General features: G+C 37.1%; 1 protein-coding gene and 1 long non-coding RNA gene across 2 annotated transcripts; both read left to right on the top strand.

Moving 5' to 3' along the window:
• Nucleotides 1-5865: 5865 nt before the first annotated feature.
• On the top strand, nucleotides 5866-50022 carry LOC149207250 (protein DMR6-LIKE OXYGENASE 1-like). Its single transcript, XM_089395673.1, has 4 exons — nucleotides 5866-6319; nucleotides 6400-6647; nucleotides 49145-49466; nucleotides 49564-50022. The coding sequence occupies exons 1-4, from the start codon at nucleotides 6041-6043 to the stop codon at nucleotides 49813-49815; spliced, it is 1101 nt and encodes a 366-aa protein (XP_089251799.1). The 5' UTR covers nucleotides 5866-6040; the 3' UTR covers nucleotides 49816-50022.
• A 6593-nt stretch (nucleotides 50023-56615) lies between these two features.
• On the top strand, nucleotides 56616-56907 carry LOC149207251 (uncharacterized). The gene is made up of 2 exons (XR_016251993.1): nucleotides 56616-56773; nucleotides 56871-56907. It is a non-coding gene; the product is annotated as an uncharacterized LOC149207251 (long non-coding RNA).
• Nucleotides 56908-72089: the final 15182 nt, after the last annotated feature.

Below are 72089 nucleotides of genomic sequence, written 5' to 3' on the forward strand. Positions count from 1 at the left end.
ATTCCATTTTCGGTGCAAAAGTTGATGAATGTGTTTTTAACATATTCTCCACCATTATCAGTTCTTAGCTTAAGAATTTGATGTCCAGATTGTTTTTCAACAAAGGCTTTGAAGGCCAAAAATGTGTTAAATACTTCGCTCTTGAGTTTTAAGAAGTATACCCAAGTGCGTCTGGAGAAATCATCAATGAAAGTTAAGAAATACTTGCAGCCAGAGAATGAAGCAATAGGAAGTGGACCACATAAATCACTGTGCACAAGCTGTAAAGGGTCTGAGGCGTGCCAAGAGGCACGTTTTTCAAAACTGTCCCGATGATGTTTTCCGAGTACACATCCGGAACAAACACCATCTCTGCAAGATACCATAGGAAGACCTGTCACCATATTTTCTTTACATAGATGCTGAAGGGAGCGATAGTTTAAGTGACCAAATCGCTCATGCCAAAGTTTGCTCACTTCATCATTATGAGCAACAAATACTGAGGGAAGATTTGATGACCCAAAGTTGTGAAACTTATACAACCTTGTGGAATCATCAGCAATACCAGTAGCTAGAATCTGTTTAGGATCTCTTAGATCCTTGATTACAACATCATGAGGTGAAAATTCAACAATTTTACCTTCACCTGAATGAGTTATCTGATATACAGATAGAAGGTTGCAGGATAAGGTTGGAACACATAATACATCATTAAACTGACCATTGTCTAGATGAACAGTTCCAGTCCCTACAACATTAAGAGATCTATCATCACCAACATATATATTTTTGGTGTTACAATCATTTAAAGAAGAAAACATGGCTTTGTTTTTGGCCATGTGATAAGAGGCTCCAGAATCAATGAGCCACTCATGAGAATGAGAAGAAGAAGATACATTTAATGCATAACCAGACTGAAATGATTGACAACGACATGCAGAAAGTGCCATTCCTGAAGATGAAGTTGAAGTTGAAGTTGAAGAATGCTCCACATGGATGTTATGTTTCTTCATTGCGGCTTCCAAGGCTTCCATCTTCTTAAAGCATTTAGATTCTAAGTGGCCATCTCGATTACAAAAGTTACAATGTCTATCAGTCTTCTTCCATTTGTTTTTATTGGTCCTATCATTTTGCTGAAATGATCTTTCATTTTGAGGCTGAGTTTGCTTAGGACCCTTGTTTGGTCTAGGACCATTCTTTTTAGGATATGACTTCTTAGGATTCTTTGAATTTGGTTGCTGCTGGGCGGCTAACGCTTTCTTGGAAGAGTTTCCAAGATTAAGAAGACCAAGGTGTAAGAGTTTTTCTTGTTCTCTTATTAAAGAATCACAAAAAGAGTCAAAGGAAGGGGCCTTGTAGTCTTTTCCTTGACAAATGAAAGCTTCCCTTGTAGAATGGAAGGTGGAAACAAATACAGAGTAGGCTGGTCCCAACTTAGTAAGGATGGAATAAATAAGGTTACTATCTTCTTTCTTAACCTTAACACCTTCCAAGAGATATCTAAGGGTCTTGAATTTGGACAAGAAATCTTCAATGCAAGAAAAATTATTAGGATCCAATGTAAGCAACTCATTTTCAAGTTGATGGGCTCTAATTTCATTTTTAATCCCAAAAACTTTAGTGATTTGTTCCAATGCTTCATGAGGAGTTTCAAGTTCTGCAATATGGAATCTAAGATCAGGAGAAATAGACATCCCTATCAAACCACGTGCTTGATCTTGTCTATTTTCCCATTTTGCAGCCTTGTCTTCATCTTTTGGTTTCTTCTCTTGGCCTGTGGCTATTCTGTAGAGACCTTTACTTCTAAGTAAATCTTCCATGTAGGATATCCATTGGAAGTAGTTAGTGCTGTCAAGAATGACTTGGCATGGACTTTCCATTTTTAAAAAAACTGAAGCTGAAGATGCTGAAAGTAAGTGTTCCAATGGATAGATCTCGAAAAATTAGGCTGTTTTAAAAAAAACAGCTCTGAAAAAGGCTTCCGGATGAAGAAGTTATGGCTTTTTGAAAAAAAAATTGTTGAAGTTGCCGGCAAAGTGCGCGAATGTGCGGGAATGAAATAATCCGCCCCCACAAAATGGAGACTTGAACCCAAGACCTCTACTCTCTTAAAATAGCTTTGAACCAATTGATCTATACAAAAAATTTGAGAGAGAGAGAGAGAGAGAGAGAGAGGGGGGGGGGGGCTTGGTTTGCATGCTTGCCTTGAGAAAGCTCTTTTTCCCTACAAAACACAAAACACAAAACCCAACACGGACATGCAAAGAAAACGAACCTTATGGCTCGAAGTTAGCTTTAGCCAAAAAACTAGATATTTTCAAAAATGAACCTTGCGGCTCAAAGTTAGCTTTAGCCGAAAAACTAAATATTTTTCTCAATGTTTCTGATTTTCCGAGATCACACTAAGGTGCAGGGAAAAGAGCATACGCATGAGAAAAATCCTTCCTTTCTGTTTCTGATTTGCCCAGATCGCACAGAGTCGCAGGGCAAAGAGCATACGCAGAAATGAAAGGTATAGATCCGGTTAAAAAAAAGCTAAATAAACCGAAACCGAAATAAGCAGAGAGAAAATAACAGTAAACTGCAAATAAAGACTGTATACCTCCAGATCTTAAAAATGACGCAGCTAGGGCTACCGGAAACCTTTTCGCGTGAAACGAAAGGGGTTCCTCACTGGAACAGATGCTCCGAACACAACAGAGCAGTCCTCTCGGCCCGAAAACAGTCAGAAACAACAGATCTAGGAAACGGCAGTCGGATGCAGTTCTACCGGCTTCAAATTTGGATCACCAACGGACGCGACCCTCAAATAGCTCTGATACCATGTAGGAATTTACAGGGTAAGTTCCTCAGAAAGAACACCAAAAGGACACCTCTCACAACCAGATCTCAAATCAATACACCAGTATTTTTGACGTGGTTAAAACCCTCAAAGAGGGAAACAGTCCACGACCTGAGCCAACGTGGCCACTTCAGGCAATTTATTAATCAAAGAATGAAAATTTACATAAGCTTTCTCTCATAGACGGATTACCCGAACAATGACCCTCCATGCGCTTTAAATAGAACTCATGGACCAATCGGGTGTCAAGCCACGGATCAAGTGTCGGTAATACCGAGGAGAGAGTGAACCGTCGGATCACTACATATTGTGACCGTCGGATTGTAAGTTACAAAATGTACAACGGTAAAGAAACACACTTTACCTAACTCTATACCTAACTCTATACTAGACCAAGTTGAACTTAACTATTTCCTATGTGTCGGAATATCCTAACAGCTATCCATACTTAATGGATATCTTTAAGTCATTTTTGAAGTTAGGGTGGGAATATTAGGTGCACCCTTCCGTTTGTGTAAACTAATTTCTTTCTTGGAATGGTTATAAGTTTGATTAATGGGAATGGTAAGTGTAAGTATGTTTGCAATTTTTTTTTTTTTTTTACTTTTAAAGTGATAATGTTAAAATTATTATTTAATTTATATTTAGTAAGTGTTTTAGAGTTTGGCTAGTAAAAAATCTAAGTCGTTTTAAGAGTTCTATCTGTTTATCTAATTTATCTATTTATTTAATAGTGCTGTTTCGAATTAAGAAATTGGAAATAAACATAATAAAAGAGGATTGAAATTGAGGATTTGGGATAGGTTTCATTGGAGTTTGGATGTTATAGTAAATCACAATAATTAGGGATGATTTTGCCTATTCAAATCACTAATACTTGGTGTGTTGTTAGAAGACAAGAGGAATTTATTGCAGATTTACAAGATTTTCGGTTTCATTGTAATATGGAAAATTAATGCACGGGAGGAAACCATAGTAATGAGATGACAATGATTAGGAAACCTTTCTTCAATAGAAAAAACATGTTGATATCCTAAATGTTTAATTTCATGCTCTGCATCATTACATTGACAATTTGATTGTCAACCCAAGCCCCACAACCAACCACCTAAAATTGGAAATTGTCCATGATTTTAGAGGTAGATGAGAATAATGAGGAATAATATGTGCTAGAGTGCCCAAGCCCCACAACCAACCTCATAAATTGGAAATTGACCATGATTTTAGAGGTAGATGAGAATAATTAGGAATAATATGTGCTACAGTGACCTAGAGAGGTGGATGAAATGGACTAGAATCCTCAACCTTCTCTAGTTGAATAAGAGGAAGCAACCATTAGGAATACCTTTAATTAACTCTGGGTCATATTATGTTTTGTAAAATTAGTTTGTTTTTAGGTATCTTTTTAATTTTTATACTAATAGAAGCTTTTGAAATTCTCTGTGAATAATAATACTATCTTTTGTATAGTTGTTATGCACAGGATTTTGGACAAAATTTGACCTATAGTTTGTTGGACAAACCTACTTTTTGTCTTATTACACTGACTAGTGAGGCTACAATGTATTTCTAATACGAAAAAAGAAAAAATTGTTGAAGAAAAACATTGTGATCCTATATCAACATCTTAACATGTTTTTAGAAATAAAAATGTGAAGGTATTTTACAACTTAATTTAGTTAGTTTTATCTTAAGTTTTGAATCTCTCTCTCATAATTATTATGATTGGCTATGATTAGCTATGAGTGTCATTCACGTGGTGGTAATGATATTGATTTACTATAGGTATCACTATTCATAACTCTATATCTTGAATCATTTCTTATTTATCATCATTAATTTTGGCCAAAATTGTAATTTTGAATTTGATAAAATCATTATTTTTAACTAAATTAAACATCATCAAATAACTCCTCTTACAACTAAATTTTATATTATAAATAATTGATATTTACAATTACATTAAATTCAAAATAATTCTCTCAACATTTAAAGCCAAGTACATCATTTTACCTTCTTATTATTGAAAAGAACCCAATTTTAAATTACAATTTATTGAAAAGTGAAACATACATTTTTAATAAAAACAATTCAGTTGGATTATCATCTTTCACATTATGTTTTCAATATATTTGTATTTGGAGTTGTCTTTAGTGCGACTTTTTGGAATTTCTGGTTCGTTAGAAAAATTTGAGGTGAAATTTTGATGTGTGTTATTTAAACTGGTTTTTTACTGTATATATGGATTCAACACCTTGCTTCCAAAAAGTCACACTAAAGACAACTAGTATTTATATATATTTAAATACACTATCTACACACACATATATATATAAAAACTGTTTTTTATTGGATTTTAAAAATTTCATTATTTCTGGGAGATATAAACCCATTAACAATATATTTATAATTTAATCATATTAAATAATATATTTTTATTATTACTCTCTCTCTCTCTATATATATATCAGTGTGATTGTCCAACAATATAGTGTTTGATGGCGATATTTATTTCCTAGTCTATAGATTCATTATCTCCTACTCTATAGATTCATTAATGCTGTCACGCTGTATATGCGCATCGTTAAATTTAAACTAATACATAGTATAGTGATAAGTATGCTTGGCTATATACGTCCATAATCTAGAAATAAACCTATAAAACCCCACCTCATTAATAAACCTATGACTTATTAAATATGAGTTGCCATGTTTGAACATCCAACCATATTACTGTCCAAAAAATTTAAAAATTGAATAAAACATATAGAACGGGACCCATTAATGGACCAATAGCCTGTTAAATAATCCCACCATATCACTGTCAATAAAGTTTGAAGAGTAGAATCCCTGTTAAATCATCCCACCATATCACTGTCAATAAAGTTTGAAGATTGAGTAGAATCTCTTATGATCAACGTGGTAGCGAAATATTCATTAAAATATGGAATCATAGTAGTTATTCAAATGTGGAATCAACAGGATTGGTGGAATCACTGGCATGTCCATGCGCTAATTTCTGCGAAAGTGGAAAACTTTGCACCAAACGCTGCTTACAGCTGTTATTGAACGAGGCGGCCACCGCGGCCCAATTTTCTGATCGAGAGAGAAGTTTCCTATCCACGCGGGGTCTGACCGGAGGAAGGGAGTAGAAAACTTAATAAATAGTGAAATAATACTTTCAAATTCTGCATTACAGGCAGTGTCATCTATCCAGCCATGGCCGCAAGGTCCGCCTCTGAGCCAAATAATAATGACGATGAAAGATACCCTGCTCATTACAAGGGAGTAAAAGCTCTGGTCGATGCTGGCATTCATGCTGTCCCCGAAATTTACATAAGACCCCTCGAGCAGCGCCCTGTGTTGTTGGATTCTCATCCACATGAAGAGGATCAAGTACCCATGATCGATCTCGCTCACCTTCATGGCGATGGTGAAGGCCGAGCTGCAGTGGTGGAGGCCATTGGCCAAGCGTGCCAACAATGGGGTTTCTTTCTGGTAATCCCTTTCCAGGTGCTCCATTGCCTCTTTTTTTTTTTATCATTTTAATTTGAAGATTGATGGTTGTGGGGTTGCAGGTGAAGAATCATGGCGTTCCGGAGTCTGCCATGGCCGAAATGATGAGAGTGGCGCGAGAGTTTTTCCACCTTCCGACTGAGGAGAAGATGCGCTACTTCTCTGCGGATCCCAAACGTGTGATGCGCTATGCCACCAGCTTCAGTGTTAAAGAAGAAAAAATCCTCAGCTGGAGAGACTTCGTCCGCTATCCCTGCGAACCGATACAGAAGATGATGCCGCTATGGCCAGACAAGCCCGCAGATTTCAGGTACCAGTTCCCTAACCTCTCATGATTGGAAACCCAACAAAACAATTACAATTATTTACAATTAGTTCCCACTAATTAATTCAACCCATTAAACCTGGTCTAACATTCATCTCCAAGTTGATATTTGACATTTTCTTAAAGTAAATATCATACATCATAGCAGATTTAACTTTTAAAGTAATTTTTTATTTTTTAAGTTTGAGTGGACAATATTTTTTTATTTTTTAAGTTTGAGTGGACTATATTTTTTTCATTTAACTTTTAGAGTGAATTGTTTTATTTTTTAAGTTTGAGTGGATTATATCTTTTTCATGTCTAATATAGACATATCACTTCATATCACTTCGAGAATGTGGACACTTCATAATTTCAAAGTAAACTTCCTTGATTTTCAAAGACTATGTGGACACTCCATAATTTCAAAGTAAATTTCTATGATTTTCAAGATTTAATTTTTAAAATAATTTTTGTTTTTTTTAAATTTGGGTGAATTTTTTCCACTGGAAAAATCGTAATCTTTCATTAATATTGAAAAATTACATGTTGTAGATGCCCATTGGCATATGCTGATAACAGTGATCCGTCAAAAATGGTGCTTTTTTAAAAAGCAGAGATCTGTCAACACCGCGCAGGGTGTACTAGTGCAAAAACATCATGTTGTGCATATATGATTTATGTACATGTGGGGGAAAATCATATTTTCCGCCCCTTTTTCTTCTCAACTTTTTTCCAAACCCCCTGTGGTTCTGTTGGATTTATCAATGCCAGTGTCGTTTCAGCCACAGGTTGTGGATTTTCTTTATCAGAGTCTGATGAATCTGATATGTGATGCCTTTTATTTCTGTTTATGTCCATAATATCTGTTGTATTTACCTGTGTTACTTCTGGTTGTTTCTGCAATTTTTTGTCTTCCGCTGTTGGTACTTCATTTGTCTGGCTGGGCTGTTTTGTATTTGTGATCTCCATCTCTTCTTCCTCCTCATCATCTGTATCAAGTGTGGTGAATTGCCATCCTTTCGCTTGTTTTTCTGTTTTCTTCCTTCTTCGGTTGTCCTTTTTGGCTGCTGGACATGTGCTTTGTAAGTGACCTGTTTGTCTACATATTCGACATCTGAAAGCAGTGTTTTCGAAATCTAAACCTTGAGTCCAGCTCCTCTGTCCATGCTTCAGCTGAATCTGGTCTGGCAGTCCTTTGCTAAGATCTACCTCCACACATATCCTAGCATATGTGTAGATTCTTTCCTCCAATCGCTGTGTGTCCCATTTGATGTAGCGTCCTATGGTATTTCCAATTCCAACTAGTACTTGCTCAGTCCAGAGATGTATTGGGAGGTTGTGTAGACGCACCCAAACTGGCATTTTTGTAACTACCATTGTATTTGCGTCAAATTCTGGAAACCACGGTGTGATGAATAGCCCAGTGGATCCCCAGAACCAAGGTCCTTCCTGCAATACTGCGTCCCTGTCAGCTGCTGATAAGAAGTTTACTATAAAGAAACCTTTGGAGCAGAGGTGGATTTCGCATTGCATGGTCCAGTTTGTGAATATCCAGTGGAATAAATCAATTGGTTTGGGCCAAAAGCTGTTAAATCTGCATATAACTGCTTGCCTTTCGTATGTATTGCAGTACTCCTCTGTTTCTGGTGTCTCTATGTTGTATACCGGGGTATGATCCAGTTGTTCCACGATATATGGCTTGGCGTTCATCCCTGCTTGAGTTGGCGCCATTCCTTCTTTGTTTTTCCCTTGTAGGATATCTTTGAAGGAGATGTTACCTGGTTTTTTCCCTGTACCTGTGCCACTCCCTTCAGCTCTATTGTTATTTCTGCCATTGACAGATGCTCCCCCTCTCAATCTCAGATTGAGTATGATTGTTGACAGGGGTTCAATCTGATATTCCCAGAGATATTTATTATCTTGTAGTGCTCTGCCCTCATATATCAGATTTTGTGATCTGATGGGGAATCCTAATTGTTTCGTGATCATTTCCTGCATTTGTTTGACGGTATCCGACTCTTGCACCCAGATGATTTTTGATTTTCCTTCAGGTAGTTTTATGAATACTTGGAATCCTCTTTCCAGAGTTCCAGCTCTTGAAATTGATGGTTCTGTTGCAGAGGTTTTGCTCTGATTCTTTTTCGAATCCCATATCAGAGAGTGGGCGGCCAGATTTGGTATGATATGGGCCCGATTTTTCATATGGGTCTGATCTACCATGTTAATGATGGACCCTGGCCTCGATCTGCATTTAATCCATTGGATCGGGACAATATGGGATCGGTATACCATATTATGGCTTTGATCTGTTGGTTCTGGGCTTGTTCTGAACAGGATGCCCTGGATCGGTGGGAAAGACCCCGATTCAGAGTTCAATAAACCCAGATCTGTGCCAATGGTAGACAGAGCAGCATTTGTATATTCAATACAGGAGGTTTTCCTTTCATACCTTGGATCTGCTAACGTTTTTACCTTATCAGGAAGATCCACCCCGGATCGGCGAGTTTTTGCCCAGTCTGGTGTGCCAATTGCCGGATCGGGACTCCTGTTTGTGCTGTAGCTTTTTGGCATAATATTCTTTTCGAGCCCTTTGTTATGACGCCGCTTCTGGAGGATATGTGCCCAGATCCGCGTTGCTGTGCGTATAAAAAACGCCACACCACGCGGAACCATTTCCTTAGTCCTATCCTCTTCTTGATCTACAGTTCCTTCAATCAAATACCGCTCTAATGCGGCCGATCGATACCACAGCACTTCGATCTGAGGCTTGGGGACTGTCAGACGCCTCTTTTTTCCGCCCTCGTATACAGATTTGTCATTTGCATTCACTGAGGAGAGCGATTCAATTAGATACAGGGTGAGAAACTGTTGCTTTGAGTTGAAGGGCTCCGAGCTATCGATTTCTGGTGCCGCCCTAAGGTGAGCTCCCTGACTCTTGATGGAAGAAGAGCACTCCGGTTGCAGGTTCTTTTGACTCGAGTCATGTAAAAACTTCTCCTTAGCAGATCCGGCCCAGGACCGAGAAGGAACGCTGAATTCAGGGTATTCAACAGCCATGCATCCAGTCGATCCATAGCCTGTCAGGTCTTTTGGGGCCGCGTCGGCGCCAAAAACCTTCACTGAAACCCTCATTGCCAGAATCGCTTCCATCCCCTTCTTCAGATCTCAGACTCCCGCAATTCCTTTTAAATTTGGGTGAATTATATTTTTATTATGTCCAATATATTATTCAAAGACTATATTCAATGTATTACTCAAAGACTGTGTAGACATTTTATAATTTCAAAGTAAATTTCCATAATTTTCGAGATTTGATTTTTAAAATAATTCTTATTTATTTTTAAATTGAAGTGGATTACATTTTCATTATATTTAATATATGACTCAAAAATTACGTGGACATTTTATAATTTCAAAATAAACTTCAAGTTTATACTCTCCCATTCATAATTTCAAAATAAACATTCTAATAAACCTATAGATTTAAATTGATTTCATAATTTCAAAATAAACATTCTAATAAACCTATAGATTTAAATTGATTTCATAATTTCAAAATAAACATCATAATAAATCTACACTTTGCATTTATATTAGTTTGACAAATATTATTGTTTTTTCCATTTTAAAGCCCATATTAGTGTCCTTGAACTTCTACAATTTCTAACACTGGATTTCATAATTTCAAAGTAAACATCAGGACAGATATAGACTTTGGATTTATATTAGTTTAGCATTTATTGTATTTTCATATTAGGCTGGCCCAGATTAGGGTCCTTGAACGTCTAAAATTTCAACATTGGACCTCATAATTTCAAAGTACATCATAGCAGATTTAGACTTTGGACTTCATAGGTCCTTGAACGTCTACAATTTCAACATTGGACCTCATAATTTCAAAGTACATCATCGCAGATTTAGACTTTGGACTTCATAATTTCAAAATAAACATGATAGCAGATTTAAACTTTGGATTTATATTAGTTTGGGGAATATTATTTCTTTTTCATCTTAGGGGGGCCCGGATTAGTGTCCTTAAACTTTTACACATGGAATGCATGTCATTTACGCTTCTCTGACCAATTATGTCATAGAGGCTTATAGTACTAGTTAGGTCATGTCTAGTAAAAAAATTTAAATATATTTAAAAATAGAACAAAAAAAATTAGAACAATTTTAAACTTTTAAATTTTAATGTTTTTTTAATTATTATTAAATATTAATAATTTATATTTAATAACAATAAAATTAATTTAATTTTTTATAATATAATACTTTAGTTTTTTTATTATTTTTTAAATAATTATTTAATTTTATATAATTATATTTTAAAAATATTAATATTTTTAAAAAGTTAACATTTAAAAAAAAGCTATCTAATTTTATCTTTATACCACCATTTTATTTTACGAGCATATTTTAAAATTCCCTTAGCTTATATCCAATGAGCTATTTGACTTATAAGAAGTATGCACTTCTATGTAATTTTTTTTTTTTTTTAATTTAACTTTGTTTTAAGTACTAATGTTATTTCTATTCAAAATTTTATAATTTTTATATGTTTGTTGTATTAATTGGTTTTTTGTATTTGGAAAAGGTTAAATGTTATATGATTTGGATTTTCTTATAATTATTATTGGAATTTTATTATTAAAAAATTATTGTTCTGTTTCAAATTGATATTATAATTTTTACAATTATTTTAAATATTTTAGAGTATGTTTTTTTGGTGGCTTTTTTTCTATTTTCTTTACAATAATGAGTATTTTCTACTATAACCTAGTGCCTTCGGATTTCTTTTTTACTACCCTTTATGAACTTGTGCACATAAACTTAAAATCGATTAGAGGACTTCGTCCTCTCTTCATTTGTTCTTGTCAAAGCTCTTATCCATTGAAACTCATGCATTAGCGTCCATCTCTGTAACTTTCCTTCGTTTCAATTCCTTCGATGTCCACACGTTAGCGTCGAGTCTATTCCCCTATTCTGGGCAACTCTCTTCCCTTCGACATACGAACATAACTTTGAACCCTCTATTTTTTATTTTTATTTTTGGTGGGTCCTTCTTGGAACAGGACCAACGAACAAATGTTGAAATTCACCTCCTTCTTATGCTAGCCGCTTCACACAATTCCCACAGCCACACAAGGATTATTAAAACCCACATCGGGTTGGTTCTCGATTTTTAGTGATATAATACCAATTTCATTCATTTTAGGAAGGATATTTATAGAGATAGAATGGAGAGCTCCATGCTTGATTAATCTATACACTTACGTATATAATCTTAATGGCTGAAAGAAATATATTAAAAAACCAAAAAAACTAAATGGAGACTGGTCCAAATTGTTTTCTACCTAAGCTAGACAATTCTCAGAATTTACAAATACACCTCAAAATATCCTAACAACTAAAAGTCCATATTTCTCAAGAACCAAGATAATTACCCCTATTACAAATCTCTAAATAAAATGAGAAAATAAAACTCTATCTATAATTTACATATCCCCTTTTGGGGCCTTAAACTTTTGATAAAGTTGGGGTTGATGCTCCTGCATCAAACTCCCTGGCTGGGAAAAGTTTGACCTCCTAGTCAATATGTTGAATCCTACAGGGTCCCAAAAAAATGTTGTAGTACCAACGCTGACTTCATTATGCCAGGATCCCAAGTTTTATTCTTCTGCACTCCACCTTCATTGCCAAAGCAATCTCTTGCAATCAACTTGTTGTTGCCTGCCCTTCTTCTTCCACGATCCCAAATTTGTTTTGCAACTATCTCGTCTTTTCCATGTTGTTGCAGTCCTAAAAAATCAACTAAGTTTTGAAGCAAATTGAATCTTCTTCTTCCTTGTAGTATTATCTAGGTATCCCCTTCGTTACCATCATGAATTCCTTAACCTTCATGTCCAATTTGCATTATTTCCGGTACATGTTGCTCCTTCCTAGTCAATCCATAATGCTAGTACCAATCATCCCCGTCATATCCTCCATTTCATCAAATGGATTCCATCTTTCGACATCCCTATAACAATAAATATAATGCATAATCCCAAACTAATGGAAACTTTCTATCACTATTTGCTACCATGTATTCCTTGGCTGCAAATGAAAAGAATTTACCTAAGAGAAACCAATGCCATTACTTTTCGTCTCTCCTTCTCTTGCCATCATTCATCACCTCCTTTCCAAAATCCCAATAGTCATTTCATCATGTTCTTCTTCCAAGAACTCCACAATGGTTGGAAACCGTTGTGTGGTTGCTTCTTCCATGCAACTTCTATGAAATGAAAATTTGTCTTCAACAAGATTTATACTTGTATGTACTTCCCCTATCAAAAAATTGGTCACGATATCCTTCAATTGACTCAAGACTTCTTAGATGTCTCTATCTTGAACAAGCCAAATTCGGCCTTTTGGAATAATTTTTCCTACTCTCCATCCTTTAGGACACTCTGTTCAACTTTGCATACTATGTAATATTCATAAATATATCATTTTTAAAAATATGTGGCCTTCTATCCTCTTTTACTGTCCTCTTCAACAATTCTTCCTCTTGGTGATTTTTATAAAATTCCAATTCCTTTCTTCCCTCAATATCATGGGAAGATAATGTGACAGTTATGTATGGATGTCTCCCATTATTATTGGAACTTGCATCCAAATGAAAAGAAATACAAATATGTTTTTCCTCATTTGAAATCTCTGCATCCAAATTTCCATGTTGATTTGAATCCTCTCTTTCATTTTGTCCTTACAGTCTTCTATTTTCTAGTGGGTTGCAAACCCTTTATACAACTCTTGTTGTCAACATTTTGTAGCTACATTTTCTTCCAACTCTAGCTTAGCACGTTACATACCTTTAAACCAACTATCCTTCCCTCCAAGGAATTAATTTCTTGATACAAATAAAAAAACTAATTTGAATTAAAATTATAGTCTCATCCTCTATCATCCATTCTCCTCTATCAAACTATGACTTAATTTCTTCTAGCAACTCAATTTCTGCATCATGTTTCATGAGCTCTTTACTTAAACTATGTCCGGTGTCTATTTTGTCCAAATGCAAAGATGTCCCTCTTAGAACTCTATTGCTGCCTTTATCACCTAAAGGAAAATTCATGTCCTTCCCTTCTTTTATGACAGTTTGTAATGATTGTCTTCTTTCATGGTCTCCATGACCTGCACATGAACAAATCACATCAGCTTAAAAAATATGAGGCTTTTGAGTCCCTACAAATGCTCCTAGTGCCATTTGTTGTTCTAGACATTCCTCGTAGTCCATGAGATGCTTGGAGAATCTCTTCTCTTCGTCCTCATCATTGGCTTCACTCCTCTACATAATACATTTTGAGGGTTGCTCTTTTCCCACAATATCATTGTTCTTATTTTCCATTATGGAAGTCTCTAACCACTATTGCAACACTCTTTATCTTCTTGCTCTCATTTTTGTGAGGCACTCCATGTGCCTTCTCTTCGATGTTGGACATCATGCCCATTCCCTTGATCTGCATTCACATAAAGTTCACCCACCTTAAAGACAAAAGACTATGTATCCACCTCTGGTATTTTGCTACCAGTTCTCCTTGTTGACCTTCTTTCAATAGCTCACCAACATCCTTTATTGACAACTCGCTTTACTGCTTCAGACTTTGCTCATAGTCCCGAAGACTCTTAGACAGTTTCTCATCACCCTCTTCTCTAAGGATGTCATCTCTCACTAGTTCACAAGTGTGAAATGCTCTAACCTTAAGCTCAACTGCTCAAAGCTCTTCCTCTCTTACTGAAGCATTCAATAGGTCCTTCAAATCCTTCCGTAGCCTCTTAGGGATCTTCTTCATGAAATCCTTCTATCTAGAAAGAAACTTGAACCTCCTCCACATGTCCAATCTCTATCTCTGGTCTTCTCATTCCAGCATCATCTCCACAAATTTGAGCCTCTCTTTCAGCTCAACCATCTCCTTATCAATTTCGTATTGGCTTAATTTATTTTTCATGCCATTCCTCTTGGCATCCTTTCCTCCTTTGTTGTGGATTTGCTTTGAGCCCTAATGATGGCCATCAATGGCCATCTCTTTTCCTCCTTTCTTGTGAGATTTCACCTGCCCATTATGTGTTAGCTTGATGGGGCCTGACCTAGGTTCGAAGTTATTTAGCCAAACAAATCCCTGTACTACTGGCCCTTTTGGCAACAGCCCGTGGAGCGCGAACTGAGGTCTCACCTGAAGTAGTATGGGGGATGCTGGAACTAAGTTTTTGCACACTTGAGATGTCTAAGGGGTCGATTTAGTACAATTGTGGCTACCTTCACGCAGGTTACTTCGCACACTTTCCTGACCTGCTAGGCCTTCGCGCCCTATTATATTCTCCTTCGCGCAACCCTAACCAGGGGTTGTGAAGCTTTTGTGCTACTAGAGCAACGATTTACGCTATTTACTATGGTTCTTACTTATTTTCTTATAACAATTAGTTATCTTCGTGTAAACAGATAATTTATTTTATTCACTTATTCACTTATTCAACATATTCATATAAGTTCGCGCAACAAATAAACAGTAAACTTGCAATTCATACCCAGTATACTTCAATGCATAAAATAGGAAACGATACACATAAATAATGTAAAACTTCTCTTTATTAATGCTTCAATCGGTTACAGACTCAACTTGCCTTGTGCACTCAGCTGCAAGGGTCCATGCGCTCAGCTGTGGACTACTAGGCCTCTGCGCACTCAGCTGCAAAGCCTTCTCCTACTCTACGACCCAAAGACTCAACTTTCCACTTAGACTCAATGCTTCATCATTAGATCTTCTTCTATTCCTTCTATCTCCTTAGATATCTTTACACTTAGAGCCTCGCTCTATTTATACAATCCCATGGTCTGCGGACCATGGGTAGAACTCTCAAGCCAACATTATATTTACAAAAGTAAGGGCAGACAACCCTATGACTCAATTACAACTTCGCGCTCCGCACCCACAAATCGCGGAGTCTTTACATCATACTTAGTCAAAACTTGGGCTTCAAGCCCCAAAACTTGCCTTCGGGGGATCCCATGCCCAACAAGCCCCCAACACAAAGATCGTGACTCACCCTCGAGTCACTCTGTCAGTACGGAGATCTTCGCACAAAGACCTCCTAACTCTGCTTGGATTGCTACAAGGTCAGTAGCGCACTAAGTGACTACCTGTTGTATCTCTTGTATGCATTGTTCAGAGACCGCGGTGTCGGAAATGCTCCCTATATCTGTTCCTACGTCCCCTGGATCTGTGCGAGATTTCCTTCACTTGTTGCTATGATTACGAAGGCCTCGTCGATCCAAGGCTAAACATGCGCCTTCAAAACTGCTTCTCTGTGTTGCGGTGCGTATACTTGCTCCTTAAGCGCTTTGGCTTGTTGCATTCGCGCGAGCCTCTATGTGAGGGCCACCATCTGAGTGGTCCCTTTAACGTTGTCATACTGTTGTTGTAGCTCACGTGCCTCTGTTTATAAGTGTTGTATATTCGGGTCCTCCTGCAAAGTGGTGAGGACCTCGAACGATTCTTCCAACATTTTGATGTAGTCCCTCATTGCACTGCTGATCTCCTCCATCCCAGATGTAGTGGCGCTGGCGCACTATTCCCTTACCTCTGGAGGAGTTGAAGGTTGTGCCTTCAACCACAGCTCTGCTATCTGGAGGTTCAACTCCAGCTGAACCTTGGCCATTTCTTCTTGCACCTCGCGCACCCCTGCTGTTAATCTCTGGATGTGCGCCTCTGCTGGTGCTTTTTCTGGGATGGCCAGCTCAGGGACCATCTTGCAGGCTTCTTCAATTACCTATACCATCTGCCTATTCTAAGACACGACCTCGTCACGCTACAAGATCAACTACTCCATGTTGATCCTTTGTTCACTCAACACTTGCAACGCGTGACTCTCCCTAGCCCATAGTTTTGCAGTAATCCCATCCTGCAGAACATAGAGCGTCTCTTGAGGGAGCATAGCCATGTTAATCCCTATTCCTTTCAACGCACTAACCATAGGATTTTCGGCCTCATTTGAGGTAACCAGTGCCCCTTCTGGCATCACTATTGTGTTGGTTGTACAAGCACACAACATTTCCTCAACTACGATTTTTCCTACTGCGAGGCTGGTCGAGAGAGTACCAGCCTGAGGAGTGCACACCTGCAACTCCTGAATCTATGCTCAAAGGGCCCCCAACACAATCTGATTCTCCTCCGCAAAGTTCTGGAGGGCCTCTATGGTGACGTCACGCACCGTCTCTCCTATATCATGCAAATCCCCCTCGGTAAGGGTGATCAGGTCGATAGACATCTTAGACGCTTTTACCTTCTTGCGCGACCCCATCTACTCTCTCGGGCACTGGCGCTTCAATAGTGTCGACGCTGTCTGTGGGTCCACGCCACCCTCCTCTATCTCTGTTTCCATCTCTTGCTCCTGCTCAGGCAAAGGTGACTTCCGACCCTCGTACTCTGTTTTTGCTGCCTTCTGTGCTTCTGTTGCGGCCTTCTGCTATTCTGCTGCTGACTGTACAGCTTCCTGCGCCTCCTGCGCCTTTGCTTTTGCTTCTTCTTTTCTTCTCTTTTTCGCCAACTATGCCACGTGCAGTTTTTCCTCCTCCTTTTTCTATGCAGCAGAATTTTCCACCGCAGAGATGTCTGGAGTGCGCCATTCTGGCGGCCACATCTCAAGTATGTCAAAGATCACATCATCTGTGGCCATATATGGTAGTTCATTCCACTTCTTTGCAGGGTCCTTGCATGCCTTGAGGTAGATGTGATGAAAGTTCTCTTAAAACTCTGTGAAACTTTGTATGTTGTTGTAGACAGTGGGTGATAACCGCTGCTTGCAGTTAATCCCCATCCTGATGTTCATCTCCATAAAACCCAGAATGTTTTACTGTCACAGATGTGGTGTGCATCTTTAGTAGCCCACAACGAAGCGTACTTCGTGGCTTCTGGGAGATCCCTTGCAATTATGGGGAACTGGCTGTCCTCAAGCAATTCCCCAGCTACCAGCACTATGGACAGCAGAAGCCATGCATAGTGGAAGATTTTCCCTTGTTCCTGTGCCTCGCGGCAATTCTCTAGGAACTCCTTCCATAAGAATTTGGACCAGTTAAACTGGACCCCCTCTGCGCACTGTTCGGCAAGTGCAACCACCGGCGCGAGAACCTCATCCGCGCGGCACTTCCATATGACCTTACCTGCCAGTATCTGAGTCGCAACTCTAACTATCTTGTTGTTGATACTAGAGATTACATAGCCCCTCTTTTTCTTCTCTAGATTGTATTTCTTTTTCATGGCCTCCTCGATGGCCAAATCATTGCTTTTACCCTTTGAAATGTCTGCAGGGTCTTCTCCTTTACACGGGAGTCGGGTAATTCGATGGATCAGGTGGTCCATGATGGGGATGGGCTCCTCCAGCCACAAACACCCATCATGCACCAGGAAGAGCAGCTGCCTGATGATGAAGATAGTTACTGGGGCACGATGGTAATGCGACACCCAGAGCAGGTTCAACAACCCTACCTTTTCGACCCCACGCAACCATTTGCACGGCTCCAACTCTATAACTCCCACTGCGATGTGTTTCTTTGGCTTCATGAGGTGTGCGGTCACCAAGTGAGGGAATTTATCATGGTCAGCAAGATCCCAGTCTTCGAACTTTAAGCTTGGCACCCTTCCCAAGTGTGCTCCTTCAAAAATGATATCATCAGGTAACAACGGAGTCTGCAGAGGGCTTTTACTGTCGTCCAGGTCCTTGGGCACCTTTGCCTTCCCCTTTCGTGGAGGGACATATGCGGGAAACTTGGTTAGAGGGACCGCGCCCTCAGTTTCTTCCTCCATGCCCTCATCCTCATCCTCTTCGATTATGATATCCTCAAGGTCTTCTTCCTCCTCATCAGTTTCCAGGTTAACTGCTTTCCCTTTTTCCTCCATTGTTAATCTAGTTCACAGTGGGTTTCGAGGGGACACACACACCAGAATCATGGGCTGTTTATCTTTCTTCGGTCTTGGTGTGTGTGGTGATTTAGGGATTTCCACAACAATCCTAGTGCTCTCAGGGGAATATTCTACTGTCATGGCCTGCACGGCTTCTTTAGCGGTCATTTTTTGCGATTTCCCTGGCTTCTTCAACGTTCCATCTTGTTCGTCCTTAAATCTCTCAACTGTTCAATCAGGTGCTCAAACAACACTCTCCACAGGACAAACAAGTCTTGGTTCAGAATATTCAGGGTACGCAATAGCTCAATTCTCAAATGACCAAGTGTTGTGTGCTAGGCAGTCCTTTGTAATTTATAGTGCCTTTTGAATTCGAATTCGACTGTTCCCCCCAAATCCAGTCCATTAATGCTCCCTTGGTGGTAGATTTTCCCAAATCTTACCCATAAAACTTGCCTTAAATGCATGCCGCCCACTCCATTTGGTCTCAAACCAAGAATCACATCATGAATAGTGATTATAATTGTCACTTTCTAACCGACCCATGCGGCAGCGCAGCTACCCTTGTGTTGTCACGGACCCTGTGACACTTCTCTCCTGTGCAAAGCCCCGACATCGCGCAGCTCTTGGGTAGAGTATTTTATAGTTCTGCACCTCCTTTCAACTGCCTGGAGCGCTAATACTGTGCTTCCAACAGCTAGTTAGGTGGCCACGCCACCTATATAGGGTTTCAACCGACCATCCATCGCTTTTCCTGGAAAAAATCTGCCTTTCATTTTTACTGTCTGTGTCGTGCACTTCACCATCTACATCGCGCCACCATGGGTGATCCCTCTAGTAATATACGGTCCAATCCAAGGCATCAAGATGATCAACTCATGGCGGTAGTCCCCAAATTTGTCAACGTAATCATGCGCACCCTATTTTATCACCCCAATTTTCTTATCGAGAAAATCCTTCTTTATTTCTTCCTCAATCGTCTTGACTTTTGCTTCCACCAGAGCGATTTTATCCCTTAACCGCACTCTTTCTTTCATGAGTTCTTGGATCCTAAGCTCACCCTATCAAATTTCTTCCTCAGATTCCAAGTGTTCTTCTTCATTCAACTACGTGATCCCTTCTTCCAAGGCTCTGCGAACCGTCATGTCTACCAACACTACTATGCATGAACTAGGCATATTATACTCTATTGGGACTACAATGTTTGCTCCATAGGCCAACCTAGAAGGCATCTGTCTCATCGGTTTCTTGCACGTTGTCCTATAATCCCACAAAACTTCTGGTACGCACAGGTCCCAATTGCTTTTCTGCGCATTATATATCTTGTTAAGTGTTTCATGTACTTTGTTAAATGATTCTGCGTGGGTAACCTTCTGCGCGCTCATTTTTTTCACACTTTTTCATTCCAATTGGAGGGACCATTTGTGCAATTACCTCCCCAAAACATGCCTATTGACCATGTTCCCCAATGCAAAGTTCATGTGCATCCGCATAGGTTGTTTACCATATGCCTATACCCACTTGGATAGATGCGTGTGCGGACCATCCCGTACATTGTATTTATCTGTTAGTCACGTCCTAGGCTTCCCAAACCGCATGTGCATTATTCTCCTACATTCGCGCCAGTCCTCAAAGCTTTCTTGGTGTGTACCCCACCACCTCGCAGGCGTAGTGCACAATACCCACTTCAAAGCCTCGAAACATTGTTGTTGCATCTACATGAGCTTTCACGCTCCCATGAGATTCGTCCATCCGCAATGGGATTTACCCAATCTTTCTCTCATGCGGTTATCTTGTAGATGTAGTCCAAATCATCATCACTTTCATAGTTGTGCATCGGCTTTGTGTAGCATGATCCTTCTACAGGGTCCAAAGTTACGACTACACGTAGAGACTTTTTCTCAAAAATCATCTTGCGCCTCTTTAGATTTATCACCCTGTTCATGTTAGCGGCCCAATCGATTCCTAAGAGTGCAGGGTAGGAATTACTGTCATCAATAATCTCTATCACTTCAAATTTGCTAGTGTGCTTACCTCTTCAATATCCACAGTGATTCCCTGCAATCTCCCCATAGGTATGATCTTTTGTTGGTTTGCCATTTGCAGCTAGATAGGAGACCACTGCAGCGTAGGCTTTCCCATGTGCTCCCATGTTTGCCTTGGTAGAACGTTCACGTCCGACCCTAGGTCTAGAATTACTTGGTCCATCTCATATTCTCCAATATGCGTGGTTAACCTCATTTCACTTCCCGTCCCTGTCGCATGCTTTCCAATATTCCGAACTATGCGCAGTTCTCCTGGTGCGGTCCCAACGCATCTATTAATGAGTTCCTTAATCCCTTTACAACCTTACTGTCGCGCAGTAGCTTCGTGCATGTTTCTAAGAAGGTCGTAAGCATAGATGGGTCCATTTCTAGCTCCGATCTATCTTTTCTTTTTGAAGTGGAGGCATCAACAAAGCTCTTCCTAGCTTCCATGAAGGTTTCCTTAGCGTGCTCCAAATCAAACTCTAGTTCTTTCATCGGCGCCTTGAAAACCCAAGTACTATTTTCAGGCTGTTTTCCTTTATCATCTCCTGTCATAATTCCACTTCAAAGCACAATGTTCACATTTGGGTCTTCCTCGCGTGGCTCGGACCTCATCATCTGCAGGTTCTGAGTCGGGGGAGGTTGGAGTACTCCCTTGTCACACAGCATAACTATCAGTGTAGGACAATCCTTCGTCTCGTGATCAAACAAGGTACAATATAGACATGATGGATGTGTTGGATTCGTACAATCACGGGCATAATGTCCTAGTCCTTTGCAATTGTAACATATCAGGTGTCTGTGACCTCTTCCAAGTCCTCCTCCACCTCGGCCTCGTCCATGCCCCTGAAATCTGGTTCATGCCACTCCTGCGTTCTAGTCAAGGGGCCGCGTTTTGGCCTGAACTCTGTAGGTGGGAGTCCTATCCATCATCAGCTCATAGCTTCTATAGGTGCACTCATCGTGTCCAATCGATCTACAAAAGTTACAAAACAACTATTGTGAATTCTGTGTTGACTTCTGTAACAAATGGCAGTTGTCCGTAGCATGCTTTCCTCCTATTTGACAAATCACGCACCACAAAATAGGCACCGCGCTAGGTCTTGCTTGTGCGTCTGGTCTTAATGGCATTGGTCCTCCTCCCGCGAGATAATTCACAAACACTGGGAAGTGGTCCTTGTCATGACCCTGTCCCTTACATTTAACACACCATACCTCTTCGCGCACTTCCGAGTGAGTTGTTTTGTCCTGTTTCAGACTCTGCATCTCAAGGCATAAGTTTTTCAACTGCACGTGGATCTATTGAATTCCTAGGTTATGATCTTGTATTGGGGTCTCATGCAGCCTCACTGTGATCTCCAAAGCCTCTACTTGAGTCGTCAACCTCTGTTGTGATAGCGCGTTCCTCAAATGCAGCATTAGCGATGTTATAAACCATTCGCGGTGTTGTCCATCCATCAAAGTCATATTAACTTCACGAAACGTGCACTTTAGTTTCTGATCCAATTCCCAAGGGGTCTCACCTGGTAGAATTGTGATCTCCTTGAACCCAATGATCGACTATGCCTCTGACTTCAGCCTGCTAAACCTCTATTCAGCATAATTTGGATATCCACGATCCTCGCATTCAGATTGTCATTAGAATGCTTAATATACCAGGTCAACGCGCTATCTTGTAGAGCGCTGACTAGCATCACTTTCTTTATATTGTCATATGTAACTCCCTGCGCTTCCCATATGGCTTTTATCATGAACCAAAACTGGTCTGGATCTTCATTTCCTACTCCCTTGAACATTGGCAACTTTATCCCGCTTGCCATATTGACTCGCGGTGGCGGTGGAGGTGGTATGGGCGAAGATGGGGGTGAAGGCGGTGAAGCTGGTGGTAGTGTGGGTGGGGGTGGTATGCGCGGAATCCTCTGCCTTTTCAAATTGATTGTACTCCTGGGTGAGACCTTCGCGAGCTCCTCCTCGTCCCTTCGTGGAGGTGAAATCAAAGGGATAATCTCGAGCCCCTTACTTCCTTCATTTCTATAGGTTTTTCCACTTCGCATAACTCCAGACATCAAGGTAATTGCATAACCCTCTTTTCACACAATAACATTTTAATCCAAATATTTAGAGACTTTACGTACTTACCTCGCGGTGCTTTGCGAAAGTGTCGCTCTGCCTCACTATAGCTGACTGAAGTATCTACCGAGAACTCAGTAATGAATCCTATTATAATTCGATCAAGCCAGTGATAAACAACGCGCATGATCTTATCCTATGATACTTCCATTCTGCATACTAACTCTGGGGTCCACACAATAGGATTATTGAGTTTCCACCTTCCTTGGCTATCTGCTAGCTTCGCGATCCACTCGTACAGCTCATTAGAGAAAGATGTGAAGAAAATTTTGTGGATCTCTGTGTATAGGTAGCAGTCTAACCACTTTTCCTTTGATAATTGTGGATTCCTGTTCTCCTATGCCACGAACTCCTGAATTCTCCTGTCCAACCAACCTTCAATTTCTTTCTTAGTTGGATTCTAATGATACGACATCAAAAATCTCTATGCAGATTCTGGTCCCGACAATAGAACCATTTGTTGGCTTGATGGGGCTTCGACCCAAGTTCAGAGTTATTTAGCCAAACAAATCCCTATACTACTGGCTCTTTCGGCAATAGCCCGTGGAGCGCGGACTAAGGTCTTATCCGAAGCAGTATGGGGGGATGCTAGAACCCAGTTTCCACACCCTTGAGACGTCTGACGGGTCGACTTGGTCCAACTGTGACTACCTTCGCACACTTTCTTGACCTGTGAGGCCTTTGCACCCTGTTATATTCACCTTCGCGCAACCCTAACCAGGGGTTGTGAAGCTTTCGCACTGCTAGGTAGCAATCTGCGCTATTTACTGCGGTTCTTACTTATCTTCTTATAACAGTTAGTTATCTTCGCGTAAACAGATACTTTATCTTATATTCACTTATTCAACATATTCATATAAGTTCGCGCAGCAAATAAACAGTAAACTTGCAATTCATACCCAATATAATTCAATGCATAAAATAAGAAATGATACATAGAAATAATGCAAAACTTCTCTTTATTAATGCTTCAATCGGTTACAGACTCAACCTTCCCTGCGCACTCAGCTACAAGGGTCCGCGCACTCAGTTGCGGACTACTAGGCCTTTGCACACTCAGCTGCAGAGCCTTCTCCTACTCTACAACCCAAAGACTCAAATTTCCACTTAGACTCAATGCTTCATCATTAGATCTTCTTTTATTCCTTCTATCTACTTAAATATATTTACAATTAGAGCCTCGCTCTATTTATACAATCCCATGGTCTGCAGACCATGGGTAAAACTCTCAAGCCAACATTATATTTAAAAAAGTAAGGGCGGGCAACCCTATGACTCAATTACAACTTCACGCTCCGCGCCCACAAATCGCAGAGTCTTTACATCAGACTTAATCAAAACTTGGGCTTTAAGCCCCAAAACTTGCCTTGGGGGGATCCCACGCCCAACACTATGAGTTGCAGACAATCCTCCGTAACCATTACTCTCCATTACTTTTTACTTGAATACCTGACCTCCACCTAGCTATTTGTGTCCCTTGGTTCCCTCCTTTGGAGATTTTTTATCACTCCTTGCTTCCTTCCGAATTCTGATGCACCTTGCTCACGTCTTGAGAATTGTTTAGTAATCTTCGGCAAAATCACATAATCAATCTTATGTCTTGAGAATTCCTCTAATTCTTTTCTCTTAAGGACCTTCTTGTCTGCTTCCCTCTTCAACTGCGACTAGGTCTTCATCTTTAGTAGCCTCTCTTATTACAAGGGTTGTTTGCCACCTCTTTTGAAAATTATTTACAACTCTTGTTGGCTATAGTTACACCACCCACATCTGTTGTTACCTGCAATTTTTAGCTTGCCAAAATTGAATAAAAATAATAGACCAATTACATGTTAGGGTTTCTTCTTGGTATCTCTTCCATAACTAGGTTCTCTTACACTCCTTCCATATTTGCACCTTGCTGGAAATTTCTCCCTCTGTGCCACTTCCTCTTTTGAGGATTCCTCTTAATGTCTAACTCTAGACTCGTTCCTCTTCAGAATATGGTATTGTGTACCTTCTCTTGGTCATCTTCCTTTGACTATCTTTTTTCCCTCTATCTCATTTTTATATCATGCCTTCTCAATTGTGTCTTTACAAAATTATCAAACCATCAATCACTATTAAAATAAACAAAGAAATTATTACCTCTCTGGTCTAGTGCATTCTTCTACTAGATGCAACGTACACTTGCTACAATCTTTATGTAATAATGCTTTGATACCACAATGATAGAAGGCCCCTTCATTCCCCTCTTTTATAACCCTAGGATTTTGTCTCTTTTCTTTACAACGACAGGTATTTTCTAATTTAACTTAGTTCCTTTGGACTTCCTTTCTATTGCCCTTTATGAACTCATGCACATAAACTTTAAATTGATCAAAGGACTTCGTCCTCTCTTCCTTTGTTCCTTTCAAAGTTATTATCCATTGAATCCCATGCATTAACATCCATCTCAACAAATTTCCTTCGTTTTGACTCCTTCTAGGTCCACACGTCCACTCCAATCCACATGTTAGCACTAAGTGTATTCCCCTATAATAGGCAACTCTCTTCCCTTTGAAATTCCAACATAACTTTGAACCCTATATTTTTTTTTTGTAGATCCTTCTTGGAACAGGACTCGTGAACAAATGTTAAGATTCACTTCCTTATTATGTTGGTCGCTTCACAAAATTCCCACAGCTGGATGAGGATTACTAAAACCCACAAATGGTTGGTTCTTGATGCTTATTCAAACTAATATACCATCCACTTGCTTGATCCTTCTTGTATCCAAAAGTTATTTCTTGGAGACATTGAGGCATCACGACCCCACTCCATGTTGGGAATCAGGGACTCTTACCACCTCCGCTCCGTGGCTTAGATCCAAAACCCAACATCCAATTGGTGTCCCACCAGAGTTGGGTTTGAGGATCTAATATTTCCTTTCATTCTCATAGCACTTAATGTTAGAGTTGATAGTTCTCTCAAGCCTGACTATGGGTTTCATTTTGGTTCTCAAACAATCAATGCTCCTGCTGACACAAATTTCTTGCATAAATCTTTGTGAAGGCATGCTTCAAATCTCTTCTTCTTTCTTATTATTAAAAAAATGCACTCCTCGCATGTATACTAAGTATACCCTAGCACCCAAAGGATTCGAGCTTCTCATGCTTAATGGGAGTTCAAGATTCAATTTTTTCCACTCACTCAAAACCCAATGATCTCGTGGTGTATCTCCAACAAAGAATAGGAGGCCATCGAACAATCAATGAATTAATTGATCACATACACATACTATATTCGCATGTGATACAGAAGTATCGACCTATCAATGACACTACTCTCCCTTGATACTACCGACAATTCTTAAAAATTAGCTCCTTTTTATATGAACACACTTCAAATTCAGCAGGACTTGAGCATACATATAGACATGAAGTTAAAACACAATGATATAATGCCAATTTCATTAACTTTAGGAAAGATGTTTATAGACGTATAAGAGTGGGCCCCCTACTCGATTAATCTATAAAGTTACATATATAATCCTAATGGCTGAAAGAAATATCTTAATAGACCAAAAAAACTAAATGGACACTTATCCAAACTGTTCGCTACCTAAGCTAGACATTTGTCAGAATTTACAAAGACATCTCAAAATATCCTAACAATTGACAATCTATATTTCTCTAGAATCAGGACAATTGGCCCGATTACAAATCACAAATCTCTTAAATAAAATGTGAAAATAAAACTCTATCTGGAATGTACATGTCCCCTTTTGGGGCCTTAAACAAAATATAAAGTTGGGGTTGATGCTCCTGCAACAATATTTAACCAAATTTTAAAGAAAATTGATAATACACAAATTATTCATCTTCCATTTATATTTATTTGCTTTCTAAATAGTCTTATATCTACTATATTGAAAAATAGTAAAATATCTAATCCTTTAGGTATCTAACTCACATGAATTCTCCTAAAACCTTCATAAAATCCCATAAAGACATTTTTATATTTAAGTTATTATAAGTGTTGATAGGGAACTTTTTCTTAAATAGATTAGCACTTAGTCCCACAACTATAATATATTTTAATTTCCAAGAGTTTTTATTTTATTTTCTTAAAGGAATAGGTAGCATTTTTCATTGATAAACTGGAAACGGGCCAAGACCCTTACAATCGAGGAGAATTTTGTCTCAAATTTTTGCAGATACATAAACAAAGATATCATGTTGCTACATATTTTATTCCTATATATATTCTTTACATCTTTCAAACTATAAATTTTCCAAAAAAACGCACGGTACTTTACTATCTTACAAAACATGAAATTATAAAATTATGACTATGCACGACTTCTAGGTTCAAATTCCTCCTGAGTTGAGTCAGATGGCATGCCCAGTTACATGCTCCTCCCAGCGCCAGGTTCCAACTCTCAACTAGCAGCATCAAAATTTCCTTCCTCCGTTGGAGCAGAGCCATCACATAACCCAAATACTTCCTTCAATACCCCCACAATGGCTATCTCCATTCATAATTCAATATTATCCACTTTACATTTAAAATTCAACACACTAGTTTTCAAGTGTTCCAATGACTTTTGTATCAACTCCATGTCCTTCCCTAAACCAGATAATTGGGAAAACACAACCGTCATGTTTTCATTTATCTCATTGAAAACCTCCTTAACGACCTGCTTGCTTGAGATGTCAACCATTTCTGCAAAACTCCCGTTTCACCCGAGCTCCTCTGCATCATTCCCACTTCCATTACTTGAAGAAGCCATCTTTTTTGTAATTCTCCCTTGCACCAAAATAATTCAATGCTTGAGCTGCTTCAACGAGCTAGTATATATTATTGCCTGCTCCTTACTAAATTTTCCTCCTATCTTATCAAGCATAAATTCATTTCCTATATGTAGCATATCCAAGCCACCTTTCACCCTCTCCATCACCACAAATTTCCTATCAACTCGAACCACGATGGTATTGAAAATGCACTCACGTGAAGTCCCATTTAATAACCAAGGGCAGAGAGCCCACTTGTTTTGTAACATGGCTGCCTTACTCCACTGCACCCACCTATTCTTAAATGTCCATCTACCATTGTCCTCTCTCGAGGATCTCCTTCAAATTGTCATGATGTTATCATATTTAATTTCCTGCTTATCCTCATTAATTCTCGTGCTACAGTTGTGATCCATTTGGATTATGGTTAAAGTTTTATTTAAGGGACATGACATATGAAACTATGTTGATCAATGAGTAAAATTCCTTGTTCTAATTCCACTCCCTTATTGGCTTGGAGATTGGCCAAATGGTTATTTTCTCTTTTGACATGAAAAATTTTGTAATCTTCTAATTTTATGAGAAGATGCATTATCCTTATGATCAATGGAGAAGTTTCTGATTCAAGAAGGCACTCATTCCTAGAAAGTCTTATGCATTTTTGAATTACCAACATTGAGCCACCTACGATGACCAAATCCTTGATGCCTTTAGAGATGCCGATCTTCAGGCCTTGCCAGAGTGAGAGCGCTTCGTCTTGATTGTTCTAGGCTCTCCCAAGTTCGCAAGCAAACTTTATTTCAGATTTTTCTTTGAGGTTAAAGAGCACCCCTCCTGCTCCATCCTCCCCATTAATCTCCTAGAGTTATTATTACTTTATTATTATTTTTTTATTGCAAACCTAAAAATATTTCCTCACTAGTATGTGCATCCTATCCCATTTTTCTGAAAATATTTCATTTTCACTTCATTTATTATTTATTCACAATCGAACAAATAATTCACTCTCCCACGAGCCCTAGATATCTCAACAAATTGCCCAAGCTTCCATTCTCTACTTTAATTTTTTCATATATTTATGGGTGACAGGAAGAACTATATTGAAGCTTTAACTCTAAGTTCCTCAAAAAAATTCTATAGAGATAACCATGAACCAAGTGTCTCTATATAAGTTGATGTCTATAGGAAATACATGAAACCTTACAATTTATTTGAAGAATAACCATGTGGCATTGCTTGTATTCTTAGATGGAATGAAGTGTATCATATTCAAAACTATATTCACTACTGCAAATATAAAATCACCACTTTGGTATGTTCTTGGGATATCTAGCACAAACTCCATAGATATCTCCTCTCAACATCCACTTAGTATAAGTAATAAACTACATAATCTGGTATTCTCATTTCTATAATTTATGTATAACACATATTTACACATTCTTTATCACATATTTCTTTAAAAGATTGACCTGAAAAATATTTATTCCAAGAGCACTTGGGTTGTGTCCCTTCCAAAATGGTGATTTGATCCTCCACAATGTGATTACTATGTTGAATTGTCTAACTCATGGAACCTATTGGTACACACTGCCACTTTTCCTGGAACAAAATTCCATTTTTGAAGAAACTATTTTAGGTGGGATATTTAATCTCCAATCATTAATTACTAGTATGCTTTCCACACAACTTTAAAATGTTCATATCTTCAAATCCAACTACCTCTATTAGCATAGTTGCCAACAAAGCAATTCAACTAGTCAATGCATCAATGTTCGATTTTCATAACTTGTTTTTTGTACAAAAGTATAAATTTACAAATATTCAACTCACTTTATAAGATTTGTGTTCAATTTGGCTGTATTGCTTAAAATATTTAAAGCTTAGTGGTCAATAAACAAGACATATTCTTTTATCAAAAGATAGTTTATCCAATTCTTCAATGCTTGTGTTATGGTGTCAAGCTATATTTTGTATCTTATGTTTTTCTCATTATATTTCTTCCTAAAATATACTATGATTACATTTATTACTAAAATATTCCATGGGTATTCTCCCCTAGCAAAGGATAAATTTAATGGCCGCATTTCTAACATCACAATTCAACTGCAGCAACTTTCTTAAAATATAGCAATGTTAATATTAGCTTTTTTTTTTTGTCACTTCTTTATTCACAAGCTCAAAACTATTTTGAGCCTCTCTTATCCAAATATATATTTTCATTCAAGGAAAAAGTTAGTGGGACACAAATACCACTATAAATTCTAATAAAATTCCTATACAATTAATAAAATTCCTAACCAATTAATGGAAGCTTACTTAGTTGGACACTTTTTAAGATTTTCCATTCTATAATAATCTTCACCTTCACTAGAACCATTTTTTTCATTTTCTTAGAAAGAATATATTCTAATGACACCAACTCTTTTGAAAAAAAAAAAAACTTTCTCAAAGTTATTCACTGTTTTTATTAATTTAACCTTTCCATCACCTCTCTCAATAAATCACGTGTTCCACTTTTGTTTTAATGAAATTACTATATCATAAAGATATAGAATCACAAATTTTTCCAAGAATGATTAGAGCCCTACTTTTTACAAAGTCCATAAAAGTGGTTGGGACATTTATTAGTGTAAACAATTACATGGTGATTCCTTCATTTTAAAGGATATCTTCCAATTATCCCCCTTTCTTTATATACATTTTATGGTAATCACTTTTTAAATTAATCATTGAAACGTAATAAAGATTCATTCAAAAAATGGAAATAAATTCATCCATTTTAGGTAGTGAAAATATGTGTCAAAATGTGATTTTGTTCATACATCTTGAATTAGTGGATATCATCCATTATCCCCCACCCCACGTCTCTCTCACTTACTCTCCCTTTCCCCTCTCACTTTCCTTTCACTTCCTCCTGCTCTTTCTCTCCCCCTCTCCCCTCCCTTTTTCTCCCCATATCTCTCTACCTACCTCACTCATCCCCCTTATTATTTCTTTTTATCTCTCACCAAGCTCTCTCTCCTCTCTCTCTCTCTCTCTCACACACACACACACACACACACACACACACATCTACCCCTCTCCCTCACCACTCTATCTCCCCTTATGTGACTCACACTATCTCCCCCTTTTTAAATCTCTCTCCCTCCCACCTCTCTCTCTCCCCCCCTCTCTCCCCCCTCTATCTTACTTTCTCTATCCCCTTCCCTCTATCTCTCCCTCGATCTCCAATTTCTCTCTCTCTCTCTCTCTCTCTCTCTCCCTCTCTCCCTCTCTCTCATGTGTTTTCGCACTCGTTCTCTCCCCCTACCTTCCCTAAACTCTTCCTTTCCCCTCTCTTCTTCTCTCCTTCTTTCCCTCTGCCCCCCAAAACTCTTCTTGTTGGCCCTACTTTTCGCCACCCACGTCTCTAACCCACTCGCTCTTTCTATGCCACTGGTTCTCTTCCCCTTTGAATCCACCTTACTCTCTCCCTCCTTATATCCCTCCCTTACCCTCCCCACCTTTTCTCCCCCTCCAACCCCCTCTGTCTCCCCCGCCGACACTCTAACTTGGCTCCTTTCCCACATATATTTCTCTCCCCTCTCCCTCTCTCCTTGTCTCACTCCCCCTCTCTCTCCCTCTCTCCCCCTCTTCTCTATTTAGTACTCTTATGGGAAAATGGTATACTTATCAATTTATTTATTTATTTTCCCATCGTATTAACATATGTGAAACCTAATTTGACAAAACAATTCCTAGAATGGCATCCATGTGATGTGTAGTCCTTCACAATGGAAACATTCTAGTATGTGTTCCTTATAAATTATTTCCTTTTATTTTTCATGCAATCTTTGCTTATGCTGACATTTATTCACTTTAAATTTGTCATTTTGAAATCAAGAAAAAATATATTCTATATTTCTTGGTAATATATTAGAGCTCCTTGGAACAAACCAACAATATTCTATTACCTTCCTCTTCAACTTTATTTACTAGCAATAGTTGAAATATCTTCACATCCTTTTTCTCCTATCATGTGTCATGCCTATATCAAATTTTGATGGTCTTCCTAACATCACATGGTACATATCCATCTATATGACATTGCATACCACTTTATAATATTAACCCCCAATGTGAAATTTTAGTTTACATTTCTGAGCACCAATGATGTAATGACCTTTTTTCCACAATGAAATATTGTGAGGATGACAATGAGGTGTACACCTCAATTATAGGTTCCTTACCAATTTAATGGATACCAAAATTTTCATGCATATTCCATCTATAATATATGTGCAACCCTTTCCTTCAAATTTGATTTTTTTTCTAAAATTTATGTTTTTGACCATTATCCTTCATCCTCCTTTTCTAGGTATAATAACATTCTCATTAACATTAAATTCTCTCCTTGTTTACGTCCAATGAAGGTTTTTTCTTGAATAGATATAAATTCTTACTCCCAAGCCACATTTGCTTGTGCATTCAAATGCACAATACTTTTCCACAACATGTTCCTCCAAGTTCCCTTTTTCTATGAAGATAAAGATTATCTCTTGGTGCAACTTGAGAAGAACAATATTGTCCTTCCTCTTTTCTTCCTAATGTTAGGGATTCTACTATGTCATTAACTCATTTTCTTATAATCTAGTGGCATTCTTCTGTTTTGAATTTCCTTCAATAAGTTTTGTGAATGGTTTATTATTTTTCATTATGTCATTTTTACTAGTAGTATCATATGGCATTCATAGGCCCATAATATTTTGACACTAGATAAATGAGTCCATAATCCTCGTTTTAATATTCCACTAGTAATCATGCCCTCATTAGGACTCAAAGGAGTTCAATTGTGTCATCTTAACATAGTTCACAAGTCAGCACTTGACATAGGCTAGTTTCTCGAACACCCAACACCCCACCCCCCACCCCCCCCTCCCCAAAAAAAAACTTTAGGGCTCTAGTTTTTTATCATGAGTATTCCTACACATCCTTGAGTGTTGGGGTATTCTTGATAAATTACTCTCTACTTCATCCATTGTCCTCACATTCTAATATTTCCAAACATAATGATAACATGAACACCTGAAAGAAACAAATATTGCATTCAAAATAAGAAAGAGACATTGTCATAAACCCGTTGAATTAATGTAAATAAAAATAGGTGTGATGTTTGTAAGATATATCATGCTCCCCACTAACAACTTGTAGATGGAATCAATAAATTCCTTCAAGTTGGTCTTGGATAAATGCTTAAACTCTTCACCATATCGGTTGAGAAGATTTTATAATTTATCATTCTAAACCTATCCAAGAAAATTTTCACTTTTTTTGTGTGACAAAAATGTTCACTACCTATTTTCCAAACTTCTACACATAGAAAATAATGTAGGGGGCCTATATTAGTCACGTGAAAAGATTTAATCAAATTAGATATGATTTATTCAATAGAACTTTCCAATCACTTGTCACTCTTAATGTACCATGATTAGGGTGCTTGATTCAAGACATACAAAGCTTTATTTATTCTATAACAAGATCCTCCTTCTCTAGAATCTAAAACCCTTGTGGTTGATATATGTAGATATCCTCCTCTAGGTCTCCATTGAGAAAATAATTCCTCATGTCCATCTAATTCATCTTCCAACCAAACTATGTTTCCATGGCTAGAACTAATTGGATGGTGCTCATATTTACCATAGGAGTAAATATATCCTCATATTCAATGCCCTCTTAATAAGATAACCATTTTGCAACCAATTGTGCCTTGTGCTTGTCTTTGTATACCCATTTGTAGCTATTAAGTTTCTTACTTAGTGGAAGAGCTATGAGATCCCAAGTCAAAATTTTCATCATATTTTCATGTTCAATAGGCATGGCCTCCTTCAATTCAATTTTTCTTTTTCCTCCTCCAACATCTATGGCTCATATAATTCCTAAAAATTAACCATCAAAGAATACTTCACAAATGTTTGATTTTTTTCTCTTACCTCTTGATGACCACCCCTTAATAATTTCACCTACTCAAACATCTCCACTATTATTATATCACTAATTCGATTTCTTCTTAGGGTATTCCCCATCAATGATATCACTATGTTTGGGGATACCTGTATCTATATCAATATCATAAAATACAAATCATGGAAACTCCTCATGATTATAATATTCCTACTGTTTAGGTGGAGATGCTCAAATATTTATGTCTAAATCCTTAGCTAAAATAGGTTGTTATTATATGATTTCTATCTTTGAAGAAGTCTAGAAATGTTTAGCTTTTTGATCAACTATGACATCTCTATTGAGTTTCAAAGAATTGGCATGAACATCAACCAATTTCAAGGATGTATGACTGTCATTATGTCCTATGATCATCGATTTCTAGTTGTTCGGGTATAACTTGGTTCTTTTCTCATACAAAATCTAGGCATAAGCTACATAACTAAGGACCTTAAGATGGTGGAATTTGAGATTCCTCCTTTACCATGTTCCCTTTGGGTGTTCTACTTCACCACTTATATCATTAGACACCTATCTAGTAGGTAGGCTACTATGAATACAATGTTGGAACAAAACCAGTTGGGCACAAAATTGTTCTCCAACATGGACTAGGAAATATCTATAATAACATGGTTTCAACTCTCAACTGCAACATTTTCTTGTGGAGTGTAGGGTGTAGTGAAATATCTTTTGATTCCATTTTTAACATGAAAATTATCAAACCCTTTTGAAAAAAATCAACTTCCATTATCATACTTAAGAGTGGTAATGTGACACCCATACTCTCTTTCTACTAATGCTTCAAACTTTTGAAATTCATGAACACTTCACATTTCAATTTCAGAATGTACACCCACATTTTCCACTATAGTCATCAACAAACATAAGGAAATTCCTTACACTAGTGATAGATGTTGTGTTCATGGGTCCGCAAATGTATGCATGAACCAACTAAAGGGATCTTTATGCTCTCCAATATTGTCCTTATGGTAAAAAATGCTTGGTGTTTGTTCACTACCTAGAAATCTCTAAATACACCCTAAATGTTTTTTTGGATGTCAAGAAGTCCATCACTAAAAATTTCTTGAGTTAAATGAAAAATGTAAGTCAAGTTATTCTCCTCGTACTACTAATGCGAACCAAAACATGATCCCTAACTTGTCCAATGCTAACCAATCTAAACAATCAATGATCCTCCATGCCAAGAGAAATTTTCTTCGTCCCTTTGTCAACTATGCAACATTTGTGATTGTTAAAGTTGACCTCTAGCTAGAAATAATCTCATAATTTGACCAAATAATAGTAGATTAATATCCACATTTATATCATGTTGTACATTAAGGAAAATCAATATTTTCTCTTTAAAAGAAATTTTCATGTTCATTTTTCCGGCCACCATGTACTCTTCCTCATTGCCAAATATCACTAGTCTTCAAAGGAATGAGAAATAAACTCCATAATTAAATATCATATATTGATGAAGTGATGTGTTGCACTTGAATTGATGTACTAAGTAGATGTCCTAAGCTGATTTGTTGGCCACATGGCCATGAATGCATAGAAGGATGAGTATTTTCCTCAATATTCTCTATAACATTAGCCCTTTTTCGAGGCTCCACTTGGTTTATTTTTTGATGAACCAACCTCCTTTGGTAGTGTTTCTTCATATGGCATACCTTGCCACAATATTGACATGTCATGTTCTTTTGACTCCTGGTTGCATTTTCACTATTTCCTTGAACTTTTTACTTTTCCCATTTTCATTCCCCCTCAAGAGGGGTCACAAAGGAATATTTTGAACCCTGTATCTGTTACCAAATTATTTCTTCCATTTGTCCTGTTTTATCAGCATATTACATAACTCATCAAACTTTAGGTTAAAGTTTGTGGTGGTGATGCTCAAGTTCTCAATAAAGTTCTTATAAGCATGTGGTAAAATTTTCAACATGATGACCACATGACCTTTTCTTCCATATTCTTACCAATATCATACATCTATTCTCTAATATACTTGATCTTAACTAAGTGCTCCTACAATTGAGCACTCTCATCTATCATGATAGAAAAAGAATATTCCTTAGGAATATGGCTATGCCTTTGTCCAAAGTCTCATGCAACTTTTTCAAATTCTTCCAAATCTTTATTGAAGTCTTATCTATTTGGAAATTACCAAGCATTTTATTTGTTCTATAAAACTAGAGCAACATTACTGCTTTTCCATTTCACTATTTGAACTTTCCTTGGCCTCTTCTAAAACTTGTGGTCAAGTATTGTTACCCAGGCTGATAACAACTAAGCACGTGTACTTAAATATTCCAAAAACAAGATGCTTCCATGTATTTTAGTTATTTCCAAATAACCCAATGACCTCCTTCTAACATGATGTTGACTAAAGATGCCAAAAATAAAAGTGATAAACGAGAAATTAGATGCTAAAATAGAGAGAAACAGTGAAAATACATTATCCTCCAACCCCCAATCTTAATATCAGAGTAACAATAGCAAGATACTAGCTCTAAATAGAAGTAGTAGTCATGAATTACTAAAAATCATGTAGATTTATGATAAATTTGGCTTTTAAAATTGAAAATCAATTGGTCCTAGTTTTTAATGGTCTAGAAAAATGTTAGTTCTTTGATGTGTCACAGTATTGATCCCTTGATTAATCTCTATCAACAATAATCCTAGTTTTTTATGCTCGCATAGATTCTATGGAACCTAGATTTTTGACGTCAAAAGAGTGGAAGCCTTGCCTTTAAAAAGATCAAGACTCTTGATATGACTTATAGAATGTTGGGACTTTGATACCAAATAAAGATAACATGAACATATAAGGAAACAAAGATTACATCAGTATCTAAGAAATCAAAAGTTCATCTTCCTTGTCCCCTTGTGTCATCCTTATATTTAGGATTTCCTTCCTTAAAGTTGCTAAAGGGTTTATTTTTTTCCATATCTCATGTTTAATATTGGTAGAAAATTTCATGCATAAGCCTATAATATTTGACACTAGATTAATGAGTCCACATACCTCATCTCCATATTCCACTAATAATCCCAACCCCATGAGGACTTGCAAAAGTTCAAGTTCCTAATCTCAACATGGTTCTCACCTTAGCTCTTAAGACAAACTAGGTTTTTGATCCCCCACCCACCCCCTCATCCAAGGCTTTAATTTTTCATTACAAGTGTTTTCCCATATCCTTGAGTGTTAGGATAATCTTGGTATTTCAGTCTTCCTCGAATGTTCTCACATTCTAACCCTATCAAATTTAATGTCTTCCCTCAATACATTGTTCAACATTGTATTGCATCCTTGTTGGTTGATGGTTTAAGTATGATATTTTCTACATACTACCTTTACTCCCACCTCCACCAATATTTTAGATATTGGTGTAAGGGCTTCTTCCCCCTCATATTTTGCATCTAGTTTTGATGTTGAATATCATTTTACCATGTTATGATTTTGATCACTTTATCATGTAATTGTTTAACATTTTTCATTAATTTATATTTTACCTTGTAGCTTATAGGAGATTCTTAGGAAATCCTCCTATATGTTACTATTATATTTTAAATTTAATTTTTGGTGACTTTTCTTTTTGGCTAGTTGTGAACATTAATAAAAATCTTTGGTGCGGTCTTATCTTATCTCAAGGTTAATTGATATTCCTTCTCATGAATACTTGATTCATCTTAAATGAGTGTATTAGCTCAATTCACATTTCCTTAAGAAATATCCTTATCATATTCATTGTTGCTAAATGGAATGGGTAGCTTGTAAAATTATTTAGTGCAATATTTCATACGAAGATCCTTTTGCCAGAGGTTCTACATCTTAGTAAACAAATTTCATTTAAAACCAATGAAGAAAAACATTCTACTATGCTTGAAAAGAATCTTGTTCCAATTTTGAATCTATTTCATCATGTTTATCACCCTTTCTTACTACAGATGCTTTTATCATGAATATTTGATGGAATCTTAATCAGTGGATACTAATTTCACACATTGAGGTTCCATAGTTTGTTCAAGAAAAAAGAAAATTATCAATGTTGAAGGTTTTAACCCTGTATAGAAATTACCTACAAACAAATTCTTCAAAACATATATATATTTATATACAATGGTGAGAACAAAAAATATACATAGATATTTTTCTCATGGAACCTAAAACTGGGAAAACTAGATTGTTTTTTCATTATATTCCTTTCAATGTTACAATACATTATATACATGTCGTAGAATTTATAAACCCCCAATCCATTAGCCCTTGATTAGAACGTAATTGTAGTTCCCTTGACTGGATCCAAAAATATGCCATGGGAAAAACCATCATGCCCAAAACCATATACAAAAAACGATGCAGAAAACCATTGGTGGGTTTTCCCACCATCCTTTGGTTTACATACTTTTTTTTGGGTGCTACCAAAACCCTGTGAATAGGCAATACCACCCCCATGGAAATCCCTATGTAACCCGCCCGCTACACCTAGTGCAATGTAACCGTGCCTAGAGCTAGTTGTGAAAAGACTATAACCATAATTTTAAAAATCAGTCGGTATGAACTGGAAACCCGTTGAACTAGTCAGTTCACTGGAAAATCAAGCCGGATCAGGCAAAAAACTAGGTTCATGAGCCGGTTTCACCTTTTTTCCACATAAACCAGACCTAAATCGCCGTTTTATGACAGAACCAGCCGGTTTATTGGTAAACCAACCGATTCTATCATAAACCGATTGGTTCACTGCCATGACTATCATGGACCCACCATGCTAGTGTTTAGAGGCTTCTTAGGTGGTTTAGTGCCAAAATAAGGGTTGTTTCACTCCAAAAATACCCTCTCCAAGCCAATAAAAGGAGGACACCCCCCTCATTTCCCTCACACATCTCATTTGGAGTTTTTGTGAGTTTCATTGGGAGCTTGGAGACTGTTGAGTTTTTGTTGGAGTAGTCATATTGGAGACTTGGAGTTGGAATTGAAGCTATTTTGGAGATAGTTTGGAGCTATTAGTAGAGTTGGAATATTCAAGAGGAGTCTAAGGAAGCTATTTTGCATTTCCAGGAAGGGATTTTCACTTGAAAATTTCCATATTTCTCTGTTGTCCATGTATTTAATTTTTTATGTGTTATATGCTATCAAATCTCTACTTCTATGCTATCAAATTTTGTAGGCTAAATATGCATTTTTTTCCTAAATTTTTCTTAGGCTTTCCAATTTTCTTAGTTGCAATTTTTTTTATTCGTAGATTTCTTTTCAAATTTCAATTATTTCTAGTCACCATTGCTCCCAAATCCAAGGACACTGCATGGGCTCATTGTGATGTGATTGATGGAAAATGATATGCAAATTTTGCAATAAATCTATTAGAGGTGGGGGTATTCTCATGTTGAAACAACAATTTGCTAGGATAAGAGGCCAAGTAAACCCATGTGAAGAACCAAAGGAAGTGTTAGGTCCTTTTAGGGCATAATACCTTGCCAAGTTTGAGAAGATTGAGGAGAATAAGGCTAAAGAGAAGGTTATCAAAGAAGAAATTGTAACAAAACGGGACATATTAAAGGACATGAAAGAGAGTGGGTATGATGATTTTGAGATTCAAGACTCCTCTTTTATCCCTTCCACAAATGACCCCTTTCACCATGTTCCTCTCGCTCTTGGTTATTATAATCAAGGCCAATAATATAAAGGAACAAAGAGGCTGAACATCCATATTTATTTCTCATCCTCTACCACCACTACCTCTGCTAATCCCAATTCCTCCCATCCAAGTCGTCAACCCACTTTGGATGAACATTGGAAAAAACAATATAAATAATCTTCTTTCCGATACATTTCTATATGGTGGTATGATTCAAATATCCCATTAATTTTTCTCTCTCACCTTATTACCAAGCTATGTGGGACTCCATTATAGCTACAGGAAAGGGCTGCAAAGGCCCTACTATGCATGACATGAGGGGAGCTCTTTTGAAAAAAGATATTTCTTCCATTGATGAGTATTTGGCTGAGTATAAAGGGTCATGTCTCAAAATAGGTTGTTCCATCATGTCAGATGGATGGACTAATGGAAAGAACCGAACTATCATTAATTTCATTGTTTCTTTCCCTCAACCAACCATGTTTTTGAGATCTGTTGATGCATCTGAAACCATTCTATTTGAGCTTTTGGATGAGAATATTTAGGCAGTGGGGGAGAAAAATGGTGTACAGTTCATCACAGATAATGCCTTAAACTATGTTCTTGCTGGAAAGAAGCTTGAGTCCAAATATAAGACCATATTTTGGATTCCATGTGTTGCAGATTACATAGACCTCATGCTTGAGGACATAGGCAAAATGGAGTGGGTACAAAACATTGTTGAGAATGCCAAGTGCATTACAAAATACATCTACAACCACTCATGGGTATTGAGCCTAATGAGGAAAAACACTAGGGGAAAAGAGCTTGTTAGGCCTGCAATTACAAGATTTGCGACTCAATTCCTCACATTACAATGTATCAATTTGCAACAAAAAAACTTGCAGAAAATATTTTCTTCTGATGATTGGACTGAATCTCGGTGGGCTCATACAAAAGATGGGAAAGAGACCAAAAAAACCAAATTTAACAAAATTTTTTGGAAAATGTTTATAGAGTTTGTGAAAATTACGAGCCCCTTATTAAGTTGCTACGAATGGTGGATGGGAAAAAAATTGCAATGGGATACATTTATGAGGCTATGGATCAGAAAAGGAGCAGATACGTGAAACTTACATGGATAAGTTGGCTAAATATGGGCATATATGGGAGATCATTGCTAACATATGGAACAATCAACTCCATCATCCTATACATGCACCTGTGTAATTTTGATCCCAAAGTATCATTGTAAAGTTCGACTAGGAGATCTGCAGGGTGGGGAGATCAGAGATGGATATTATGATTGCTTAGAATGCATGGTACCAATTTATGTAGACCCGTTGGAAATACATAGACAACTTGCTCTTTTTAGTATGGCAACTGGTACCTTTGGAAAAAACTTGGCAAAGATGGCAAGAGATGTGGATCAACTAGGTAAGAAATTCCAATTTGTTTTTCTCTTAAAGTTCAATTGTTTACAAATTTGCAATTCAAATTGTATGTAAATACTTATAAATAAGTAATGAAATGAAAAAGTTACTAATTAATGTCTTTTTCTTTGTAGCACATTGGTGGGATTCATTTGGTAGCCAATGTCCTCAATTGTAAAAGTCTGCATTTAGAGTCCTCAACCAAACTTGCAGTGCTTCAAGTTGTGAGCGCAATTGGTCTGTTTTTGAGTGCATTCACATGAAGAAGAGAAATAATTTGGAAGAAAAATTATTAAATGATCTTGTCTTCATGCAATACAACCTTTGACTAAGTCGCAACCACATGATGAACAAAATACCTGATCTAGATCCCATTGTGTTGGACGATATTGATCCAACATAAAAATGGGTGGGGGAGACTGAAGATCCTAAATTTGATGTTGATTTTGATATTGACATGGCATTAGGGGGGGATGAAGCATATTTGGTAGCGCCATCAGAACCAGAATTAGTAGCCGAATCAAGAAAAAGAAAACAACCAATGGAAGGCATGAGTCATGCAACCCGTCCAACTCGTTCTTGTTAAATTGGCAACTAGGGCCAAAATCCATGTGGATCAGATTATTTATGGCAGCTGATATTTTCATTGGATCCCTCTTGTCGAGAGGTGTAGGATTGATCCAAATATCATTCAATTCTGATATGTATTTATGGAGATATGAATTTATTTAGATTATGGTTTTATTATCTAGCCGACTAGCTCTTACGTAGGCTCAAGAAGCCCAAACGTCATGACTATTCATCATATATGATTTAGTATAAATATAGAGGACTTCAAGTCATTTCTACACACACATTCTTGATGTGATCTCCTCTCCACGTCTTGGGTTTTTGGAGAAGGAGAGTCACAAAAGGAATACGTTGACCTAGTTTAATGATGCCCTAAATCCAACGCAGTCATAACCTTACATGCTGGTCATGGTGAAGCCGTAGATGGAAGGAGCCCTACCTCAACTATACACAAGGCATAAAGACTACTTATACTCTATCACATACGCAGTTGTTCATATTTTATTCATGATGAATGTATGAACAGCTGGGAGACCTTATGGAATTAATGGATGAGACCTTACGCAAAATATATATTTCATACACTATTATACGTTGTTCTAACCTAGCCGCAGTCATAATAGGGTATTGACTACACCATGTTTAGGTGCAGTCATGTTGAGACACTCTCGTCCTGTAATATATCAAACTCCGTTTATAATGGATCTATCAGCGTGGTACGCAGTGCATCAACACAGTCAGGATTATGGTGAACGCAATTTAAATATCCACTTCACGCTCGACTGTCACATATAAGGAATGCATATATATAATGCAGTCGTATAGCCCGTCATATTCATGACGTACGGAAACAGTTAAGTGATACCCTCACGCAGCAAATATACACAGGTCAGAAACGATGAAGCCGTGTGTGATCTGAGATCTGGTAGTGTAGATCTGGAAACTATACACAATATATATATGCTGTCCACACAGAGATATATCTCACAGATCTCATTACGATATATTGAAATGCTGGACAATGATGATATGTAGGGCAGTCATGGTGATATACCTCGCACGACAAAAAAGATCTGCAAGCAAATGAAGGCAGTGGCATCTTCACATTGTCATGGGAGACATATCAACGTAGTCATAGAAGGAAGCCGCAGTCATGAGAAACCTATAACTGCCAATCACAGTGTGAAGATGACATCATTACAAAACCCTAAACTACAGCCACGTGATGCCCTTAACAATGTAAAGGAGAAAACTTATACGCAGGGCATTGAGATACATATACGCAGCCATGGAATTTATATATAGGCCATGGAATAATTTATTTGCAGGCCATGGCAACATTTATATGCAGGTCATGGATATATCTATACACTGTAACGTAGACACCTTATGCACAGTCATGGAGATACGCTGTCTTAGGTATACTTGTGAAGACAAGAATCTTGAAGGGACACTCCTTGTCTTGACCTACTCTCTAGATACACATCTGTAAGGACAACAACTTGATGATGATGCATATTAGTATGGGCAACATAATAAGATCATGAATATGAAGGGCAGCATGATAAAATCATGGACATGGGTAGCATGATGATTATCATGTTTAGTGCAGCATGGTGTAGTATGCAGTGGTGCAACTAGAGGACCAGATGCAACACGATGATAGGTATCAGTTGAAGTAGAATGTCTTCAACTGATCTCATCGTTATAGGAGATGATCTATGCTTAGATTTAGACAAGTAAAAGTGTTGACTTCTATTGTAAATATACTATCTTGCTCTCTCTCTTTCTCTGCTGAACTTTGAATATACAAGAATATTTGATCAAAGGGTTTTCCCACACATTGTGGGGTTTGTCCCTGGCTTGTGCCACATCTTGTGTCCTCTTGTATTGGCTTGTCTTCTGCGATTTATATTTATGTTCTATCTACAGTTTACATTATGCTGATATGGAAAAGAAATTAAATAAATTGCTCTAGCATAGAATTGGTATCAGAGCTGAGGTGAAGAAAATGCCCAAGCAAGAGTGAAAGAGCAATCACCAATGACAGACAAGACAAAAAGATCAATGGGTTCCTCATAATTCACCTAGAGTGAAGTCGAAGCAGAGAATGTTATCAGAATGACGTAGCGGCCCTTATACGAAGGAGTGTCTGAATGACAGAGATGCAGGTCATTAAGGACACGACTGACCCTTCAAGGAAGCAAGGAACCCCAAGAATGGAAGTTGAAGGCTTTTAGGTGTCATTCATTGATGGAAAGGTACGTGTTTAAAAAATATAATTTTCAAAGATGCTTTTGAATTGAGGGTTGTATTAAGTTACAAGAAATCCATTGACACATAGAACTGGAGGTCTGTCAGAAAGATGGTGACAGGGAAGCCTAAATTCAAAAGGAGCATGAAGGTACATGTCTGAGATGTACCATCCCCCTCATGCCACAGGTCCACAGGTTTGGAACAACCTGAGGAGTTTGATTCATGATCGAGAATCTCATGCATGCAGAGCCCTCTATGGCTTGAAGCAAGACATCCTGAGAATAGTATGAGAGGATCAGCAACTGTCTGATGAAGCTGAGATTCACTAGGAGTGAAATCAATCCAAACCATTTGAAGGTTGTGGATGACAGACCTATCATACCGACACCTATGTCTGATAGGTACGGACCCTCTCATTTGTAGAAGATAGAGGGAGTTGGATTCCGTATGTGGAATGATAAATTGCAAGCCTATGACTACCTCAAGGATAGTAACTTTCAAAAACTATATGGTAGTGTGTGGGACTAGATTTTGGAAATGCCTCTGAGTTTCATAAACTCAATCACGTTGATGTTCTTGGTGAACTTCTGTCCGGACATATGTCTTGCAGTTAGCATGGTGAGCTCATATTTGGTTGAGCCTCACTGGATTGGTGCCAAGAATCCTCTGATATATCTTCGGGGCACAATCTCTCATGGATTGAGATACACTGCCGGAAATATGAAAACTGCATGATTATTCGAACGCTGACTGGGAAAGCATTGTGGAGAATCACGAGAGCACTTCTCAAAGCTGGTTCTCTTTGGATTTTGCTTTGATATCATGGATGAGCAGGAAGCAGAAATCGGTTGTTATAAGTACCGTCGAGACCGGATACATAACTACGAGTATGACCTCGTATGAAGTTGCTTGGCTGTGGAAGCTCTTTAGTGAGCACACATGATGAATAACACTGTGATTCTCTGTGACAACCAGAGGTGGGATTCAACTATTGAGGAATGCCCTATTCAATGATTGCTCTAGCAGATAGACATCAGATACTGCCTTATCTGGGATATGGTAAGTCGATGAGCAAGGAGGCTCCATCACACTGAGATGATGTACAGGTTAGAACCTCAGGGAAAGATCAAATTTGTGATTTTCCCGCCGAGAGACCTTTGTAAAAGGGTCCTACATACATTGACCTCTGGGGGGCTTGCGGTTCTTACTGGAGCAAGATACGACCACATGGTGACTCACCCTCCCCTGGTGGTGCACATTGAAACAAGATGATTTGCTCTCTTGGGGGACAAGATGATTCGCTCTCTTGTGGAACAGGATGATTCATTCTCCTGTGTAGTAGGATTGATGTGTTCTCCTGTGATGCCTGGATTGATATGTTCTCCATGGCGATTGTAGCAAGATTGATGTTTTCTCCTATGAGGCATAGATTGATGTGTTTTCCATGGAAATTGTAGCAGGATTGATGTGTTCTCCTGTGAGGACAAGATTGATTAGTTCTCCTGTCGAGGCATCCTACCGATGCAGTCTGGGACTCATGGGAAGTACCTCTCATCTGATCAATGAGCAGGGAAATGAAGTTAGGGACCATAGTAGTACCGATGGACGCATCGTTGTGTCTACTGTACTCCCTACACTAGGATGAACTCCATTGATCTGGGATCAATGTTACTGGTCTGGGACCGGTGGTAGGAGTTGTACCATATTATGACGCTGACTTCGAGTCGGCTGAGACTGGTCTGGGACCAGTGGTACATACTCCAAGACTGACTTTGTGTCAGTGCAGGACTGGTCTGGGACTAGTGAGAGTGGTACATATTATGACGCTGACTTCAGGTCGGTTGAGATTGGTCTAGGACCAGTGGTACACTCTCTGAGCCTCCAATACTGGTCTGAGACCAGTGGTACATACTCTGAGACTGACTTCATGTCAGTGCAGTATTGGTATAGGACCAGTGAGAGTGGTACATACTATGACGCTAACTTCGGGTTGGTTGAGACTGGTCTGGGACTAGTGGTACACTCTCTGAGACTGCGACTAGTGGTAGGAGTGGTACTTACTTTGAAGCTGACTTCGGGTTGGTTGAGACTGGTCTAGGACGAGTGGTACGCACTCTGAGATTGACTTTGGGTCAATGGAGAATGGTATGAGACATTCTCGATCAATTATTCTTCTTCATAGTTCAACAAAGTTAAGTTGAGCAGAGCAGAGCTGGGCAGAGTAGAGCAGAGCTAGCAGAGCCAGCAAAGTTGAGCAGAGCTGAGAAGAGCTAGGCAGAGCAATGCAGGGCATTGATGACAAAGATAGTACAGTCAGACTTATGGATCAGCGGATGGAGTTCTCCCTAGTTGAGAGGGAGTGTTAAATTGGCAACTAGGGCCAAAATCCATGTGGGTCAGCTTATTTATGGCCGCTAATATTTTCATTGGATCCCTCTCATCGAGAGGTGTAGGATTGATCCAAAGATCATTTGATTCCGATATGTATTTATGGAGATATGAATTTATTTAGATTATGGTTTTATTATCTAGCCGACTAGCTCTTACATAGGCTTAAGAAGCCCAAATGTCATGACTATTCATCATATATGATTTAGTATAAATATTGAGGACTTGAAGTCATTTCTAGACACACATTCTTGATGTGATATCCTCTCCACGTCTTGGGATTTTGGAGAAGGAGAACCACAAAAGGAATACGTTGACCTAGTTTAATGATGCCCTAAATCCAATGCAGTCATAACCTTACACGCTGGTCATGGTGAAGCCGCAGATGGAAGGAGCCCTACCCTAGCTATGCAAGGCATAAAGACTACTTATACGCTGTCACATATGCAGTTGTTCATACGCTGTTCATGATGACCTCTTATACGCAGTTCTTGGAAGCAGCGATGAAATCATCTATACATAGGTCATGAATGTATGAATAGCTAGGAGACCTTATCAAATTAATGGATGAGACCTTAAGCAAAAGATATATGTCATACACTGTTCTAACCTAGCCGTAGTCATAAAAGGGTATTGACTACATCATGTTTAGGTGCAGTCATGTTGAGACACTCTCGCCCTGTAATATATCAGACTTCGTCTATAATGGATCTAGCAGCGTGGTACGCAGTGCATCAACGCAGTCAGGATTATGGTGAACGCAATTTAAATATCCGCTTCACGCTAGACTGTCACATATAAGGAACACATATATATAATGCAGTCATATAGCCCTTCATATTCATGACATATGGAAACAGTTAAGTGATACCCTCATGCAACAAATATACGCAGGACAGAAACGATGAAGCCATGTGTGATCTAAGATTTGGCAGTGTAGATCTGGAAACTATATGCAATATATATATGCTGTCCACACAGAGATATATTCGCAGATCTCATTACAATATATTGAAATGCTAGACAGTGATGATATGCGGGGTAGTCATGGTGATATACCTTGCAGGACAAAAAATATCTGTAAGCAAATGAAGGTAGTGGTATCTTCACACTGTCATGGGAGACATATCAACATAGTCATAGAAGGAAGCCGCAGTCATGAGAGACCTCTAACTTCCAATCACAGTGTGAAGATTACATCATTACGTAACCATATCGGATCGCATGCGATTTCAAGAAGCACCAGATCTAGGGTATGGTGTCGGGTCCCCCAGAAGTTGTTCAGCTCCGGCGCCCTAGAGTCATGCACATAAAAGTCTCTGCCCTTAAGGGCTACATCTATCTGCTATGCGCCATCAGTTTCATGGTCATCCTTGGGAGGGATCAGGTTGTGTGTAGCACCCGCTCCAGATCCGGGCATGTCCTCCAGCAGGGACGAGGTAGTCTGGGACCAGAGCCAGTAGGGTGGGGAGACTAATTCCTCTTCGGATCTGATGGCGTGACAGGTTGTAGAGTCTAGGGCGTGTAAGCTACTAGATCCGGCCTTGTAAATGTCGTAGTCCCTGTGACCATGGGCCTGGACAGACGCAGAATAGATATCTGCATAAACCCTCTCCCTTCCCTTCGTGTACGCTCCATTCCTGCTTCCCACTTGGCTTATGCTTGTCAGGTCTCTTGGGTTGCCCTCCTTGCAAACCAAATCCACTTTTTCCCATTCAATCTTCTCTTCTTCGCCGCTGTGGTAGCGAGAAACCATCGCGCAAACCCTTCCTTCTCATTTTCGCTGATCTGGTTCAGCTTCGTAGCCAGGGCTGGAAGCTTAAGGATCCGATTGATTTCGGCTGCGGATGAAAGAGCTGCAGGTGCGGCAGCCATTTTCGGTTTCCCCTCCCAAATCCCGTCTCTGTCACAGTTTCTCATTCTTCTCCTTGTTGAAGTTTAGAATTAGTAATAGAAACATATTTATCAAATTATAAATATTATTTTTAATTATTAACTAAAGAGTCTTATCTCAGTCAAAAGGCCACTCTTCAGGTCTCTAAGATGATCTTTGTTGACAATTTCTTTGAATTCATTTTTGATATTTTTTTGTGATAATTTTTAAAATCATCAAATTCTTTTTTTACACCATATTTAAGATGTCAACGTTCTTTAACCTTGTAGCTTCTATGCTTTACCATTTTCTATTACATATTGGAAAAATTAAATCCCACATTTTCATTATTTTCTCTTGATAAGGAAATACATTTGGCTTATACATTTAGACATGATAGATGTAGAGTTTTGAAAGCCATTCTTCTAGATAAACTTTAATTTTTATAGCTTCCCAAATTCCAATTTTTTGATGCTAAAATTTTCCAGGAAAATACTCTTATATTTTCTCTTCAATATGCCACAAATCCCATGCAATTTGGACCTTCTAAGAGAAATGTATGGCCAAATTACTAGAATTTACTATTTTTTCGTTTTTGGGAGAGAAAAAGTGCATGGACTACCATGTTGAAACTACTTAATTTCTAGGTCTTCAAGTTTGTCCTAAAGCACCTTAGTCTAAATTATTTCCAATGTAATTATTGTCACTCATTTTGGAGCTAGCTAGCTTCACATATAATTATTTAACTGAAAACCCTTATTTGAGACTAGTTCTAAGACTATTCGAATCCGACTTCCATTTACACTATCTCCAAAAGTATTTTAAACCAAAATATAAAATATTGACCTAATGTACTTCATTTTGTCCTGCATTCACCTTGGAAATTTGTATCATTGAAGATAAACTTAAAAATGTTTAAATAAAATGGTATGGTGACTCATTTAAAGAAGCGAAAACCAAGGATCATCTGCTTGAATACCAAATGTTATGGACTAAATACCCCAAATACCATGAAAATATAAAGAATATGAATTTCATGCCTTTAGAATGATAAAATGTGGGTGAAAAGAAATGACACTTCTAGTGAGAATACCTACTTACCTACTTTACACCTTGTATTTACAAATACTTTTTGATGATTTATAAATCTTATCCACAATATATACATGAGATAAAGGGTATAGTTATAAATAATAAGGATATTTAAACCATTATGACAATAATAATATATTAATAACAATAAAATGATCCAGGGACTTAACAAATATTTTCTTTTACATATATGTCATCAGGAAACAAAATTTAATAAAATTACATGCTCTCATTAAGTTTATCTCAAATATTTTTTTGACAAGTTTATTGTCTTTCCCGATTTTAAAACTACATTATTTTACTATGGCAACATTATTTTAATATAAATACAATTTCTTTTTATGATAAGAAAGTAATGAATACTTTCCTTTCCAAAATTTGATTGTATGTTGAAACTAATACATTATATTCTTTTGAATTACAATATTTTTTCAGGGAGGTTAACGCACAATATTGTACTGAAATTGGGAAGCTTGCAAAGGCACTACTGGGAGCAATATCAGAAAGCTTAGGAGTGAGTGTTGAATATATAAACAATTTGTTTGGGGATCATTCTCAAATCATGGGATGCAATTTCTACCCTACTTGCCCCAATCCAGATTTGGCCCTTGGTTTACAAGCACATTCAGATCCTTGGGGCATCACCCTTCTAATGCAGGATAACGTTGGGGGTCTGCAAATTTGGCATGAGGATCATTGGGTTCATATTACACCTACACCCAATACATTGGTCATCAATCTTGGTGACACAATACAGGTTATTTCTATTTACCTCTTCTCAATTATTTTTCATGTAGGTGTGTCATATTTAAATATGTTTATACTAATAATAATTATATTGTAATTTTGAGCAGATATTGAGCAATGGAAAGTACAAGAGTGCAATGCATAGAGTTGTGGCAAATTACAAAAAAGAGAGATTATCAGTGGTCACAGCATGTGGTCCATCAATGGATACTTTTATTGCACCGATTCCAAAACTCCTAAATTCATCTCATCCACCCATTTACAATGATATTCTATACAAGGAATTCATAGATATCAAACTTAATAAGATTTTAAATAATGAACCAACCCTTGATTCACTCACTCACATAAATATATAATTTTCCAATACTTATTAGTATCGGATAAAGATATACTTATACAGTGAATAGCAATATAATGTACATCATACAAAGAATAAATATGGATTGCAATAGCCATGTGTGCTAGGTCAATTGATAGAGTGTTGCATGTAGCAAGCAAGAGGTTTCCAATCAAGTATCCAAGTTACTTACCTTTAAATCAAATATCCAAGTTGCTTACCTTTATGCATGTGGGCCTCATTCATTCTCTCTACTAGGTTAATATACAATAGTGTTCATAACCTTCTTTAAACTAAGTACCAATCTTGAAATAAGAAAAAATGCTCTAAAACAAGATAAATTATAAATTAGCCATCAATAATATAAAATACTGCCTACAAGTTATATTTATTTTAACATTTGTTAAAAATATAATACCAACTTCTCCTTACGTATGTTTATTTCAATATTATAATGTTCATCTTTTAGAAGTATAAGATTGATCTTTCGCTACTATATTATATTACATATAGATTTCTCTTTCGTTAATGAACACAATGCTACTATGTTTACAATATATTTTTATCTTAATAAGATCTACCAAATTCATAAATATAATAACTAAGTTCATTTCTACATATTAAAATGGGATGACAATACAATATGTTGATGAGAAAAATTCCTTAGCCTTTGTTGCTGACAACCTCGAATCTCACGACACTAGTGAGATCGTGGGACTAGACTTGAGTTTTATGCCCAAAAATAAATTCCACTATTTACAACGAATTCGTACAATAAAACAAAGAAAATTTGTTTATAATAATAATAAGCAGAAAAACAACATTATAAACAACCATATACATTGCTAAAAATAAATAAACTCAAATTAAGAAAATACTAACAACAACCAAATGATCAATTTTTATGTTGAGTTTTAAAAGATCATGCCATTCCAACCATAAGACTACACAGGTATCTTATCAAGCGTGATAATTTTTAGCCAATAACATCAAAGAAATCTTCTCCTAGAAATTAGGAATATAAAGTAAACTTCTTGGAGGAAATATAAAAGTGAGAGTATACCATACTATTTCGATTGATTTTTGCAAAATTTAGGACCATAAATCAACCTAAAAATTTCTAATATGGAACAAAATGGAACAAAATTCATACATAGACACTTGTAATGGCAAATAATTAAGAAAAACAAATTGCTAGGCAAATTGGACTCATTCAATAAGATTTTAACAACAATGTTTTCTAAAAAGAAAATGTACGATATGTTGAAATACCATACCTTATAATATCACTAATTAATGCAAGAAATAAACAACAAGGTTTATAAAAGAACCAAAAATTTGATGAGCTCACTTTCTCCTTGTCACTTGAGAAAGGATTTTTGTTGTCACCAAAAAAGGTAAGCTCTAGTACTCTAGAATAAATGAATCAAAAGAAAAATGAAAAATTTAAAACTTATGCATACCTTTCCTCACTAGAATTTTCTATCCTCCCTTATGTGTCTTATATTTATTTTTATACCTCCCTTAGGTAGTTGGAGGGAAAATTTATCTCATTACTAATGTGTGTGTTATTTTAAAAATCTTTTCTCTTTTAATTCAGAAGAAGGCATTAAGAATGGGTCATTTTAATTAATTAATTTTAAATTAGTATATGGTTTTGATGACTATATCCATAATATATTTCTATTCATCTTAAACTCCCATGTAACAAAATATAATTAAATATGACATCATTAAGAACACCGCCATCATAAAACCACACATATATAACATACCAATATCCACAAGTATACAACATCAAACATGTAAAAATCATCCTTGTGTCTCCCTAAAACCATAATGTAACATCCTCCTCCCACATCTACCCAAGTAACCATCCAATCGGGGTAAACATGTGACAAGAGGCTACTATGATATGATTCAATCTCCTTGGTGACCTTAAGGAAATGGAATTGACATAAACACATCAACCATACCTTCCATATGAGCAACATAACTCCCAGGAGCTATCTAAACCACTCAGACATCCTTCCCTTGGATCTCACTGAGTTTCTTTGACCTTTTGACCTCTCAACATTCTCATGCTATGGGAATGCCAATGTCTAGGGACCTCTGGACTCTCCCACAAGCTTGCATGCCTCTGTCCAAGGACTCCTACCAGCAAACTTGTGTCAGCATCCGTCGAATTTAAGGCACATTTTTAGCCCAGAATTTTGGCCATTTCCAAAAACTTGATGTAACTCTCAGAATCCATCAACCACACGATGACAAGAATAATAAACCAAAAATCAACTCCAGGAATAGGCTTGACCATCCTCAACTGGCACTGACATTCTGTCAAACAATTGACATCAATGCAATCTACAGGTCTAGGATACAAGACAGAGCATGAATGCCTGAAAACTCCAATGAAACATGACAAGAGGGATCACTACCTTCTCCCTTGAAATATTTTAACATCAATTAGGTCTTGCATCCATCATTTAACCATTACATGTAAATACATGAAGTAACCATGACATGAAACATCCAATTAACCATGCTTATAACCAACATAAAAGCATGGAAATAAAAAAGATATAACAACAATTAAATCCACATATAAACAAGTACAAAAGCAAGAGAAATTATATTTCATTAATCATAGGAAAATTCGACCAGGTTTGGGACTTCCACGTACCACCTGACTGTAGACATGGTTGAGCCAAATCTTTCTTTCATCTCATCACCCCCGTGCCACATTCCAAGCATGAATGTGGGATCTTATGGATAAACCAATCCAAAAGAAACCAAGGGAATTCAGAGGTTAAACCACCTCCACCCTCACTAAACCGTGATCACACCAAATCAATGATCTAATCACAAAACTGAACCGAACTTCGAATTCCATCAAGAATCCATCACTATCCCTGAGGAATTTTCATCTTCTTGTCTCCAAGGATTTACCACAATCTAATGACAGATCATTAGGCCCTAACCTGAGACCAGTCTCTCAGGGTTTACTGCAATCCAAATGCGGATCACTAGGCACTAAACTGAGACTCCTCCCTCAGACTTTATCGTGTATCCCGCCAAAACCGATTAAGGGATTCCTAGGCCTTTGGGAATGAACCATAAGACCACCTCTGCCCCGGATTTCGAAATCCATCTGGAAAATCCAAAGATCAAAACTGAGATAAACATCCCAACACACCATGGCATCTGGAAAAAGGCAAGGCTAGGATAAAAACCACTTCCATAACCCGACAAAACCATGCCACATATAGCAAGGGAACAATACACCAACATGAAAATCCATGCATGTCAAAATGAGCTAGGAAACCACAAATGAAATATGTTACCTCCAAGTATTCCTGTTGAAGCTGCCTAATCCTACTCTTCCTTCCTTGATCCTTGTTTTCCTTCCTTTCCCTTTACTTTCTTTCCTTCCTTGCTCCAAGGCTAGAATGGTCCAAGAGAACTCTAATTGTCCAAGAGTGAGAGAGAGAGAGAGAGAATAATGAGAGAGCTCCAAACCTGAACTGACCAAGATTGCCATATGATCCTTAGAAGCCTTTCTATTAATGAGGCCTTTATTTTCTTCAATTTCCATTATTTTCCTTAATTTTCCTCCTCACATGCAACCTGTGACCTTTCACCTTAATTGTCTCCTATTTTCCTTTATTTTCATAATTAAATGTGTCAAAAATTCCTTTTTTCCTTTCAATGCCTTCACATTTGCCAATTTCCTTAGCCATAAACACATCCAGTAATGCCCACTAGCATATCTTTTCCCAACATTCAGTCTGGAATACGTGTCCCTTACCTATGGCCTTATTTTGCCTTTATTAACTTTTATTACATGGACTTTTCACCAAACCTATCGCAGAACCCTCCCCCTTGTGTAACACCATCCTCAGTGTTAAACCACACCAAGACTTGAGAAAAACCACTGAAAATAAAACATACTTCCCATGGAGCTTTATAACTTAGCTCATTGGAGTATTTACAATGAAAGACCTGCTCAAAAGAAAAGCATCATAATAACATGACATGATAACAACCATACCTCTTATTGGAGCTTTATAACATAGATCATTACAGTATTTCCAATAACCACATATACATATATTCACATTTGCTAAACCAGAAAATAAAAGGATATTATGTCTACATCTGTAACAAGGGAATCCAAAGACTCAAACCTCCACCCTCAAAGTAATACCATGATTCATGTCCTTCCCAGGAAATCCAAAATCCATTGCCACAATCAAATTGCATCCAATGTCTAGTGCTATAATCCTAAACCACTTGTCCTTTTAGTGAACAATTACCGACTCATTGTTCCAGGGCACATTTCCAATGTGCATTTGATTCCATCTGGCAATGCTAATGACTAAAACAAATATATCTTTGACATTTCCTTCTCTGCTACACAGTCCCTCGGGCAATCTGGTCACCCCCTTTCCTGCAGCCACTCAACTTCCAAGTTCCTCTACATCCCATATCGTGGGTGATCCATCCCTTGCCAAGACTTCCTCGCATCGGAAGATACAAAACCAAGGCATATAACTGCCTCAAAACCATCATACCAATCATAGCATTCTCATGGAAATCGATGGATACTATTGGGTGCCAGTGTCCCATAATGGCCCTGCTCCTGAAGTGCTTTACCAACATACTGTTGCATGTTCCAATTTCTTTTGTCATTGCTGCTAATGCTTTTTGTTAGTTTTGACCACCCAACTGAGCATTTCTGTGCCTTCCTGCACCAAGAACATAATTTCTATTAGATTCAAAATAAATTAAAATAACTTCAAAACATAACTCATTGGTAGCTTGTCATAAGTACACTTACAATTCTGTTTACTTCCTGTCTCAATAAGTCAAACTAGCATCTTTCACCAAATCATCATGTATAAGCATATCACATCAGGTTAGCTAAAAAAAACCATCATAAATCAAAATCATAAATCACATGTAACCATCATAAACCAGAATCATAGATCACATGTAATCATCATAGACCAGAATCATAAATCACATGCATAATAAAACTGAAATGAAATATTGATACTTATCCTTTAATCAGTCCTTAGCTTCTACCTTTGTCCTTATTCTATATACACACCGGATTAGTTGCCATACCAGACAAATAACCAATGCCTTCTCCTAAACCATGTGTGCATACATATAGTGTGCATCACACACATACAACCACACGTGACATACAATTCCATGCAACACATGCACCTATACCTGACATACAATGCATGCACCTACACCCAGTGTACAACACAACACAATACATAAACCTACATTCGGTGTACACCAAAACATAATACATACACCTACACTCGATATAAAACACAACACAATACATACACCTACATCCAATGTACACCACAACACAATACATATGCCTACACCCGATGTACAACACAATACATATACATACACATACACAGAGTACAACACAACAAATACACATGTCATGATGCCATGATTACACTATGCACATACATAATACCGCATGTACACAACACAACATGTATGACATGCACATAATACTGCATGTACACAACACAACATGTATGACATGCACATAATACCGCATGTAAATGTACATAGTACTACATGTACACAACATCACTTGCATAATGTGTACACAACATTACATGTACACGACACCACCTGTATAACATGTACACAACACCACATGTACAATGTGTAGACAACACTAGACGTAGACAACACCACATGCACGACATGTATGTTGATTTTTGGTAGCATCTGATGTGCTCTAGCCATGAAAATTGGTAGAGAGGCTAAGGCACATAAGGTCTCAAAGACCCAGAAATGGTTTTGGGAAATTCCACCCAGTTGGAAAGATATTAAAATAATTAATATTTTTAATAAGATTCCTAAATCTAAACTTAAGAAAATTAAAATATTAATGGGTATTAATATAAAACTGGGTGAGAATGTTCTAAATGACATGGACCAAGAAAAACCTAATCTTATTTATTGATTAGGGACTTAATCCCAGCCGTTGAAGACTCAAAAAGAAAGTATAAGAGGAGGCTTGAGGGTCATTTGGAGATACAACATATTGATCAGTCACTTTGATTTTCTGGAGCGGGGTTTGTTGAGAGAATCGAGCTAGTGATTTATTGCAGTGAGGGGTAGTTCAGAATGAGGCCAAGAATGCATATTAGAGAGGCAGAGATAGTGCCAGAGAGAAAACGCAGAGCCTAGAGAGGCTGGCACAGAGTCAACTAAGTGTTATGCAAAGGCAGCTGGGAGCTATGCAAAGGCTGAAGAGGCCAACATGGGTGACACAGAGCATTTGAGAGCTAACACAGAGGCTTCAGTAGCTGTGCAGAGGCAAGAAAAGATGATGCAGGACCAAGAGGCAGCGCTGAAAGAATTTTCATGGGGCAGACTGAGTGTTGGTGAGTCGAGAAGGGTGACAAAGTCCCTACAAAGTGACACAGAGCAGTGGAAGATGCCATAGTTTCTGTGGAATTGGTCATCCGGTGATTGATCAGTTAGAATATCTATCTTTGAGGACAGGTACTACTGATTCTCTGTTGGGTGAGCCATTTTTGGCACCCTAGTTGTATTCAAAAACTACATAATATTAAAACCCTCATATCTGCTGCACCGTTTTTCTCGAATTGAGTTTTTCACACAATATTGTACTGAAATTGGGAAGCTTGCAAAGGCACTACTGGGAGCAATATCAGAAAGCTTAGGAGTGAGTGTTGAATATATAAACAATTTGTTTGGGGATCATTCTCAAATCATGGGATGCAATTTCTACCCTACTTGCCCAATCCAGATTTGGCCCTTGGTTTACAAGCACATTCAGATCCTTGGGGCATCACCCTTCTAATGCAGGATAACGTTGTCTGCAAATTTGGCATGAGGATCATTGGGTTCATATTACACCTACACCCAATACATTGGTCATCAATCTTGGTGACACAATACAGGTTATTTCTATTTACCTCTTCTCAATTATTTTTCATGTAGGTGTGTCATATTTAAATATGTTTATACTAATAATAATTATATTGTAATTTTGAGCAGATATTGAGCAATGGAAAGTACAAGAGTGCAATGCATAGAGTTGTGGCAAATTACAAAAAGAGAGATTATCAGTGGTCACAGCATGTGGTCCATCAATGGATACTTTTATTGCACCGATTCCAAAACTCCTAAATTCATCTCATCCACCCATTTACAATGATATTCTATACAAGGAATTCATAGATATCAAACTTAATAAGATTTTAGTTTCTGTGGAATTGGTCATCCGGTGATTGATCAGTTAGAATATCTATCTTTGAGGACAGGTACTACTGCCGGGGGCATTCTCTGTTGGGTGAGCCATTTTTGGCACCCTAGTTGTATTCAAAAACTACATAATATTAAAACCCTCATATCTGCTGCACCGTTTTTCTCGAATTGAGTTTTTCCGGGGACGATTATCCAAAAATAACAGTATCCCTTATGTGTTTGTCTTATTTATTTCAGTTGTTGATCTGTATATTAGTTAAGCTTGCATTTGTGTTTATTTTCAATATTTATATTTATAGATAAATTGTTAATGAAAAGAACAAGTAGGAGAAAATAAACCAGATAATGCAGTATGGATTTCTAACGTCTTAGACTTAGAAATTTCAACATGGTATTAGAGGGTTACAGATCACAAGAGGATTGAAGGTACCAGCAGAAATCTGAAATTTGCAAAAGTAGCAGTTGTCCTGAGAGACAACGTTGTTCCAAAGAAGAAGTAACAAGAGAAGAAGTGATGTAGAGCCTACATCATCATTTCAACCTAGGAGGAGGGCCAACACAGAGGTAGAGAGGGGAAGACCAGACTTATGTAGTGCCCGATCATCTTTCTCAGCCAGGAAGGATTGACACTGTGGCTAGGAGGAACAGATTCATCCTTTGCTAAGATTGCGCAAAGCCTGAAGGGATTAGTTTCTTTAGTTGCTGAGGCTTGAGGAGTTGTGGGAAGATTGTGATTTGAGGAACTGGTGGGACGCTATTTTTGTCGAAGAAGAACAGTTTCTAAGGAGATGAAACCAAGGTGGAGAGAAGCACTACCTCGACGGATTTCTAGCCAAGAAATCTAGATCCAAGTTGCAGTTACAAAGAGGATTGGAGAGGAGCGGTTCGACTTTTGGCGGGAGGATTTCCAGTAGGGAAATCAAGACTTAGAGGGAGATTTCTAAGAGGGAATTCAAAACTCAGAGGGAGTCCAAAAGAGGATCAGAAATGGCAGTGAATAGACTAAGGGATTAGGACAGGTTGGACGAGGCTTCCAACTTTGTCATCTCAAAGGCCAGGATCCTGGTAGTCCTGGATTGATATCGCATCAAGGACTTTGTATTGAGAACCATGGTTATCCCGGTCGACCCAGTTGAGAATGAAAAGTATGAGGATTCAATGGTGAGGGCGAAGTGCATGATCCTTGATGAGGTCAAAGATCATGCCGTTCCACATATTGTTGAAAAGAACACGACAGAGGAGATGTGGAATACTTGAAGACCTTGTATCCGAGATCTTTCGTGCAGCAGAAGATGTTATTGGAGAATAAACTACGGTCGTAGCAGATGCAGAAGGGAGAGAAGATAAATCCGTTCCTCCTCATATTGTAGGAGATTTGTGACCAACTTACTTCCATGGGGTCTACAATGGATCCAGAGTTCATGGCGAGGACTACCCTGAATGCAGTCTCCGGGGAGTGGAAGACATTTGTCCAAAGTATTTTGGGAAGGGCTACTCTTCTAAGATGGGAGGATATGTGGGAGTCTCTTTGCCAATAAGAAATTAGAAGGTTGACCAAGGTAGGGAGTAGTGGAAAGGGAAGTCGAATCAAGAAAGAGGAGGAGGAGGATGCTACTCTAGCATCTGTGGGACAACAGGGGAAGAGGAAGAAGAAGGACATCTCCAAGGTGAAGTTATTCCACTGTGGGGAATTGGGACATTATGAATCCCAATGTCCTAGGAAGAAGAATAAGGGAGAGGCTCCTGATTCTAAGGAAACTCCAGCTAAGGTGGAGAAAGAAGTCGAGACTGATGATGAATGTGGCATAAGTGCTTATGCACCTCTAGAGAAGAGATGGGGAGACATCGAGTAGTAGTCAGGAGGAATACAAATTAGGGGAAGGATCCTTGAGGTGCCCAAACTCTTTGATTATATCCGGCTGCGGGAGCCCTTAACGACAATATTAGAATGACAGATGTTAGGTGGAGCAAAGTGTAGTGGAGAAGCAAGGCAGTTCTTGGGTGTAGAAATCTGAGGCAACATAGTGGAGGATGCAGCAACTTAGTGGCAACATAGGGAGCACAGTATAACAACAGAGGAAAATTTAGTTTCACGAGGCTTCTAGACTGACTAAGATGTCAGTATTTGGGAGAAGTCAGTTACCCACTTCTCAGTAATTGAGTTGCAGTGCAACAATTAGTAGTGGTAGTGCTAGGGGCAACATGGGAAACATATTGAGAGGGAGCTGTAGTATAGATGTAGAAATGGCAATGGTAGTGTCATGGGTAGCAGTACAAGGAGAAGCAATGCAGAGGATGTGAGGTAGCAGGCTAAGCATCAACACAGGTACCAATGTGGAGGATCAATTTGATGTTTTAGTGATGGATCATTACTAGAGAACATTCCTTTCTAAGAGGGAGTGTTGATTTGTGGTAGCATCGTATGTGATCTAGCCATGAAAATTGGTGTAGAGGCTAAGGCACATAATATCTCCAAGACCAAGAAATGGTTTGGGGAAATTCCTTTCGGTTGGAGAGATATTAAAATAATTAATATTTTAAATACGGTTCCTAAGTCTAAACTTAGGAAAATTAAAATATTAATGGGTATTAATATAAAATTGGGTGAGAATGTTCTAAATGACATGGATCAAGCCAAATATAATCTTAGCCATTGCTTAGGGACTTAATCTTAGCCGTTGAAGACTCAACATGAAAAGTATAAGAGGCTTGAGGGTCAATTGGAGATACACCATATTGATCAATTAGTTCGATTTTCTGGAGCAGGGTTTTGCTGAGAGAATCAAGCTAGTGATCTGTTGCAATGAGGGGTAGTTCAGCACGAGGCTAAGAATACATAGCAAAGAGGCAAAGATAGTTCCAGAGAGACATCACAGAGCCTAGAGAGGCTGACGTAGAGGCAGCTAGGAGCTACGCAGAGGCTGAAGAGGCAAATGTGGGTAACGCAGAGGGTCTCAGAGCTAACACAAAGGCTAGCAGAGATGACGCAGGGCCAAGAGGTAGTGCCGAAAGAATTTTTGTGGGGTAGACTATGTGTTGGTGAGCCGGGAAGGGTGACATAGTCCTTGCAGAGTGACAAAGACCAGTGGAAGTTGCCATAGTTGTTGTGGGATTGTTCATTCGATGATTGATCAGATAGAATATCTGTCTCTGAGGAGAGGTACTAATCAAGGGCATTCTCTGTTGGGTGAGCCATTTTTGGCACCCTAGTTGTATTCAGAAACTGCATAATAATAAAACCCTCATATCTACTACACTGGTTTTCCTGCATTTGGTTTTTCTAGGGACGATTGTAAAAAAATAATGGTGTCCCTTGTGTGTTTGTCTTGGTTATTTCAATTTCTGATTTGTATATGAGTTAAGGCTGCATTTGTGTTTATTTTCATTATTTATATTTATAAACAACTTCTTAATGAAAATAACAAGTAGGAGAACATAAACTAGATAATGTAGTAGGGATTTCTAACGTGTCAGACTTAGAAATTTCAACAATGTACACGGCACCACATGTACATAGTACCATATGCACAACCTGTACACAACACCATATGTATAACATGTACACACCACCACATGCATACTACACCACATACCTAACATGTACATAGCACCATCTATGCCCAACACTGCATATGAAATATTCACACAACATTATCTGTACCACCCTGTACATAACATTGCATAATAACATGTACACACACTATATATACACAACACCACATGTGCACAACATCACATATGCAATATGTACAATGTATACAATATATGCACAACAGTAGTACCACACGTCCGAAACCATACTGTCTCTACCAATGAACATTGCTTCGAGTGTCTCTTTGCCATCCATGCTTATGCTTGTATGCCACGCATCACACTATTTTCATTTCTTTGATGTATCTCTCAACATTAACCTATCCATAACATAAACATCGAAATAATATAATCACATAATATTTCATATCCACATGATACTGACCTCAGATATCTGTTAGGCTACTCTTCCCACTTGATTCCTCATTGACTACGAATATCTTCATGCCATTCACCTACATAAGAAATCATTCCTCCACAAGAATGATTCTTGATGACCCTGTCAGGCAGTGACATAGATACATACATTTATATATAACATTAGCACAAAACAGTCATGATCTCGTCAGAAAATGACATACCTACAAACATAAATGTATACATATATATACATTGACACAATCATGATCACAACATAATTACCATATATCATAAGGTCAAGGTTAAGAGAACTTCCTTTATCCATGCAATGCATGTACAACATCAAGAATAACAATTCCCATTGTAGCTAAGGAATCTGGGACCTAAAATATATTTACTTTACCTTTCCTGATTACTTTTCTCATGACTATCCCACCATCATCCATTTAGACCAGTGGACCGAACCAATCCAACCGATTATCATATTCTTACCTTCAACTTCCCTCCTTGAGATTCCTTAACTTTCCTCTTTCCCAAACAATTCCAAAGAATCAAAACATAAAAGGAAATACAGTAAATAAACAAGAAGAAAACCATGGAAAACCAACAACAATATGACACCACAACCAAAGTGGCATGGCCATGGGCAAGACACCAACAAAACGAAAATCAAGAACAACAAATTACCAAAAGACCAAAATCACAAGACTAACAACATACACCATGACTGAATCCCCATGGTACCCAGTGCTTCCAAGGGAAAGCTCAACCTGAGCCTTCTTCAAGATTCCATGGCTATTTATTTTCCATGCAATCCCTTGCATCATAATGCCATCAACACATAACTGTCAGTGCTTAAATAAACGTAATAATACATTGGTTACCTTACCTTGTTGTGCCAAGCACGTTGCATGCAACTGAACACATCCACACCATCTCTCAAGGGAATCCAATTCCCTTGACATATCCACCTATAACTAGAGACTAGCTAATATACTTGTCAAATACAAGTTCATGATTCTAGCACATATCCACATAATGTCAGACAAGATTAAGGTTAATAATACTTTATGTATGTAAAGCACTCATTTTTTTTGAATTAGGGTTTCCAAACATAACCAAAATAAGTCTTGCCCAATTCCTTTCTTTGACCTTTTCCTTGTTGTAATTGAGTGTTACTATACCCTGTCACATCACCCAATTGTTAGTTATATAAACACATCAACTATTACCTTGTCATGCTAATACCAAGCATGTTTCCTACACTATTTACACATGTCAAACACATGTTCCAAATATCAAGACAATCATATCTATAAATTTGAAATCAACCCTTACCAAGACTAGCAATCATGTCATAATTCATTCTTAACTCACAGTCATTATACATAACACTGCAATTGTCACCTATTATACTCAAGTACATGTCAGCTATCTCAACACAAATGTGAAAGTAAAACCATCTTAAAACAAGACCATTTCTTACTACAACCTTATAGACACATACTCATATCATGTGATTAATCAAACATTCAAGCACAAGATAAATGACATAAGAAATCTCATACCTTAATGTATCTCAGGTGAGGCTATCTTGTCTACACACTCAATATAGTTATCATGATATAACTTCACAACACATCAACTCAAACACAAATAAGATCATGATATCCATAATACTTACTAAATAACATGTTCACATCATAAAATCATAAACAATTATCATTCATACATAATAATCACATCTGCATAGGCCAATCCAATTTAGCATGATACATATAATATCAATATCTTAATGTAATAACCCTAATCATCAAGTTACTAGCATATAACAACAACAAGTTATATATCACTCTCATCAACAACATATAACCTAGTCATCAAGCTAAATATCATATAACAACAAGAAGTTAACCTCTAACATACTCATCAACAACATATAACATAATCATCAAGTTATCTAACATAATACAACAAGAGGAATGCATACAACCACATCTTACTACCACTCATGACTATCTAACACATGTGCATATGACAAAACTAATCAACTAGAATCTATCATGTATGAAATGAAGTGGCTTGAGAAAAAGTAAAAGGTTCCCAAGGAGGGATGATAATAGCATGACCAGAGTGATGCGAAATGGTAAGGAAATGAGAAAATTCAGATGCAAACCTATTTGTGTTGGCTTCACAACCATCATTTTATGTTGGATGTTGGTGCCTGAGGGTGTGGAAATTCCATTATAATCAGATGACGAAGAGGCATGTTCTGAGAAGAATGTGGAATAGGAGGAGGGGGAGGAGGAACTTTGAGGTAAAAATGATCAGTTTGAGTTAATTGGGTGAATTCCTCAAAGTCTAAATCAAAATGAATAGAAAAATTGATAATTTTCTTCCTATTTTCCCTCCATGACATATTATTTTTTTTGTTATGCCCTCTTTTGATTCCGTATGAATCTCTGTTAAAGAAGCTCATATTGTACTATAATCAAGAAGAATTATTATGCATCCATTATCATAAATATATGATTGGAAAAATAATGACTACTCGAACTCATATCTCACATAAGAGAAAAATTGTTTTTCATTTGCATATATATATATATATATATATATATATATATATATATATAGGGAAGGATCTGTTCATGCATGAAATTAACACAAGTGTGATGTGAGCATGTGTACTGCGATAGGGAATTAGTCTTGAAAACTTTTCCCTTTGTAAATCAAAGCATAGCTAGTGTTAATGTGAGGTGAAATGTGCAACAAATATATTTTGTAGAATATAGTGAGAGACATATTAAATATATGCAACTGAGTAAGATCAAAATAATACTCCGAGGCTATTAATTTTTCTTCATAAAGTAGGGTATGAATGCCAGTAGGAAGAAGTATATATTTATGAGACTGGGTAAGTATATAAATATCGAATACATAATTAGATGAACTAGTCACTAAGCCTTATAATTTATTACTTAAGTTGAGTTTAGGGTTTCAGATAAAGTTAAAAAATTGCATGGTATTTCATTTTGAGTATGATTATGTAAATAACTCAAATTAGGGAATATTGTTTTAGGTCACAAGGAAACAAATGGTAAGCATGTGAATGAATATGTGCTTTCTAGATAGGATATGCTCAAAGTGTTGGCTTCTGGAACTTTCCCGGGAAATCAACCACAAGTGAATTAAGAACATGAGGGAGACAAAAATCATAGTCACAAGAGATTTTACAAATTAATATTAATTGTTTCCCGGGAAGGTCGTGACATAAATTGACAAAGGAAATTGAATGGGTTATGCAAATCAATTTAACTCCATGCTACATGTGACAATTCATAGTGTTTCTATGCTTGAGTGGTGAGAATGTGGGCTAGGGGCCACTTAACACAATGAGGTAAGGCTGGAAAGGCATGGACCAAGTGTTGTTTAAGTTATGTGTGTAGACAAAGATTATATTCTTACCCCTGTATGGAAAAATGTGGCCAACATCAATAACCCTTGTATGAAATGGAGTGACAAATTTTTTTCTTGAAAATGGGTAAAAAATTATAGAATTATGATATATAAAACAAGAAGGTTGTAAGACAACTAGTGCATTTGTGGTTGTCGAGCTTATACAAATGAGGCCACATTAGAGGAATTTTGAGCTTTAAAATGGGCCTTCTAAGAAAAATGTACAACCAAAATAAAATTTATAAGAACCAATAGGATTCAAGATGATGATGTCAACCATGCGGGATGATTCACCATTTTTGGAGTAAAAAAGTAAAAAGATTAAAATAAATAAATAATAAAACTACTTTTTCAACTCATATTTTCAACTTATCTCCCTAATGTTTTACTCAAATTTAAAGCGAGATTACTCGTTGGATGAAAAATTTAATTCCTCATCAAAATAGTAGCCATGTTGCATACTTTTGATGGATCATCCTACACAAAAAATGAGAAATACATACAAAAACATGATTGCAATCACATTTTTCATGTCTTTATCACTTTTTGTGTAGCAGGGTCCATCGAAAGTATGCAACATGGGTACTCCTTGGATGAGGAATCAAATTCTACATCCAACGAGTGTTCCCACTCAAAATTTGAGTAAAACCATAGGGAGATAAGTTAAAAAAATAGTTTTTTTCTTTTTCTTTTTTCCTTCTAAACTTTGATGATGTATTCTAATCTTATTTTATTATTTCCACTATTATTTTATAATTTCCTTAGGAAGCCCATTTTAGACCTCAAAATTACTCTAATGTACATATGATGTGGGAGCGATTCTAAGGAAAGAAAACAAAATGCTTCTTGAAATCACTGTGTAGGTAGGTGTCAAGCTGACATGGGGGTGCACTCGTATGAGGAGGGTGTGATTTTCATGACCATGCTAACACAAATATGGCTTACCTAAACTCATGCTAGCTTTGTGACTAGCTAACAAAGTAACATGTTGCATCAAGATTGAGTGATTGACCTGTAATATACACATCTAAACCCAAAATGATGAAGTGGAAATATCCTCTTCAAAACTAGGAGTATAGAGGTAAGATATCTTAATACAAAGTGGGAAAATGTGTTGGATAGTCGCTTATGCCTATTCTTGTCTTCTTTTTTAGTTACAGAATGAGAGTTGCATGGGAGATTATTGGAGTCAAGCGTCATAATACAACCATCCCTGCTATAGGTGGTATTTTTCTTGAGGTGAAATGTGCCAAGCACAAAATATAAGATAATTTTATGACGTGAGGGAGGTTTCAGAGTCAAGGCACATGCAAAATATGGAGAACATAATGAAAAAAGAACATTGAGTCCTTTTCATGCATATAGTTTCTAAAGAAATTGAAGTTTGAGGGGGAAGACAACAGAAGGGGGTTAAATTTGTGCACATATGTTTAACAGACTAGAGAAATCCAACATTTTCAAAGACAAAGAACATTGACCAATGAAAGTTGAGATAAAACTTTTCTTGTACCCATGACCACTTAGTTTTATGTTCCTTTGAGCTTGTTACGAGTAGTTCCTCTAAGCAGTTGTAAGAGCTAACAATTATTCCAGTGACTTGCAAACTTCCATTTCTCCATAGGAGAAAAAGTGCACAATGAGGGGTCGATGTGCTCAATTTCCCACTTTTGTTGATAACCCAGTGTGCCCCTTGAGATTTAGTGGAGTAAATACCTATCATGTTTCTAAATTTTCCAACTCTCGCCCTATGATCACCTATAATTCTTACAAGTATTACACCTTCTCAAGATTTACAATGGTGATTAAAATTAGGTTCAAGTGGTGCTGTAATTATAAATGTCCAATTCCCATGCATGAATGGCATGTGATGTTGGCAGAGATGCATTTTCATAACCTTTATTCATTCGAATCGGTCCTTGACTATGGTAGATTGTTAATGACACGTGTGTTTGCAATGGCCTTTCCATAGTTTAATTTATAGCATGGACTATAATAGAGTCCATGTCATTGTAGTAGAGGTGGGTATTCTATCACAATGTGGCTTGCATTAATAGTAATGTTCCTGAGTTAATTCCTTACCATCATTACTTATGCTATATATGAATATACATTAAGTCAATCAACCTTCACTTTCCCACCTCATGGATTATAAATAGTAATAACCTTATATATATGTTAATTGTGCTATAGGGTGCATTACTTTAGGATATCAACTTGTGCCTATGCCTTTATGGGCTATGGAATTTATATATATATATATACACTTTTCATGATTTGATGAATTGATTGTATATTTAAGACTTGAATTTTGCAATGTCTTCATGCTTTGAGGTGTTATGATATCATAAAGAGTATTATTTTAACAAGGAAATTCCCATTTTTGCTATGGCAAAAATTGATAATGAAGATGGCATTTTGACAATAATGGTGTAGTTTACAGACTCATAAGCATATCAATACTATCATAATAATCAACACTTTCAAACCATGTATGCAGTGTAGATACGAACACAGATATCACAAATCATAACTTCTTGTAGCATCTTATGCTAATATAAGAATAATAATTGTGCAATGATATCATTTCAATACTCCTTATTTCTCTAGGAGACCCCACCTATTTAAGAATTAGAATTTTAGGTTATTTTACAAGAATTATTTTTATGCTTTTTATGAGGAGGAATTATGATAGGAACACAATGATTTGCACAAATTTTTATGTAAGTGGCTCAACATTTGACAACTTCATAGTGAGGGCCATATTTATAGGCTAGAACTCAAAATTTATAGGATTATTAGGTTAAGAAGGATATTAGAGTAATGAGGGAGGGTAGGCACGTTGTCATATATGGAGAGGAAGCATGGGATCCAAGAAGATGGGACAAAACATCATTTGTTATGTTTTTGAGTGGAAAAAATGATGGACAATGCTAAGTTTAGCAGCATCAGCTTCTTGTGAACCAACAAATAATCACTACTCTTTCCTTCTTTGTAGTATATATAACTGATAAGAAATTATTAGCACAAAATTTACAAAATTAGTGACCTTTGTCAATCTAATCAGAAATGGACTAAATGTAAAGAATAAAAGCAACATTTTATTGAACAACAAATGGTAGGAAAAATAAAGGAATATAGAAAAATACAAAGAAACCAAAAAATGTTGAAAGGAAAAGTAAATACAACAATGACAACAACAACATTCAAAATAAACAAAAAAAATAAATACAAAAAATATCATGGAACAAATAAATCATCCATTATGTTCTTCGACATAGACCTTGAGGTGTGGTCCATTGGGAGTGTAAGAAAACAATCAATCATGATCATCTTTAAGAAGATAAGAATTTCTCTCGACTGTGGCCAAAATTGTGAAATGACCTATCCACAATTTCTAAAATTTTGAGTGCCTCCCTTTTCTTGCATGGGAAAAATCCCATAATAGGACTTTTTGTCCAACTTCAAAGAAAACACTTTTATATTTTTTGACAGTTTTCTATTTGCACTTTATATTATTTAGTGAATAATTTCTTTTCTCTTCCAAATCCAATAGAGCAAGAATTCTTTGTAGAACATTGGTAGAGTTAAACTCTTCTACCTATAATGTTAAACATAAAGAATTTAATTCAAGTTCAACACGCATGACAACTTCTTGACCAAAAACAAGTTGAAACAAATATAATTGGGTGCTAGACTTCGCAGTGGTTTTGTCTGCCCACAAAGTGTAATTTAAAAGTAGATGCCAATTTCTTGGGTTGTCATTGATAATTTTCTTAAGGATTTTGATTAAATTTTTGTTAGTTGACTCAACATGGCCATTACCTTGTGGTTAATAGGAAGATGAAATAAAATTCTTGATTTTCTAGTTGTGAAAAATTGAGTGAACTTGGAAGAAATAAAGACAGACCCATTATCTGAAACTATTTCCAACAGTAAAGCAATTTTGGAAAAAATATTGTTTTCAAGGAATTCAATCACCTATTCATCTATAATATTTTTTCAGGGAAAAACCATCGTCCATTTCATAAAATAATCACTGGAAGTTAGATTTAAAATATGGTCAGTCAAAGAAGTTGGGATGATAGGGATGATAAAATCCAATCCCCATTTAGTAAAAGGGAAATCATGAATGACATGTTACAAAGGTAACACATAAATTTTTTCTCTTCCAGCTACCTTTTGACATTCCTCGCAACTTTGGACATATGTATAACTATCCCTAAAATAAATGGCCAGTAAATCCCAACTCTAAGAATTTTGTGTGTTGTGGATTTGTGCAACACTTGCAATAGTCTATTAGTTTCTTTCTCATCTACATAATGTAAAAGGAGCCCATGAAAATATCTAAGAAAATGTAGAGTATTTATAATTAAGTATTTAGTGGTTGCAACTTGGAGTCTTATTCATTGTGACTTGTTAGATCATCAAGAAACCTTTCATAGTGCATGTAAAAGATGATATCCTTATACCAAGGATGATTTTCTAGGTCAACCTGATTGTAATTAATTAAAAGAAAATTAGACAATGAATCATCTTTGTCATTTCCTCCATTTGGCTCTGGATGTTGGGTCAAAATTGAGGGTGAAGTTAGTCCCTTAATGGTTTTAGTTGTCACAATAGTTAAATCATGTTTCTATATTTTCGCAAGCCAATGTGCCAATTTCCCAAACAGTAATGCCTAAGAAAGAAAAGGCTTCATAGTAAGTAATGGGACTCTTACCTGTGTGCTTGCTAAGAATGTAATGGCAAAAAAATTATATAACTTTCGCTAATGCATAAGTGTGACTTTCAATTAAGCAGTACTTAAATTCATCATCTGATAATATTTGACTTGTGAAATCTATAGGGTGTTCTTCACCTTGATCGTTTTTCTACCAAAAAATACCTGAAAGGGCCTCTTTTGTAGCATTAGTACATATACCGAAATATTAGTGAAATCTAGTTTCACGAAGATGGGGGTTGAAGCTATAGCTTCCTTAATTGCTACAAAATATTTTTGAGTTTTGTCATCCCATTGAAAGTCTACATCATGCTCTAGCAGATTGTGAATAGGCTTGACTACTTTTGCAAAGTCATGGATAAACCTTTAGGAAAAGTTTTTTTTGCCCACGAAAGATTGAATCTCTTTCTTAGATTTGGGGGCTGACAAATTCTTGACTACCTCAGTTCTTTTTGGGTCAATGTTGACTCCATTTTCAAAAATAATATGTCCAAGAAGTTTATGTGTGGTAACACCAAAAATGAATTTCTTAGCATTTAAAGACATACTATATTCTTTGCACCTTTGAAATACTTATCTGAGATCATCAAAGTGTTATTTTCATCACTTAGAATAAATTTTTAAATCATCAAGATAAATCTAGATGATTTTCCCAACAATGTCATCGAAAGTTATTTGCATATCTCTTTAGAATGTAGCACCCACATTAATAAGCTGAAAGGGCATATGTTCATAAGTAAAGGTTCCCCATCATGTAGTAAATGTGGTTTTATATTTATCCAACTTCTTGAGGAATATCTGGTTATAAACAAAGAAACCATCAAGAAGGGACATCATTTGAGATCCCGCCACTTGTTGCAAAATTAAATCCATGTTGGGGAGTGGGAAATTATTCTTCACCATTTCTTTAGTTAAAGTGTGATAGTCTACACATCAACGAATGTCACCTATTTTTTTTAAACATGGACTAAATTGACCACCAACTCTGAATATTTAACAAGAACAATGATATGAGTGGTCAATAAGTTATAAAGCTATTTTTTCAATTGTGACCTCAAGAGCAAGATTAACTCATCTATGCCTTTTCCTAACAGGCTTTACATTTTTCTTAATTAGAATGACTTGTTGAATTAATCTAGTGTCAAAAGCATGTAAATCCGTGTATGACCTAGTAAATACATCAATAAACTTGTAGAAAAGGTCTAAGAACCTTTTCTTTTCTTCTTCTAAAACTTGGTCTCCTATTTGTAAAATTTTAGGCTCCTTAGTAGTCCCAATATTCAGTGGTATAGCTTCTCCTATTTTTCTTTTTGAGTCTACCTTAGTTCTCTATTTATTGTTAGGCATATCTTTTGGGGAGAAATAGTGATTGAGAGGAGAAATCTCTTTTGGGTATTTATTATCTTTAAGTGAAATAATCTCCTTATTTCGAGAGGGTTGTCCTTGGATGAATGAGAAAATTCTCTCATCATCCAAGAAAACTTACCAATATTCTTCATTGTTTGATAGATAAGGCCAATATAATGAATGTAGAGTGCAATCAAGACTCTATGATAGAAGTTGTCTCTGAGTACTAGCAACATACACAACCAAGTGATCAAAAAAGACATTTAATTACCTCGAAACATGAGTGATATTTAAACAAAAAAAATCAATTTTTTCTTGCCATGCATCTTGAGTATATCTCTTCATTAAAATGTTAGAATGAGAATAGATTCTTTTGATGAAGTTAATAATAAGTTGAGAATCACCAGAAGTGGTCAAGTGCTTGGAACCCAAATCAAGGGTTTGCTTGATAACTAAAAGTAAGCTTTGAACCCAGCAATGTTATTAGTACATACAAATTCAAGTCTAAATGCAAATAGATGTATCTCTCCTATAGGAGAATACAACATGAAACTAACACCATTTCCTTCATTAGAGGATATTCCATTAAAGTGCATGTGTAGACTTTGTCTTCTTGGTTGATGGGAGAAGGTGGAGAATTACAAGAAATTTTAGCCTAAAAGTGCCCATGAAAATTTCATGTACATAATATGTAAACCAATCAAAATCCTTTAAATTTATAAAGAGGTACATGTAAATATTTTGAAGTGAAAAAAAAAAAAAACAACTATTTTTTTTAATTGTATTTTTGTCTTATCTCCTTTTATGTTTATTCAAATTTCAAGTGTAGACACTCATTTAGATGTAGAATTAAATTCCACATCCAAGGAGTACCCATTATGCATACTTTTAAGAAGGTTCACATTGATAAAAAATGTAGATACATTATAAAAACGTGTTCAATACATTTTTTTAATGTATCTCCAATTTTTATCAATGTGGGTCTTCTCAGAAGTATGTATAATGGGTACTTGTTGGATGTGGAATTTAATTCTTCATCTCATGAGTGTCTACACTTGAAATTAGAGTAAACATAAAAGGAGATAAGACAAATACAATAGAGAAAAAAAGGTAGTTTCCTTCATTTCCCTCCAAAATTCTTAACTCTTATTTTATTATTTTCTTATTGTTTTCTTATTTTCCTTAGAAGGCCACTTTTAGGCTGTAATTTCTGATAATGGAGGTTCTTATTCAGTTAAAAGAGAGTAAAAGCCCAAATCTTCTTCAATGTAATTGACATCGGGTTGACATAGGTTCTCAATCTAAGGTAAAATTCTTCCTTCCCTGAAAATGATGATGTTCTTACCATCTGTAGGGAGGGTCATGTGTGTACCATCCAATGACATCTACCCACCTATCATGGTCTACCATTCTCTACTGAGGATGATTGAATAGTCACTTATTGGAATATCCATGACTTGGATATTATAGGTTGTCCTAATTTTAAGACGTGCACATAAAAATAATGTGAAATATTTAATCTCGTTGATTGT

The sequence above is a fragment of the Pinus tabuliformis genome, chromosome 1_2 (genome assembly GCF_031772625.1).
Source record: "Pinus tabuliformis cultivar Carrire ecotype Pingquan chromosome 1_2, CPIR1, whole genome shotgun sequence".
Lineage (NCBI taxonomy): Eukaryota > Viridiplantae > Streptophyta > Pinopsida > Pinales > Pinaceae > Pinus > Pinus tabuliformis.

Excerpts from the sequence above, each read along its gene's own strand:
- LOC149207250 (XM_089395673.1), top strand. The coding sequence starts at position 6,041 with ATGGCCGCAAGGTCCGCCTCTGAGCCAAATAATAATGACGATGAAAGA. Across the intron at positions 6,320-6,399 it reads AACAATGGGGTTTCTTTCTG|GTGAAGAATCATGGCGTTCC; the intron begins GTAATCCCTTTC and ends GTGGGGTTGCAG. Across the intron at positions 49,467-49,563 it reads ATCTTGGTGACACAATACAG|ATATTGAGCAATGGAAAGTA; the intron begins GTTATTTCTATT and ends AATTTTGAGCAG.